The sequence below is a fragment of the Chelon labrosus genome (genome assembly GCF_963514085.1).
Source record: "Chelon labrosus genome assembly, chromosome: 6".
In the NCBI taxonomy this organism is placed as follows: Eukaryota; Metazoa; Chordata; class Actinopteri; order Mugiliformes; family Mugilidae; genus Chelon; species Chelon labrosus.
This window is the reverse complement of record NC_140342.1, coordinates 7,127,964-7,189,154: the sequence shown is the minus strand read 5'-3', so window position 1 is coordinate 7,189,154 and position 61,191 is coordinate 7,127,964. Positions and strand designations below refer to the sequence as shown.

The 61,191-nt window shown below is 42.7% G+C and overlaps 3 protein-coding genes and 1 long non-coding RNA gene across 6 annotated transcripts; 1 reads left to right on the top strand and 3 right to left on the bottom strand.

The window, feature by feature from the left end:
* The first annotated feature begins 544 nt into the window (after nucleotides 1–544).
* LOC311489085 (serine/threonine-protein kinase tousled-like 1-B) lies at nucleotides 545–13,308 on the top strand. 3 transcript variants are annotated; one of them, XM_084545994.1, is made up of 22 exons: nucleotides 545–1,021; nucleotides 2,741–2,862; nucleotides 3,510–3,578; nucleotides 3,757–3,795; nucleotides 3,915–3,990; nucleotides 4,082–4,125; nucleotides 4,214–4,297; nucleotides 4,408–4,488; nucleotides 4,578–4,670; nucleotides 4,805–4,915; nucleotides 5,553–5,689; nucleotides 5,795–5,986; nucleotides 6,075–6,141; nucleotides 6,681–6,778; nucleotides 7,353–7,434; nucleotides 7,532–7,623; nucleotides 7,774–7,863; nucleotides 9,263–9,432; nucleotides 9,666–9,801; nucleotides 10,072–10,183; nucleotides 10,275–10,382; nucleotides 11,591–13,308. In XM_084545994.1, exons 1-22 carry the CDS (start codon nucleotides 895–897, stop codon nucleotides 11,738–11,740), a joined length of 2,280 nt encoding a protein of 759 aa, XP_084402120.1. In that variant the 5' UTR covers nucleotides 545–894; the 3' UTR covers nucleotides 11,741–13,308. The 3 variants fall into 3 exon arrangements, with proteins under 3 accessions (XP_084402120.1, XP_084402119.1, XP_084402121.1); XM_084545993.1 differs by having other exon boundaries at nucleotides 4,208–4,297; XM_084545995.1 differs by lacking the exon at nucleotides 3,757–3,795 and having other exon boundaries at nucleotides 4,208–4,297.
* A 1,753-nt stretch (nucleotides 13,309–15,061) lies between these two features.
* Nucleotides 15,062–21,569, bottom strand: LOC311488972 (Golgi reassembly-stacking protein 2-like). Its single transcript, XM_084545848.1, has 10 exons — nucleotides 21,240–21,569; nucleotides 20,603–20,683; nucleotides 20,298–20,501; nucleotides 20,138–20,224; nucleotides 19,898–20,028; nucleotides 18,625–18,757; nucleotides 18,106–18,229; nucleotides 17,891–17,998; nucleotides 17,380–17,505; nucleotides 15,062–16,453 (listed from the first exon to the last, which is right to left on the bottom strand). The coding sequence occupies exons 1-10, from the start codon at nucleotides 21,300–21,302 to the stop codon at nucleotides 16,194–16,196; spliced, it is 1,317 nt and encodes a 438-aa protein (XP_084401974.1). The 5' UTR covers nucleotides 21,303–21,569; the 3' UTR covers nucleotides 15,062–16,193.
* Nucleotides 21,570–23,308: 1,739 nt separating this feature from the next.
* On the bottom strand, nucleotides 23,309–34,109 carry LOC311489319 (glutamate decarboxylase 1-like). The gene is made up of 14 exons (XM_084546346.1): nucleotides 33,876–34,109; nucleotides 32,849–33,091; nucleotides 31,564–31,654; nucleotides 28,123–28,235; nucleotides 27,851–27,966; nucleotides 27,515–27,594; nucleotides 27,340–27,394; nucleotides 27,104–27,220; nucleotides 26,940–27,004; nucleotides 26,768–26,846; nucleotides 26,203–26,352; nucleotides 25,941–26,048; nucleotides 25,746–25,835; nucleotides 23,309–25,586 (listed from the first exon to the last, which is right to left on the bottom strand). The coding sequence occupies exons 1-14, from the start codon at nucleotides 34,060–34,062 to the stop codon at nucleotides 25,413–25,415; spliced, it is 1,668 nt and encodes a 555-aa protein (XP_084402472.1). The 5' UTR covers nucleotides 34,063–34,109; the 3' UTR covers nucleotides 23,309–25,412.
* A 7,576-nt stretch (nucleotides 34,110–41,685) lies between these two features.
* Nucleotides 41,686–42,088, bottom strand: LOC311490005. Its single transcript, XR_014699137.1, has 3 exons — nucleotides 42,029–42,088; nucleotides 41,836–41,893; nucleotides 41,686–41,740 (listed from the first exon to the last, which is right to left on the bottom strand). It is a non-coding gene; the product is annotated as an uncharacterized lncRNA (long non-coding RNA).
* Nucleotides 42,089–61,191: the final 19,103 nt, after the last annotated feature.

The following is a 61,191-nucleotide window of genomic DNA, read 5'->3' as shown; positions in this document are numbered from 1 at the left end:
TTCTGACAAACTCTGTTGTGCATGATACACTTACAGTAGTGTGCACGTCTGCCTCATTAAATAGTTGTTATTCTTCTTTTAATTATTATATTATAATAATTATGGTCATTAATAATAATAATAATAATAATAATAATAATTATTATTATTATTATTAGTAGTAGTAGTATTAGTAGTAGTATTAGTATTATTACTATTACTATTAATATTATATACATATATAATTATTATATCTATATATAGCATACATACATACTATGCATACAGTGTATACTGTATATAACTGTAGATATACTGTAGATATTTAGTACACTGTATATACATACCTACTGTACTGTATACATACTGTACATGAGGTGTGTAAATATGTGCGTGTCTGTTTTCCTTCCCTCTCCCAAAGCACGCAAGAACTTTCGGCCATTTTTTCGGGGTGTTTGTTGTTTTCACCAAAACACGGAGCTGTTCTGAGGTCGACGCTGAGTGGAGCCTTCCGGTGAACCTTCGGCTACTTTGGAGGAGGGTAAAATGATCCCAGATCAGTGTCTGTTTCGGTGTCATGCCATCCCCCATCGCGCTGCTAGGTGCTCGCCAGCCTCGCGATAGCCTCGCCTACCAGAATCAAAGCTCCGCTCGCGAACTGGATGCTGCGAGGCGCGCGGTGCGGTCATCATGCAAAGGTTACACTGGATCCGTTTCAGCGAGTCTCTAAAGAAGCTGCTCCTCCGCAGGACCCGCACGGGTCACAAAATGCGAGACGTCTAGCGACGCAAACGCGGACTAACTAACGTTCACCGGCCTGTTTGGCTTCACCAGGTGTGGAACGATGGTCGCAAGTTTGGGATTTCCGCAAACGGATGTGTGTACGCTGGCTCCTCTCGGCGGCAAAGTGGCTTCATGAGTGTCCAAAGTAACAGTGGAAGTGGTGGTGGAAGTTTGGAGGCGACGCCATCTTGGTCGCAGCTCTCCTCGTCCCCAACGATTTCTCAACAACATATAACGGCGACCGCAAAGAGCAAGGAAGGTATATCAGCTCACCAAGTGCACGACCTATTCTTATTCTCCGTAAAGTGTGTCCTTTGCAGTAGACGTGGATTACTGGGGCCGTGTCGAGCTAGCGTTCGTTGGAGTAAAAATGGATGTCAAGTTCACTGATGCCGTGAATTGGAAGCCAAACGTCAGCTGTCAGTTCAGTTGATGGCCAGTCTGAGTAGCAGCAGGCTGTCATGTTTGGACAAAGGCAGCGCTAGCTTGTTGTTTTCTTAGTGTTGCTGTCATGTTTCAAGATTTCTTCGATAGCTGCTGATGTGATAGCAGTGTTTGTGTAGCAGTTTGTAACGTTCGTCTCTTATCAACAGCATGTAGTATAATATTTAACAACGTAGCTGTGCATGCATCCATTAATGCATTAAGTAGGAAATAGGTCGTGGATTTCACTTTTTGACCAGTTTGGACGCATCTGCTTTTCCACGTAGCTTTCAGCGTGTTGTTGACATGATGTTATTTACTCCTGCATTGCCGAGTTGCAGGATGTGTTGTGACATAGCAGTGATAAATGGCAGCTGTCGGTTATAATGTTCCAGCTAAGTCCATTAGTTACACGGCATGGCATGTTATGTCAAAATATTTAGACATAGTCGGTGTTAACAAGTTGTGTGGAATCAGAATCAGCTGTACCGAGGATATCTTTTAAAGAATCCACGTCCAACTTGAAACTCGTATCAATAATGTGCTAAGAGGAAAATATAATACTGCAACGTGAAGCTTTGGCTGTATAGATAAATTAACCCAAATCACTCATTCCTCTGTCCTCAGATAACCTCACACAGGCCTTTTGGTGTGCTCACTGTTGCACTGCTCAAGGGTTTCATAATGTCCATTATGCCTTTTAAGGCTTGCCCCTGTGCCAGAAGCTATGTAAAGATGACAGCCAGGAAATGTCCAATAAGGAAACAAAAAAAGAAAAAACACTTGGAGCAGTAGTCATAAGGGAAAAGAGGAGCTGCGTTCAGTTCTCCCTGGAAACCTTGTGTTATAGAACAAGGCCCAGTCAGACAGTATATAAGTAATAATATTGCATATTGCATTTAATGCATATTGTGGTTCTGATTCACAGCTTAAGGGTCTGGCTCTGGGACTGTAGTCATATGCGTAAAGCCAGGCTTTTTTGCACAGCCTAAATGGCCTGTTTCGCCACTGTGAGGAACACTGATGCACATGTGTAGCATTTCAATCAGACACACTGCTGCTGACGCTGACATTTCAACATTTCAAAACATTTTACTCCGGCATAAAAACTCCGAAAGTGTCTATCAAAGTTACTGAGGTATCGAGATGTAGAAATTTTAGAGGCTAGTTTGTTGCTGTGCAATAAGGCCAGTGAGGAGGCCGAACTGTCAAAATAATATTGTAAGACTTCTGTGTTGACAGAGTGGTAGATCCCTGGCTCCCCAGTGTTGCAGTGACCTTTCTGTTTAGGTTAGAAACTGTATCATCTCCAGTATTTTCCATGGCAGATAGGAAGGACATATTTTAAAAAGCAACAGCAACAACTGGTTTAATTCAATCAGTTCATCTATGTTTTAAGATCGCTACTTGTAGTCTAGTCTGTAGTCCTTTTGTTGCTGTTCAGTTTTATTATTTCCCAGGAATGTGTTCTGTAGAATGTTGTTGTACTTGTGTAGTGCCAGTAATGGTGATAATCCGTCCATCTTACCCTCCTATGCTGATGTGCTCATGCCAGGCCCCATGGACGAGCTGCACAGTCTGGACCCCAGGAGGCAGGAGCTGCTGGAGGCCAGGTTCACAGGGGCTGTCAGTGGCAACACGGGAGGCAGCACTGGGAGCACCAGTGGGGGAGCTAAGGTAACCGGAGCACAGAAAGACTAAAGCCTCCATTTTGAAATAAGTCACACACAAACACAGTTGAACCAGGAACTAAGATGTGTCATAAATTTCCCATAATTGATCTCTGTGTCACGACTGATGAAGGATTCAAGTTTAAACTGTTCAGTTTTAGCCACTTTTGTTCTCAGAGAATTGGCTTGGATTTCAACAGCGACACATGCCAAAGCTCTCTTTATCAATACTACAACAAGAACAAGTGCTTGCTCGCCGTACAAAGCAGTCTTGCGTTCATGAGTGACTAAATCCAGCATGACCACAAGTTGTCAGAATGTACTAACTACGTCATGCGCAACATCATTTTGATGCCAGGAAATAAAAAGCCAACCTAGATTCCCAGGGTGGAAAAGCAGGTAAGGAGTTCCTGTTTTCCTAAAACACACTTAGAGTTCCTGGAAATTTACATGTGGTGGAAAAGAGCCAAGTGACACACCTAATAATAATAATAATAACTGGAGATCTGAATTCCTGTCAGATGTGGCAGAGTAGAGGCTCCAGGCTTTGTGTGACTGATGTTTACATTTCGTGAGGTCATTCATCTTGACTACCACAACACACCTGTGCTGGCCCTTTTCCTATGTCATTTGTTCACTTGTTTGTTTTTGTAGGGTCTGGCCAATGAATCCTCTAACCACAGCTATGGAAGTCTGGGCTCATCGAGTGATAAGGAGTCAGAGGTAAAACACTTTTATTTGAAAAAGACAGGAGAAAAGCTGAAAAATATTATTAAGATGCACAAAGCTAAGTGTTCTTATACGTGTCTCTATACTGTCAGTACTTTTTTCCTTGCACGGGCCCACTCTTATTTCCATCTCTCCCACTACCTATACCTCTCTCTCTTTCGTCTCTTCCTAGAACTCTGATTTGAAAAGAGGGAGCTCTCCTGCCTACTCAGTATGTACTCTTTCTTCTTGCGGCTCTTTCCTGCTGAACACCACCTCTGGATCTTGCTTTGTTAAGTAGAACACATGGGACTTAGACTTTTTTTTGTCTCATTTCATATCGATTCACAGACCCCAGAGAAGAAGCACTCTGAGTCGTCCAGGGGGAGGAAGAGGAAAGCTGATACCTACTCAGAGAGTAGTCAAGGTATGATGGGTAGCTGCATGGAAACAGCATGATTGAGGCAAATATAAATTGGTGGTAGCTTACATTAAAACCTTTATCTTTTTATTTGCAGGGAAAACCTCCACACGTGGGCCCAAGATCAGCGACTACTTTGATGTGAGTTTTATAACATATTAGTGTAGTTCTTGTGATTCTTATCATTTTGAACAGAATTTTTAAGTGTGTACTTTCTGCAAAGTTTCAGGGTGGAAATGGTTCCAGTCCAGTTAGAGGCCTCCCATCAGTTCGACGCTCTCCGCAGAACTCACACTCGGCCCCAGGCTCAATCGTGAGTATTTCACAGACAGTTGGGTCTTACTTACTCTGAGTTATCTGTGTAAAGTGGATGTGAGTCTGTGTATGTTAATAAAGGTTGTAACGATACTTTGGTGTCTATAGATCCGGCAGAATAGCTCCTCTCCCACCAGTCTGTGTTTTGGGGAACACAATCCTAAAGCATCCTCGAGCAAATTTGTCCAGGTAGTAGATCACACACTGACTTGACATTTTATATTTTGTCATGATTTAAGCACCGTACATAATACATTATACATGTCTGGGCTTCTTAGACGGAACTGACAGGCCTGAAACTTGCTGCTCTGGAGAGCAACAAGAGTCTGGACCTGGAAAAGAAAGAAGGGCGAATAGATGACCTGCTCAGGGTGAGTCCAGTGTCCACATCCTTCAGTCAGTGAGAGAACACTGTCTCATAAACAGGTTATCATGCCGACTTTGTATTAAAAGTAAACCTATACAGCCACGTGTCATGATGTTCTTGCTGAATGTTTTTTAACAGGCTAATTGTGACCTGCGGAGACAGATCGACGAACAGCAAAAACTCCTGGAGAAATACAAGGAGCGACTCAACAAGTGCATCACAATGAGCAAGAAACTGCTCATAGAGAAGGTATTTTGGTAGTTTTTGTGTGCGTGCACACTTTTCACTTACATACAGTTAAAGAAAACATCAGAACTGTAGAGGTGCATTATGTGTTTTTTGCTCTTTAACGTGAAAAAGAGAATGGGACCAGTAGTAACAGAGATACTGCAGCTTATCATCATCTTACAGCTCATGTTACAGAGCTTATAACCAGAAGCTTATATCCAGGATTGCAAAGGTGCTGACCTTCAGTAGAAATAATGTAATAATAAGTCTAGTGTTCTTTGGTGTTTTAGCTTTGCTTCGATGCAGAACTGCTGAGGGAAAAAAACTCTGTTGCGGTTGGTAGGTTTTTGAAACTCTTTACCAGCCACGTGTTTTTCGTCTGGTCTCCACCATTTTGGCCTGGAGATGCATATAGCAACACAGCAGTGGTGGTGGGGACTTAATGTACATGCAGCCATTCTCAATACAGATAGTCATTTCATTTAGATATATTAATGTTTAATGAGGACTGTCCTGAGCATTCAGTAGAAGTCTCCTTTATTCTGCACGGGGATGTCACTGAGTTCTGGCCTTTAGTCGGATATTATCAAGACACTTTAAGGAACACCGACAATCTTTTTTTCAATTGTGTGCGTGTTGCCTACCTGGTTTTGTTCAGAGCACCCAGGAGAAGCAGTCGTGCCGGGAGAAGAGCATGCAGGATCGCCTCCGTCTCGGTCACTTCACAACTGTCAGACACGGAGCGTCGTACACGGAGCAGTGGACTGACGGATATGCATTCCAGAACCTGATCAAGTACGAGATTCCAAACACAACGCAAGTGAATTGCTTGTGCGTGATTCCCAAGTGAGAGAATGCTTCAGTATTTGCGGTCTAATTCATTCTTTGTGCCATGTGCAGGCAACAGGAGGGCATCAACCAGCAGAGAGAGGACATAGAGCGACAGAGGAAGCTGCTAGCCAAGAGGAAGCCTCCTAACCCCGCGTCTCCCTCCCTCTCTGTGGCCTCCACGTCTGAACCCAAGCAGCGCAAAACTAAGGTGGTCAACGGCAACGATTCGGACCCCTTCCTGAAGCCCTCCTTGCCCCAGCTGTGAGTAAAAGAATCATAAATGCACGTTATCAGTCGGGAAACGTTTTTTGATTTGTCTGGAGATTTTGATTGGTCCGTGTTTTGGCAGATTGACCCTTGCTGAGTACCATGAGCAGGAAGAAATTTTCAAGCTTCGCCTCGGACACCTGAAGAAGGTCAGTGACTAAAACCATCGACCCGTCAACAACCCATTCAGTAGGAGCAGAGACTGTGACCGTGAACTAGTGAACTGATTGGAGAATGTTATTCATGCTTGTGCTTTATTTTATATGATTGTCAATTTAGGATCATTTTGCAAGTTAGGAGAGTTTGTTGTAAAGACTGTTCAGTGAACTGCAACTCTTATGGTGCGTATCATAAGACACCAACATTACAGTCACCTCAGTACATTTCACCTCATTCACCTCTATTATCTACTACTGACCTCAGTTAGCTTCAATAGATCAGGGTAGCTTGGAGAGAGAGACATTCATAATGACGCTAGTCTTTCTAATTACAGTCTCATACTTCAACTGTTTTACTGCAACTTTCTATTAAGTAGACAAATGCGTGACAGGATCAAGAAGGTATCTCTCGTCACTGACTACTGCTCATATGGTTATCCTTATCAGAAGAGGCAGGACTTCACCTCTTTATTGCCACACATCAAACAGAAAAAGAAATGTCAAACGTTCCTTTCATATGGTGTGTCCAGGAGGAAGCTGAGATCCAAGCAGAGCTGGAGCGGCTGGAGCGTGTGAGGAACCTTCACATCAGAGAGCTGAAGAGGATAAACAACGAGGACAGCTCGGCGTAAGTGCACTCCACATTACGTGCCTAGTAATCTTGTCTAATAATGGTTAAGGCTTGAACAAGGTCTGCATAATGAGTGCAAATTTAAATTTTTAGTTTCCACAGTCAAAATTGTGCAAATATTATCACAACGGCTAAACAAAAACACACAATGATCCGTTTAGACTGACATGGTGACACAGGTGAAGCCTTTTGATGGAGTTGACTCTGATCAGCTGACCTTCCTCTTCACCAGTGCTATGATGTGGGTGTGACATTGGTCAAGTTCATGTTTGGTACAAACATGCACCAAAAAAAACATAGATTCACACCTTTGAAGCTGATTGTGGAGCATTACTTGCTGCAGTGGTGTTTCATAAGATGGTCTCGTGTTGAACATGTGTCTAAGTAACAAACGATTACCCAGAGCAGCTCCACTTTGTCAAATGTACCTTTCATATTCATTCATCAGAGTTCAAACAACGTTTACGCATTTTATTGATGTCAGATGTGATGGCCAGGATTCATAGATCAAAGTCAAGCACAAGCAATACAATTTCCATGGTGTTGTACTGAGTATTTGTTCCTCATGCAGATTTAAAGACCATCCCACTCTGAACGAGAGGTACCTGCTGCTGCACTTGCTGGGCAGGGGTGGCTTCAGTGAAGTCTACAAGGTAGTCTGCATGGCTGGACGATCCTTTTCACAGTCTCTTTCTATAAAGTGAGTGTTGGAAGACAAAATGTGTATGTGTGCTTTTTTCTCACTCTTAGGCTTTTGACCTGTTTGAGCAGCGCTACGCAGCTGTTAAAATCCACCAGCTCAACAAGAACTGGAGAGAGGAGAAGAAGGAGAACTACCACAAGTAGGTCTCCTCACACATCTACACACACACACACACACACACACACACACACACACACACACACACACACACACACACAGTACTTTAGCTACACAAAGACATAATGTTTCTTTAGTTACTCACACTGCGTTGACACTTCTTCCCTTCCAGGCATGCATGCAGGGAGTACCGGATACACAAGCAGCTGGACCATCCCAGAATAGTCAAACTATACGACTATTTTTCCCTGGATACTGACACGTGAGTTACCTCTGACCTCTGCCAGCTGCAGCCCTGCTGGGTTCACATATCCTGAGGTTGTTCCTCTCACAGCACTGTGTTAAAAAGCTTTATCTGAGCTGTTTGCACTGATGTGCACCACGCAGGGTTTAAAGCAGCGTGGTGCACATCAGTTAGTGTCAAACCTTTGTGAAGGCTCAGCCAGCGAATGCTAAAATAATGCATGTATTGTTTGTGTCTGCCTCAAGGCTCTAGGTCAGTTTGCTATTAGAAAGCAATTCTTAGAAAGAAGATGTATTTCAGTGTCTGCATGTCCTGTCAGTGGAAGATATTTTTGGAGGGCTAACTCCACGTGAGGTGTAGTCACTCCATCCCAACAGAGAGTTAAAGGAGCTGGAAGCATGTAATACTAACCAGGCTAACCATACTGTGCATTTGCACAAACACATGACTCTTGTCAACTCAACTTCTTTGTTGAGTGTGAATACTGAGCTTAACCTCAGCTCATATTGTACTAAAGCATCGAAGCACGTACATGACGGGAAAGATAAGTCTGGCTTCTTCATTAGCAGAAGGTTGTGACCCTGACCTCTCACATATATATATATATATGTGGGGGAGGGGGAGTGAAATGCCTTTGCCTCAGTCTTTCCAGCTCTTTAAGGCTCAAACACACCAAACGGACATCAAAGAACTACTTGCAATAAAGGCCTCATGTCATCTGTGTCTGGAACAAAAAGTTGCACATGGACACACCACATAAACTACAGCAAATAGCCAGCTTGTAAATAAGTTCTGCACCTTTGTGAAAGTAAATAAACGTCCATACCAGCAGGTGGCAGTAGTCTGTGTTTGTCATTCAAAAGGGGAAACTGGAGGCTCTTGGAAGCTAGAAAGAGCTACAAACTGTCATACAGGGGCACCTCCTATTCTGTCCTGATCAGTTGGTCTACATTTTCATCTTCATGATCATGTCATGAAAGTCCTTGTGTATTTAAATGTTCGGGTGTGATGAAGATGAAAATCGAAAAGAGCCCTCTTTGTGCCCCTTTGACGCTGTCATTTGTTTACTTTCATCACGCTGTTTCTCTTCTTGTGCACTGGTTGACTAAGCTGAGCCGCCAATCAGACTGATCTTTCTCACCAACATAGTCCGCTACTGAAAAGCTGCCAGCAGAGGTCCGATTAATGTCAACTGTGCGGGATACACCACTAAAATTAGAACTAGGGTCATGGACAATCACGGACTGTCCGGCACTGGCAAACCACAGACTGTGTGTCACAGCCCTTAAGATACCTGAAGATGCTAGATAATAATTAAATAATCAACACAAGTTTAAAATGCTACATTTAATAATTTGTTCACTGTCACCACCTGACTTATATCTCTGTATGTAACTGTGTGTGTTGTGTTTGTCAGGTTCTGTACAGTGCTGGAGTTCTGTGAAGGGAATGACCTGGACTTCTACCTGAAGCAAAACAAGCTGATGACAGAGAAAGAGGCACGCTCCATCGTCATGCAGATCGTCAGCGCCCTGCGTTACCTCAACGAAATCAAACCCCCCATCATCCACTATGACCTCAAACCTGGTGGGTCACATGCTGGAAAGGTTTTTGTCGTGCAAAAAACTCAATTAGAGATGCTAGAGTCATAGGTTATTGTGATTACTGTTAGTGTTTTCATTATTGAGATATTTTGTCAAATGTGCATTTCAGTCATTGATTCGGCTGCAGTTAAAGCCAGGTGTCTATATGTGAATATCGTGAAGTGTTGCATCAAACTTTCAAACTCTAATTGGACCTCGATGTCTGCTTGGTAACAGGTAACATCTTATTGGTGGATGGAACCGCATGTGGAGAAATCAAGATTACAGACTTTGGCCTGTCCAAGATAATGGACGATGATAACTATGGTGTGGACGGGATGGACCTGACATCACAGGGAGCGGGCACCTACTGGTGAGACCACACATCTTTCTCACACCAGCAGACTAACACAGGATAAGTTTGCATATTATTTAAAAGGGTCAACACACTACATGTATGCTAAATGTCCTGAAGTGTATAGAAATCACTGAATCTTTTCACTTCTAACATTATTACCACTAACAGAATATTAAGACGTTCCCTGTCCTTTCTCTGCCGTTGTGTGGTCTGTCTTTCAAAAATATGTATGAACTCAATAATGCATCACATGACATGGTTGGTATTTGATGTGTGTGTATTCAGGTACCTCCCTCCTGAGTGTTTTGTGGTGGGGAAGGAGCCACCTAAGATCTCCAACAAGGTGGACGTCTGGTCCGTAGGAGTGATCTTCTTCCAGTGCCTCTATGGACGCAAGGTACGACGCTACGTGCGACATCAAAGTATAGCTGACGCAATCGTCAACTATAGTTTTGGATCGGTGGTGATTTCGTGTTTTGTTTTTGCAGCCGTTTGGTCACAATCAGTCACAGCAGGACATCCTGCAGGAAAACACCATCCTCAAAGCCACAGAGGTCCAGTTCCCAGCAAAGCCACAGGCTAGCACAGAGGCCAAGGTAACATGCACTCACTGACACATTTATTGACCATTACATCCAGCTGCTAGAAAATGTTAGCAGCATTGGTCCGTATTACTTCTGTAAATTCATACTGTTGTCTTTAGCAACAGTTATCAGTTCTGCAGACTACAGACCACACCATTTACAACCTCCTCGAATTCTTCCTTCATGACAATAATCTGAAAAACCTGGTCAGGACCTCATTAAGTATCGAGGTTCAGCCCAGATTATCTGGTAATGTGAGGGTTTACAGATGTTCTCTTAAACCTTCTAAACCGCTAGCAGACTCATCTCAGCCACCACAGTTGATATGAGCCGTGTTTCGAATTTAAAATCTAAATGACTAAATCGGTGTTTCCACAATAGCCTTTGAGCGAATCCAGCTAGAACAACACGGAGCAGCTGACGGTGTTGTCAAGCAGCAGTAAACATCTGGCCCTCAAGGCTTTCATTGGCTAGTATGCTACTGTTGGCAGGAGCTGTTAAATCCTCTCTTCTAGTTCTGATTAAAGAAAACACATGTTCGCATAGTCTCCCCAAACATTTTCTTATCCACAGTTGTTTAGTCTTCTGTGTCTATTTTTATTTTTATTTTTTCACTGCAAAGTATTAAAAAGTTAGGACAAGTTCTTCTGCTTCTTCCTCCACTACTTGGTCTTTTGGTTTGATTGATGGTTGGCGAGCTTGCAGGTGCAGTACTGAGATTTAGTTGTTTCACCGCAGTCTCCATTTTCCTTCCTCCCGTGACATCACGTGGGATGTTGTATTCAGGGATCTCTGATCTGGGACAATAATCTAAATAATATCCTGTAGTGTGCTTTGCTCTGTTAGTTTCAAATATTTTTGTGTGCAAGTTTGAGATTGGAGAGAAGAGTGACATTTCATAAACAAAATGATGATTTAAATCGTTGCAAAACCAAACGACAGATGAATTCATAGTGTTGGTTTTCTTGATTGAGTCAGTTGAGAAGAATGTCTGTTGCTGCATAGATCATTGTTTCTGTTTAGCTGAGTTGAAACATGTGGTGTGTTGCAATTTTAGTTACAGTAATAGAAGGCCGTAATTGCATTTTTTTGACTTCTGCCAAGGTTTTCATTTTGCCAATCTTCCAGTGACATGTTGACACAAGTTCAACTTTCTGAATCAAATGTAATATTGAAGCCAATAAAGGTGCGGTACTAACGTGCTCTCTTGCGTTGTGCAGGCGTTCATCCGGCGCTGCCTGGCCTACCGCAAGGAGGACCGCTTCGACGTTCACCAGCTGTGCTCGGACAGCTACCTCCTCCCTCACATGAGACGTTCAAACTCCTCGGGCACCCTGCAGCCCTCGGCCTCATCTCTCTCCTCCTACTGACTCGCAAGTCTGACGGGACCGACCGGCCGATCTCGGGGCTGGATTATTAGAATCGGAGGAAAATAGACGTGGATCTTTTTTCTTTCTTTTTTTTTTTTTTTTTTACCTGAGCTTGTCCCTCAGATGGATAAATTAGCAACGGAACAGAGTGAAACGAAAAAGTCCGACGGAAAAGAGAGAGCACGTGGAGGGAGGACACACCCACTGCGTTGTACAGAGTTGTGCCCTTGAACTCAACTGTGTGAGAGAGGGGATGGAATACAAAATGAGACTGAAAAATAGAGATGGAAAGAGAGTGGGGCAGAGATGAGAGAGGCTCGGCATTGTTTGGAGCAAGAACAGAAAGTGATGAAGCTAATGGATTCGTTCGTGGACTTAATAACCCCTTAGGAGTCATTACAGCAGTATAGGACCTCCTAGATGCCCTGTCCAAGCCCACCTCACTAACAACTACATGAACACATATATATGTCATTATACACCTCCAAGGTGGTTAAGAATTTTGTCAACATAAAGTTACGGTAACGGCCTCGTTACTTATGAGGGTGGAGGACAGAAGAAGAGGTTTAACAGAAGACTGGTGCAGAGGAGGCATGAGTGTCTGTATATCAATACTGACAACCTGCCGTTAATGTTAATGAGGCACAAAATGATGCTTAAGATGCTCATTGAGTTGATGCTTTCAGCCCGTCTGCACACAGCAGGGGTTAACTTAAAAGAAATGTTGGACCCTTGACAGGACTATGTTCCAGATTAAATTTCTGGGGTCGATTTTTGCACTTCCAATCACGTTCATCTGGTCTCAGATTTGGTGTGAAGTACCACAATGTGGGCTAGCTCTCTCCTTATCCATAGTCAGATCCTCCGTTCAGATTTTAGTTGTGTTGCGAAGCAATCGTGGTCCACAGAGAGTGGACCAGCGATTCTGTCTTAATCCAGTTTTTGTCGTTTGAGGGCGGAGTGTCAGTACCATGTTGTCGTAGACGTGCCCATCAGCCCGCCTGAAGAGAACCGGACTTTCATTAGAGGCTGGATCAGCTGTTACTGTATGACAAAAGCTGTCATCGGGGGCACGGAATTCAATGTACATTTCATGTGCAGAAGACATTACTCACTAGCAAATATATAATAATGAGGCTTTTCCTTGCTTCTCAGTGTCTCGGTTTGCTTCGTTTATTTGTTTTCCTCCTGAAAAGCTGTTCTCAGTTTGCTGCTATAAATGTTGCTTTTAGTTTGTAACGTGTGAACGACCTTCACCACGCATATGTGCATACTTGAACTGTTAAGAGGAAATTTCCAGAGCCTCTTTTGCTGAAACAGACCACCCTGCTGTGCTGTTGGAGGGAATGCCATGCATTCTTCTGACGTCAAGTGTCTACGTGGGTTTTTGTTTACGTTCATGTAGAAGTCCGACAAACGTTATAAGGAGCAAAGTCCCAGTCCACAGTTACCACGACCTGTAGAAGTGTGTGCGCGCGCTCCGGAGCTGCAGCTCGACTTTGCTGCAGCCAGAAGTTAAGTGGTTATATCCAAATGTTGTCATCCTGTAAATAAAACACTTACCTGTATGTTGTTGTGACATGTTAAGCCCTCTCAAATGCAGGCATCCTCCCCAAAGCACTCGCCAAGAAACAAATATTCTTGGCTGAGAAGTCAGATAAAAGACCAGCGGGAGCCGTTCACAGCAAGATGTGGGCGTCACTGCTTTCGCTCGCTCCCACCTGCTTTTAAAAAACAACAACTATCGATTTGCTTTGTGCGAGTTGTTTGATGATGAAAAAACTCCATGTAGTTTCAGTAACATGACAGGTGCATTAAACTCTCCCGGCTCCCAAATGAAAGCAAGTGATGAAGTGCAATGAAACATAAATTGTGTATTTTTTATTTTATTGTTTTTGTGTGTACTATTGCACAAAACAATCCCCTCCTGTCTACCCACCCCCCCCCCAACTCTCTACTTGACATAACAACAGAAAATGGGTGCTAGCATCAAGTGCATATATCACGTGACTAACGACAACCCTGTGAGGACAGATGTAAGTACAGCCATTAGTGAGGTACATGTCGGCTCACATTAGCGGTGGGGGTGCAACGCTAAGCCGTGTCACATTCACATGCAATAAAGATTGCCTTTCAAGTATTAATTCCTGCAGTGTGACCCATATTTCCTGCGGAGGGTTATGCAACCTTACTAGAAGCGTAGCAAGATGGAGCACAGAGGTGGAAGGTGACAGCCGGCCGGGTGGTAATGAACAAAAACATGAACGTACACATTCAAATCATTCATTCGGTTTGTCTCAATAATGTGTAGTAGTACAGAAGATTTACTGAGAAATGCTTAGTATGTTAGCGGGCTAATGCTGAAATCTCATTTTCTTGTGTCATGTATGGAAGAACATAATTGACATAATCAGACAGATTAATAATACAGGTATTTGTATTTGTAAATTTAGAGCAGGTTGAAGTTGTCTGGTCTGAATTTAACTTTGAAATGTACAGTAGTAGTTGTTTCAAGTGTCACAATTTCCGAATTTCAGGTTAAATTCGGATGAAAAACTCAAACATCAGGGTTGACAGGACACCATCAGACCTCTGTCCCGTCAGAAGTCAGATGAACCGGTCGTCTCTTCTACTCAAGAGGATACGGTGTCCAGTCCTTTGCTAGCTGCAGTGTTCAAATATGGATTTTTCATCTTAGATTTTGGTGTCAGAAATCTACACAGAGCATCACGAGGTGAATTTATGTTTTTTAGTCAGTCAGTCGTCGGTTTCTCGCTGTCGGTTTGCACTACTTACACTCATTATTTTGAATCTCTATAAATAGTTAAGTGAGTGTGTTCGCGACTCATTCTGTGATCGCAGCCGCAAGTTACACACCAATACTATTTCAGAGTATGTGGTGTTTTGGCCTTTATTTATAGATCAGCAGGAAGATGACACCGTGCAGAATTCAAACCACATGAATGAAGGCCGCTGTTTTTTCTTTAACTACGCATTTCCACACTGCAGTGGCTACGTTTAAGAACTAAGTGTTGGCTTGTTGAATAAATATGGATTATTCTGACCATTAATGGCTGCTGTACCATGGTCACTCATATTTTAAATATATCCTTGAAGTTTGGTTCACTCTGCCACCTGTATTTCACAGGTGTCTCGTGTGTTTGTTGACATGGGATTATTATCAAGATTGGAGAGCTATTTTCTCCATCTGCTGCCATGAGCCGATACAGGATATGACCCTTTTGGCTTCCTGTAGCATCGTCTTAACTGCTCCCATTTTACTCCCATGACTGCTGTGGTCTTCATCTTCCAATTAGTTTTTATTTGTGTGAAGCTACATAGAGACTGTAGAAGAGCCTCTAAGAGGAGCAACAGACTGCACATTAAGACACAGGGAGACATCATGTAAAATTCATTTGGCTTTATTGCTTGCACTGTGCATACTGTAGATGATTTCAGAAGGTTCAGTAACAGTGACACCCTGTGGCTGTACTGCAGCGCTGCCAACCAATTCACTCAGGCTGTGCCAGGAGGAGATGTGCTGTGTATTTAATAACCTCATGCCCGTGTTTCAGCCTAACTACTCAGTCACCCAACACTCTGCTCAGTAGCTTCTCTCCCCTCTGGCATGCCCCCCCCCCCCCACCAAAGGCTGTTATTGACTGTGTAGCCGAGACGGTGTTTACTATAGAGTTCTGGGTATACATGGATACATACAGGGAGACTAATCATTTCAAAACACAAAGGTGGTGCAAAATAATGCAGATTCATTCATTGGGTGGAGACGTACAGCAATTTCAACAAAAATTAATCAAATAACCTACAGGTCAGGGGTCTAGTAACTAATATAGAGGTTACATTTTAGAGCTGGATGATAAGACAAAATCTAAACCATGATCAGGCCATTGTTAAGTTTGAATTTTAATATTGTTCTCCTGATTTCTTCCAGCACGACCAGTTAAATAACTGCTATCCTCAGACGAATTATGTAGGATTCAGTAAATTGTGTTTATCGCCCAGCTCCATTAACATCCACTGGTTATATAAAAAAAAAAAGAAATTAAACGGAGCATTTCCAGATCAGAAGGGGGAAAATCCTAAGATATTTCTTTGCCTTGCTGTAACTGCAGAAGTGCAAAGCAAACTACAAACGAAGAGTTGACCTCGTCCTCATCATACAGTAGCTTAGGCAAGCTGCAGTGCTACCAGTTCCTCTGCCTAATGACAATGTGGCAACGCAGACACGATGGTCAGACCAGTCCACCTCCGTCCATCCACACAAGCTTCCTGACCAATAACCGGAGCATGCTGACCTGTGTGTCTGAACTGTAGCGTCTGTCTGCCTGTCCCTCCTGGCCAAATAAATAGAAAAAAAAAAACACAGAAAGACAGATGGGAGAAAGAGAGAAACCAGGTGTGTTTTTGTTTGATGGCGATCACGTCGTCCCCCACGTTACGACGATGTCGTCGTTTCCGTAGGGGCGAGGGGTTCCGTGTTGGCGGGGACAGCATCTGTGGGGGCTGTGACATCGGCCGCAGGCGCTGCTGTGACTGTGACGGATGCTGCGGGGGCGGTGGTGGTGGAGGTGGGCAGGAGGGGGGTGACGCCCTGAGAGAGGAGAGGAGGCAACTGGGAGGGCAGCATGGTGGGCAGAGGGGGCAACGGGGCCAGGCCGGGTATGTTCAGGGGTGGGAGTGGTGCTAGAGATGGGACTGATGGAGACACGGAAAAAAGAAGAGTCAGGATGCTTTGATCATTTTTCCAGGACTTGTTCATAGCTAACCTCACAGCCATGCTACCTCCTCACGCTTAGACAAATAAATGATTGCTGAGAGTAATGAAAAGATCCATTCCTCTCCGAGTACGACTAGAGACAGAAGACATTAACTGGAGACAAACAACAAAACAAACTAGAACATGGTAATTAGTGATTAGCTACTTCAATTGGTTCCGTGTCATAATCATATCCACTTTAAATGGAAAGCAAGAGTCTGGCTTCTACCATACCATAAATGTATGAAGCAGGGAATGGAGATGGACCTTCTGAGGCTGTCCTGTGGTGTTGAGAATGTTGTTAGCGGGGACCCTATGTGTTGAGGGGAGGGGCCTCTGTGGATCATCCCACAGATACTTGATCAGTTTGGGATCTAGTGAATCTGGAGGCCATGTCAACACCTTGTGCTGTTCTTCATGTTTTTTTGAGTTGTTCCTAAACTGTTTTTGTGTGTGTCCCTGTGATGTCTGCCGCCATCAAGGAGTGTCATTGCTATGGGGTGGGGGTGCCTGGTCTGGTCTAGGTGGGTGGTACATGTCTAAGTAACATCCACATGAATGCCAGGTCCAAATGTTTCCCAGCAGAACATTGGATTGTCACAAGATGGTCAATGTTATTTACTTCTCCCGTCAGTAGTTTTAATGGCTGTATTTGTGGTATTTATTTAAACTACTTTAGAGATCTGCTCCATCAACTTGGGGTCCATTTTGGAGGATGCAGTGTGTCGTACATTAGTACAATTGTGTTGTACTGACAACACTATTGCCAAACTGTTGCATAACTTTGCATGAGGTGTACCTGATAAACTGCCAGCTGAGTACATAAGGTCTGTGATTTCTACAGGAGGTGAGACTGTTTGCTCACCTGTGGTTCCTGGCGGTGGTAAGGTGCTGGAACCTGCTAGTGACACGGCACTGAGGTCTGGGAGTGGCAGGTTCAGGTTGGGAAGGTTAGGGAGTGGAGGTAAGCCGGCTGGGAGGGGCATCAGACCTAAAAAATACAAACACACACCATGCTCGTTCATCAGTTAAACTGACAGTGTCTGAAACAACGCGTGCCACTTCAATGCAGCAAGTCACTGGAAATTAAAATTGGGAAAATATCACAAGTGTTGATGACATTTCATGTGAGGCAGCAGGAATTCAAGTCACGAATTTAACAAATAGTTTACTATTAAATAGTGTGTACTCTGTAGACAAAGACTTAACATAGGCCAATGCATTTAAGGTAAACCTTTCTCTTCTGGAAGGGTGTGAACATACCCTCAATCTGCACATAAAAAGATGGGATTTTCCAAATGTGTGGAGCTGAAAAGCTGACCGGCTCAGCTGGCAGGGTGATGACGTGTGCTTTTAATGTTTAAAAAACCTCTCACCTGGTAGCGTGGTGGCAGGGTTGAAGCTGGCAGCGGCAGGATTCAGTGGAGCGAGGGGGCTGAGGGAGGGGTTCGTGGAGGAGGGGAGCAGAGGGACTGTGGGCAAACCTGGACGGATGACAGGAAAGTAAAAACAAAAAAATGTCATGACAGTCCTTCATCCATGAAGCTTGAACTGCTGATGCAAATGGATGTCTATGAAAGCGCAGAAATACCTGTCTGCAGCTCGCTGGGCATGGTGGGGGGGGCTGAGCTGATTGACAGGCTGGAGAGCGAACCTTCGAGTCCAGACGGGACAGCGGACACGCTGGTAGGGGGGGTCACTGCTGAGAGCTGCACCTGAAGGAGTTAAAGGGAGAACAGGAGGGAGGTGGAGAAAAAGATGCTGCTATCAAACAGATAAGGTCACATTCATTCAAATGTGCAATTAAGTCCAACAGAAAACATTGCTCTTTGTCCCTCCTGTATGCTTGGCTGCATACATAATGAGGACACTTACATTCACAGAGTGTGAACACTTGAGGAAAAAAAAACTTTTCAATGCCGTTGTCTGCATGCAAAGCATACTAATGGTAAAGTTTTGGCTGAAGCAGATTGTGATGGAAAGTATGCTTTCTTAGATGCAGGTTGAGCAGGTGATAGTGGTGAGATGATGATTTCAGTGAAGGCAGAGCAGAAGGGTAAAGCGATTTGAGTTTAAGGAACATGTGTGGCGTCTGTCTGTCTGTCCTGACCTCAGTGAATCCATCCTTCAGCGGACTGATGGGTTCACTGGGAGAGTTTCCGGGGAAGCTGATCTTCTTCCCCTCCTCAAAAGGCCGTGTGGGAATCCTGTGGAGGTATCCGTAGCCAATGCCACACCCGAGGCTGGGAAAGGAAGATAGACAGTGTTTAATATCCAACCAACAAATCTGTAGTTTTCAGTTCAAAATCAATTTGGCATTAGCCTGGTTTCAGACATGTGATTTCACACACACACACCTCACATTTTGTAACTATTCAAATAGGTCTGGTGTTGTTCGTTGACGGCCGTTTCTCCCAGCAGGAGAAACAACTCAGATTCATGTTACCCAAATCAAGAAAATATCAATGACTGAAATTTAGCAGTCATGGACTACATGGCTGTACGTTACACAAACCCAAAGCGTATTTCTGACTCAGTACAACATTTGTGGGATGTATTTGTTCGTTACGGACTATTTCAAACAAAACAAATTAACTAATTCACGAGGATATTCTGAGATGAAATCAACTGAACGTCACAGCCCATATTTAAACTGAAGCACACCAACTCTTTAAGGGGCCATTGTATGCTGAGTCCGAGCTTCACATTTTTATTTTGGGACTCCACTAGAGTAGCTTTACATAATTCATAGTTCCATTATTATTTATTTATCTCATACAGCCACACCCCCGTGTTCAGCCTTTTCCTGAAAACAGGCAATATTAGCTCCTGTCTCTTTAAGGCCTATCTCCCAAGAAGCCCACTTTCCTCTGATTGACAGACTTCTGAACACCGTTTCATCTGACGTCAGTGTGGATCTTCATAATTTTATTGCCGACTGAAAACGGCAACTTCACGAGTGCACCAGTGCAAGTTTGAGCCCAAATACAATACAGAATATGCAGAAACGATTACAGGACAACATCTCTGGTAAATACTACGCTCACTACCAGCTAATAGTGTGACAGCATTTGTATGCTACGGAACGTTAAATGCTTATAATTTACTCAAGTGGACAGTTTTGCAAGAAAGAGTACATGCATTTACCAAGAAGGAAATATAGTTTGACTCGGTAGATGTGCTGTGTCTGGAGCGGAGGACTTTACAGAGATATTTGTGAAGTATGAAAGTATGAATAAATGTTGGAAAGCTAGTGTTCAGAGCAGTCTGAGCTCATACGTCCACCTCAATATTATTATTGAAACTAAGTTAAATATTTCACTGTAACATTAAATATGGCAGGAAATAAGATCTATGACAGGAAAGCTGTGTGTGTGTGTTACCTGCCCTCTCCTCCCCAGGCACTGTTTGGTGTGATGACCACCTCTCTGCAGTTGTCTGTGTCTGTGTTGTACACGTAGAGCTTCAGGCCCTTCCCCTCGTGGCTCTCTATCAGAGAGAAAAGGTCCTCGGACTGCAGAGAGTCAGAGAGAGGTGGACAGAAACGGGAGACACACAGTCAGCATGACTTCCAGGTGAAGCAATGAGCGGCAGCAGCAAGAACCCAAAGTGCTCCAACCTACCTCATTCATAACCGTGTCCGCTCCGATGATGTAGTCCGTGTGCGGCCGCAAGCCAGCAAGAGCTGCTGGGGAGTTAGGCTCCACTTCCTGTTTGCACAGAATACGTTGTATCACATAAACAGAGGCAATATGATGGAGATGGGTCTTCGTGGATACCTACCAGAACGTGCCAAACATTCTCATTGGCGCCCTCAAAGCTGCAGAAGCGAATCGAGACACCAAGCAGACCCTGGCCCCCCCACAAGTTGCTGGGCGTCACCGTGGACTCCCGCAGCTCCAGGGTCTTTGAGGAGTAAACCAGCATCTTAACTGGTTTCTCCACGCTGGCTTTGAGCAAGTCCTTCAAGGTGTCATTGTCTTTGTTCTGCAGAAAAGTGGGACAAAGGTGAAGAAGGAAGGGGTTAGCAGCGACATTAAGCATCCATCCCGTCTCAGCTGGTCCTACTTGATGCAGACTGGTCTTACCAGTCTGGTGTTATTGATGGAGACGATGAAGTCGAAGAAAGGCTCCAGTCCAGCTCGGTGACCAGGTGAGTTCTCCTGAACCTGAACGAGGAGGAGAGACAACCTGAGCTGTTGCACTGTGATTGAATTTCTAGTCAACAACGTGGGTTGGACACACAGCTGCTCTGTTGACAAGTTTAGCATCTACGTTAGCCACTCTCACTTAGTGTTAGCTCCAGTTTGGAAGCTCTGCGTAGGAGGGGTAACATTAAATGGCCAGAGTTAGCTTGTCAGCACAGGCCACTTAGCACAGAGCAGCACTTAATGCATAGGAAGAGCGTCCGATAACGGATGCATAAGTAAAACCAGCTTGGCAGCTGTCATTCAGCACGTAGCTTCAGTTAGCACCCAAACTACTGATGCTTAGCTACTGTACTGTAGTAACTAGCTGACAAGCAGACATAAACAAAAACGAAGCGTGGAACAGACACAGCTCTTATGAACACAGCACATCCGACACATAGTGCTGTGTTATCCAAAACGGAGGCCGCGGGAGTAATCCCCGGCCTCTCGTCAACACACGGAGCTGGGAATCCTCCGCCTCTGACTGGATGCTAAGCTAACGGCTAACAGCAGGCTGTAGATGCTAGAAACTCACCCGGAGGACGTGGTAGCCCTCTGAGCCTCCCCCCGGTATCTCCACGCTCTGCGATCCTCCCATGGTCTCGCTGTTTTAAGGCCGTTCGGGTTTTTTATGGCAGCTTGTTACCCTGCAGAGGTGAGATGCCTGAACACTTCCACACACCGGGTACACGTCGCCAAATGACCAACGGGCCGATGCGCATGCGCCGTTACGTGGCAGGAAATAACGCCTTTTTCGCAAATGTACAAATTCCTGTCGGTAAACAAAGAGCCATTATTATCAAAGAGAGGACACAATCAGCTGATGACAACACATTTAATTATAAAATTGTCAGTCACTTTATTGAGCTACACAGTTCTGGTCATCTTATGTCTTTACTGAAAATGTGGTATTAAGAAAATGGGCTTTGCTAAACACTTTAACTGTTTTATAAAGCGTTTGTTGATCGGAGTCTATCAATTTTCATGCTCTGCTAGTTTGATAGCATCTAACTGTCTAGAAAAAAGGATATAAAAGAAACTGACGTCTGTGACAGTCAAAACGACGCTTTATAAATTAAAAACTGAAGCACAAGAAAATTGACATGAAATGAACTAATTAAGTTAGAAATAATTTAGAAAAGGAGCTTTCCTTTACTGCCATATGTGTATGTGCAGTCACACCTAAACCAACTAAACATACTGTGTAGAAGAAACCCGATTGTGTAAAATGCTGTGGTGAGATATTGAACTAGATATGCAGCCTCTTAAAATAGACCTCATGTATGCAACATAGCACATACTCCAGCAGGAACTTAGTGTTGATGACAAACTCTTTTTCTTCTTCCTTTTTTGGGGATTTATATCTGATATATATCTAACATACAGCGGCGTGTAACCACTCTGAAAAGTCAGGTCATCTTTTAGCCCTTGAGCTAAAATGTAGCTTTTCATTCCCTGACCTATATATTGAGCAAAGGACAAAGCTTTTTTTTTTTTTTTTTTTTTTTTAAACCCAGCTGCTTTATGCTATACTATGGCCTTACTGTGGCGTTAAGATTCACACTTTTAGTAAATATTTTGCTCTCTGTATGTATTAGCTTAAAGGCCTCTTTAACTGAATTGTGAGCACAGCAGTTGTGTTCTTCACTTTTCATTAGCTTCTCACCAGTTCCTGCTATCAGGTTGATTTGATTTGATTTGATTTATTTGGATCAAAGACAGTAAAAACAGTAATCCAAAGGATGACATGCTAAAGTAACATACTTATTTCCAGCATGGTCCTAGGTGTTACACACAGACTTTACAGACAGGGAAACAAATACACAAGACGCAGACAAACTGTAAACATCACATGAAACCAAATAAAAAGAAACATAAAAGCATGTATAATCTGTCCAATTTATCAATGAATATTTACCTTATTCTATAAAAGCTGCTTGACCTGTCTTTTAAAAATCCCTCTGAGGTATCAGAGGGAAACACCTACCACCAAACCAGTTACAGGCCATAATGTCCTCTCTGTGCTTTTAGAGCTTTCATCATTTTCTCGTTGCAATTGATAGCCTTTTTACATATACCGCTGAAACGTATCTGTTTTGAATGTGCAGTGTCAAATATTACAGTAAACAAAACAGAAGGGACCACTTTTACTTCCTGTTTTAGTAAGGTTCTCTTCTTGCCTCCTGTTTCCCACAGATTATACATGTTGGAAGTTATATCTTATGAATAATGAACCCTTCCAGCCATCATTCCTCACAGTGAGCAGAAATCTGATTCTCTGTTTTGTGTTTCCTTTCCTTCTCCTATAATGCATCCCAGATGATTTAATGAAATTTGATACAGCGGCACTTGCACAAAGACAATGCACATGTAAAAATCCAGTAAAGGCCTTCTTCTCGGCCTGTGGAGGATTGTGCAGACAGAGAGACACCACCAGGTGGTGCAGGCAGCTCATCTTGACTGCGGACCTTAGGAAGTTGAGCTTCTCTCCACAATTTCTATTCTGATATTTGTATGCCCTCCATTCAAAGGTTATAAAACACTGGAACCGTAATGGTATATTTGATGTTGAAGCACATTACGCTATGATGTGTTAAAGTAAAAACAGAGCAGAAAGCTAGAGGGAAAAGACTAAGCGATTGCCTGGTAGAAGAGAGTGAAGAGATGAAGCAAAAAGGAGCTGGAGATGGGTTTCACGCTGGAGAACAGCCAATCCGACACACAGCTGGGGGCCAAGCAAAGCCTTCTCGAGGATGATTAAGCAAAGCGGCAAGAATATACGTGTGTCTGTGTGTGTGTGTGATAGAATAGGATACTATATAGACCAAAATAAGGGTGCATTATAAAAGGTATAATTTGTGCAGCCACAGCAGAGGATTGTTCTTGTTTTCAAGTCCAAATTCTTGCAGAATAGAAACTCTGTGTGTGTGTGTGTGTGTGCATTTCAATGAGTCGGACACAGGTTTCCCTTTAATAGACTTTATTAAAGATCTTTTTAAAGATGATTCTGTTAAAGTGCCTACTGAAAACCTCCTGGGAAGCGTTCCCTTACAGCTGGCTTCATCAAAAACCAGCCAAAGGACACGCACAGGAGTCATTGGCCACGTACAGTACACAGATTACTTTAAATATGATTTATGCAACAGTGCCATTTAAATATGGTCCCTAATTACCTTAAATACTTTAACATAACTCTTATATAATATACAGACATTTACAAATGGAAGAAAGAAAGGTGAACATTGTGCAAAGACACGAACAGGAACTTTTATACAAGATATTCAATTGAGCTCCTGCAACATTGAGAATACTAGTAATATGTATTACAATTAATATACTATATTACAGTTAATGCATTAGGATTCACACAGGTACCACAATGCTTTCTTCCTGTTCTCAAGAGGAGAGTACATTCTCACATCCTTGTGCTTCTCGCTAAAATAAAAGCCCGGCATAAGCCAGAGGATCACACAGACTTCATTCTTAATCTCATCAGAAGGCCAACCAGTCATCTCAAAACATTCAGTTCAAAAGACTCATAATCACACAAAGAAACACGCAATAGAAATTGCATCAGTCCATAGGTAACATTTTACAAACACCTATAATCTATAAGAAGTTATACACGAAGGACAATGGATTGCTCTGTTCCCGATTCGCTTTCTTTGGCTGACAAAATCACTATAAATACACTTTACTCAGTTTCTGTGATTACATTTACAAATGTATTACCATGTAATACACATAAAGATACATTTACAATAAAATACCTGAATCTGCAAACAGTGGAAATGCAATAAAGAGTTATCTCTGTTTAATCAAATATTCATCTTTTAACAACGTTATAAACACATATGGTCACATGATTGCATGGAACAGACAACGAGCCAGCGTTTTACAAGTTAAAGGTTGCCACAGACTAGGGATGTCTGAAGACATATTAAATCTTAATCTTAAACTTCTATGAGGGAAACTATTGCAGACTATAACTCTGTAGCTCTGGAGGTTACTAAATCCTCCCTGATTAAAACACTTTGTACCTATGCCGTGCACTTTAGCTTATTTTTAACACAGTGATAGCCTAAAACACATGACAGGATACACCCAGTGTGCTACATGCACACCTGCTCACACACTGCTTCGGGGGATTGGACACTGGTTTAGGACAAAAGGGTCGGTGCACTAAGATTAAATATATGTACAGCTGAAAGCACCACTGATTCATTTGTGTGTAGCAAATGTATGATACAGCAGATTAACTTGATGATCCTTGGAATATTTAGATTTCTGTGCTTTTTCCCCTTTTTGTGTTTCACACTCTCAGACACACACATACAGACATTAAAAGACAAAGCACATTGGACAAGAAACTAGATCACACACACACACGACAAGTTTTCACAGCACACTCATACATTAGAGCATGTCTGCTGCACTTTAGAGACTTAAGATGCTCTTTATATATTTTGTCTAAAGGAGGAACTATGCGAGTCAGAGCTAGTAAGAAACTCACAGGCCCATTGTTTCTCTTCTGTTGTGGAAACATTTAGAATGCTTCAGACAAACTGGACAGAAAGGACATAAACCATATCCTATCATTTCTCTGTCTGCTGCACTGTGAATGTTTCATCTCACTGGCATTTTCTTTTGAAATACAACAGCTAAAAGACCACCGATTCGCCCTCCACATCAGCTACGGCAGTGAGGTCTACAGGTCCTGACCCAGCCGTTCGATCTCATCAATGAGGAAGTCGATGTCAGACTGGGTGACCGCAGGATTTGAGACAACCATACGGAAGAAGTTGACTTTATTGCCCTGAGGCTGGTAACCCACCATGGTGGTCCCTGACTCCATCATCATGGCCTTGATCTTTGGTGCCACCTGGTGTCAAATAGCAACAAATCAGATCAGTGTCTTCATTGAGGTAAGTATAAATAATAATTAATGAAACAATGATTTATTGACTGTGTGAATTAGAAAGAAATATGCAATCTGATAGGGAGAACCGTCTGAAGTTGGTAGGTGTGATGGTAGTCTTACCCTGTGAAGTTTTTCTCGCCTCTCATCACCGTGTGGCATTCCTCTCAGGCTGGGTGGAATGTACCAGAAGCATACGTTGGTGTGCTGGGGCTGCAGACAGAAACAAACACAGTCAGTTTGTTTTGTTTATTAATCCAATGTGGAATAAACCTTTGTGATAAATATAGATGGAATAAAAAAATCAGGGAAACTCACCACTCCATCAAACACCATCTCATATCCCTCCCTGTTCTTGATCTTGTTGTACAGGTACTGAGACAGGTCCAAACACTTGTCAATGTGCTGCTCAAACCCTATGGTTCCCTGCAGGGGAAAGAGTTGGGTCAGGAGATAATTATAGTTAAAAAAAAATAAGCTATAACAAAACCCAGACTCTACCTGCTGGCACAAGGACAGCTTGATGTTATTATTAAAGAAGAACTAAAGAAGGATGTGTGTAACCCTAACTCCCTCTCACCTTAGCTTTCCACATGAGCCAGAACTTGAAGATGTCGACGTGCCGGCCACACTGGATTGCCTTGTCCCCTGTGTCATAGGTGACGTCGTATTGTTTGTCTGGTTGGAACAGGTAGCCAGCGCACATGGAGTTACAGCCTGCCATGATCCCCTACAGACAGAGATAAAGCGCAGGCACTGTAGACATTTTTCTTTCACAACATTTCTGTCCAAGGCATGCTAACAGTATTTACAAACTACAGTGAATACAAACATGTCTGTAGCCTATAGACATGATTACACATGCACAATGTAAAGCTGAAATGAAAAGGGTTATAAATCAGCAAATGTTTTCAAAGCAGAGGTTGAGTGTGCACTTTATGAGGACAGGAACTTGTTTACAGTCATTCTCCTGTTTTCACTTTGGAGTCAAAAAGCAAGCCTTTACAATGTATATTATAACATTTTATGGTTTGATTCAAGTAGAAGTTCATGTTAAATGTTAGGCTACTAGTGGTTGTAGTAACAGGATAACAGTAATTCAATGAAATGACGGAAACACAACATTGTGTGTGTGTTTTTTGTACCTTCTCTCTGACCAGGATTGCTGAACACTGAAGAGGCACACCCATCATCTTGTGTGGGTTCCATGTGACAGAGTTGGCCCTGAAAAGTTTAATACATGTGTCAATGAACGGACGAGGTTTCACTGAAGGTTTCTATGAACACACAGTAGCTCATCTCTTCTCGTGCACTCACCTCTCAACTCCATTAAGCTTATGGCGATGCTTCCTAGACATCAGCAGTCCGCCGCCCCAAGCACCCTGAGGAGATAAAACAGTCCCATTAAAGCGGGCGACGACACAGTGCAGCTACCACTGGCATCAAATACTACGGCAGCTGATCCAGTGTCAGTCACTCACGTCGACATGGAGCCACAGGTTGTACTTCTCACAGATGTCAGCGATCTCATTGATGGGGTCAAATGCACCGTACACAGTCGAGCCAGCTGTGGCATTCACGAACAGCGGCACGTAACCCTGGAGATTCATCAAACACAACAGGGACATTTTTTAAAGACAAAAAAAATAAAATAAATCACAGAAAGATGCAAAGAGAAGAAAAAAAGAGAGAAAATGAAAATGAGGAAGATACCGACCTTCTGTTTAGCATCAATGATCTTGGCCTCCAGATCTGCAGGAATGACTCTCCCCCTGAAAACGGGCAGAGCAGCATGTGATGATCAAGGCTCTATATTTTGCACATACTGTATTTTTATACACTTTCCCTGCTGATTGCGGCTTTACGGTTCAACAATCAGTCCAACTACAAACCTCTCATCTGTGCTCAGCAGGATCACGTTCTCAGTGCCGAAGCCCAGAGCTGCTCCGGCTTTCTTTATGGAGTAGTGGCTCTGTGGGGACACGCATTTCATCTGTCACTAAAACAACAGCTAAATTCGAAGAGGGCGGACATTTTGAGAGCTAATTGCCGCTTGAGCTTTGTGTTGCTTGCTCTCAAGTTGTCAACTGATGTGTCAATGGCAAATATAAATCCATTAAAACAGGCCTAGTGTTTGTCGCCTGACTTCTGTAAATCTACAGTCAATAAAACGCATCAATTTTATACCTAAAACGTGTGTGTGTGTGTGTGTGTTCAAGGATACGTACATGTTCAGATGTGAAAAGGACGAGGCGGGGAGCAGCAGACATCCCTTTGGTCTTGACTTCAGGGAAATACTTGTAACGTGCAATCATCACACTGTACATGTTGGAGATAGCGCCGCCTATTGAACAGACACACACATCAGCACCCTGGACAGCAGCATGCACACAAACACACACAGCTGCGGCAATATTATTTCCAAATGGAAAGATTGTTACCACGAAAAAAAGCGAGCTAACACACACAGACTCTACTTTTATAGGATTTACCGACTAACCTGGGGAAAAGAGGCCGTCTCCCTCTCCGCCTGGCCAGCCAATCATCTCTCTCATTTTCTTCAGAGTCAGCTGTTCCATCAAGACAAACACTGGAGCGATCTCGTAGGTGAACCTGCCGATCATTTTGTCAGCTTGTGAATGCAGTTTATCCTTCAACAGTGCAACAATGTTTGAAGAATAAATGAAGATTCTTATGCACTCGCTGATTGAAGACACTGATACACACACACACACACTAATGGTTTTTCATTAGCCTTGCTATAATTCCATCCACAGAGCACAAAGTGGAGCTTGTGCTGACTGGGCTAATTAAAAAGTGTCTGATAGGAGCCGACCAGCAAACATTCATATTCAAATGCCTTCTAGGATCACTCGGTAGTTTAATTAAAGCACACAAAGCTCTGATGGCTATCTGTCAATCCTGCCAATCTCGGTGGCAAGTCTGAATGGGGCTGATTTGATGGCTGAGAGAATCTGAATGTGTGTATGTGTGTGTGTGTGTGTGTGTGTGTGTGAAGAGTGTGTTTTACAGAGATAACAGCCTCTGCTGGAACGAAATACACACATTTAAGAGGAGATTGTGTCTAAAAATTTAATTCTCTCACTGAAAGAATGAAAAAGAAGAAAAAATATACATATAAAAGATTTTTTATATAAAAAGTATAAATATAAAAAACGACTAGTTGGACCTTTTAATGCTAAATATGTGTCTGACCTCTCTGTCAGTTGGATAAAATGGCTGGTAGCAATATGAACAACAAAGGAACAAAACTTCTGGAGGAGCCTAAGTAGGTTAGATGTGTTACAGAAAGCCAACTCTTACAGTGAGGACTGAGCTTTTGTTCTCTTCCCTAACTGACAAGCCATCCCACCACATCCCACGCACCCTCAGGACTGATCCCTGTTTACCCTGCTTCTAATGAGGCCAGTTACACAACACTCCTCCACTTCCATCACTGCAGCCCCACCACCACCACCACCTAAATCAACAACGGCATCGACTCTCTAATTCCCTACTTGGAGTTGTCTCTGTTTTCTAAACATAAAGGTATCTAAAAGAGGACCGAGGCATTTTGTGGTGTGGTAAAATGAGGAGATATAAAGGCTGTGAGGAGAGAGGGGTGGAGGAAACAATGCACTGAAGGAAACTGACAGAGGAGAACAAAGGAACGGGATGATATGGAGGCAGAGCGTGCCGAGGAAAGCGTTTCGAAAAGAAACAGGGCAACACAAGACAAAAAGAAGTGTCTGAAAATAGGTGGAAAAAAGAGTAAAAGCCATAGAGAGAGGAAAACTGAATTGAAAATGATGATAAAATATAAGAAAAGGAGACATTTATCTTTTTTAATTATTCCCGTTGAGAGCTCAGGTTCTTGTCAATACACCAGACCTAATTATGAATTCTAGGCTTTGACTATGATCTGCAACAACAAAGGATAAAATCACCTAGTCTAATTTTCATTCTAATTTCAGAAACATAGTGCTCTTTGATATGTTGGAATTATGGTTAATATATAACACTTTCAATATCCTGTTTGTTACAATGTTCTTTTCTCCAAAAACTGATCCCACCCACAAAGAAAAATGGGACAAAACCAGTGCACCTTTTTAAAATTCTCCTTCTCTCTGAGTCATTTCACGCTGTAATGACAATAATGGTGATCATTATCACAATCAGAGCCAATCATTGGTCTTTTCAGGGTGAAAATTACCCCTCAGTCACCTGCCTCTCTCCAGGGACAGCCCCTAAATGCCCTTATTATCATCATCAAGGGCACTCAGTGTGTGAGTCTGTGTGTGTGTGTGTGTGTCTCTATGTGACTAACCCTGTGACCCCCAACCGCACCCTCCTCTCAGCCCCTCAAAGGACCACTGAGTCAGTCTGTACCCACAGGGACAATAGAACCGGAATGAGCACTCCGCAGGGAGCTGCAGCAGCCAGTTTCCACAATGTAACAGAGTTTTCTGTGCAGCCGGAGGACATTGTGTGTCAGTGTGGGGCCCAGCTGGCCTATCTGCTAAGACCAGCTCACAATGAGCCGGCAGTCAATGGACTGGAAACCTTTGCTGCCGTATCTGGGACAGCCAGAGCTGGTGTGTACATGCAAGAGTGTGTCTCATAATGAGAGTGTGTGCAAGAGTGTGTTGGAGTGTGGGAAGTCAATGGCCCTGTCTCCTGGGGCATTCTTCCAACCAGGAGATGAGATGGGAAAGTTTTTCTAAGAGGGGATGGTTTCCTGAGCTAATGTTTTACGAAATTGGACAAATTAAGCGTCTCAATTTTTGTCTGGCTTTCGCCGTATTATGTTCACATTTAATATTTTCTTTAGCAGACGGTTTTGAGAAAAACAGAGGCCACAATAATTAGAGAATACTTTGTACATGGTCTGGAGTGCAACGCCTTCTGCCCAATACTCTGCATGGTCCTGTTGTTGCTGAATTTCCACACATGTCAAATTTCTCTTTCCCTAGACCAAAATCTTGCAGATACATAGCAAATCTGTTGACTTCTGTCAGCTTCCTTTTTTGTTTCTAGAGCTCGGTTGTCTTGCAACTATTTTGATGTCTTGCGGTGAGGTGTTCCCTCTTGCAGGTTTTGCATTTGCTCCTCGTCTTCGTGTTAGTTGGATAAAACAAGAAATTGAATGACTTTTGGCTTTTAGGAAAGCCCCTATTTTTTGTGCTTGTGTCTTGTTTTAAAGACCAAGTGATTAACAAATTAAAACTATAGCAGGTGGATAAAATCTTATTAGTCGCACACTTGCTGTGATGTAGGGTGCAATTCTTAATTTGTATAGAACTGTCATGTTTAGAAAATCAAATTAAAATAACATATTTATTAATCCATCCACTGAGAAAAGAACTGACTGTGCTGTAAATATTAGACTGGTTTACTCCCAGCAAAAATCTATGCGACTCTGTATGTGCACGTGTGTGTAGTCTGTGTTCTGATATTTTACAGGAGTCATGGCTTATTTACAGCATGTGAGTGTCAGAGTTCGAGAGTTTGTGTGTGTTTTGTGTGTGTGTTGAGAGCGTGTGATGGTGATGTGGTTCGTACCCTCTATCAGACCGGGCCACCATGTAACTGTGACTTGAGATCAATATGCAATCTAACCACCCCTGGGGCTTGGCTGCCTCCGATATACAGTACAGCACAGCGGCAGCCTAGCAGCTGTCAATACACAGTCTCAACAGGACAAACCAAACACTTTATATAACTGTCCTCAGAGGCTGCCAAGTCCAGTGCTGGTGTGATCTCAGGGGAGCACCCAAAGCACTTCTGCTATGCCAATATATAATGATGACCAAAGGGTATTTCCAGTGGCCTACAAACAGGAAATATCCATTGTCCTCTCCTGACATATAGAAGTGTCTCCCCTGTATACATAAACATGTTATGCACACCAGTAAAGAGACCAATATACTGTGTGACTCACATGTTGGTGTTGGCAGTGGAAGTGAGCCACTCTCCTGCAAGACCAATGATGTCCAGTCCAGAAGATAACTGGTTGAAGAAGCGTGGGTGACCTAAAGATTAAAAAAACATAATGTCATAATGCAGGAAATTATACTTTATTTAAAGAGAAAGGCATAAAGAGAGCAGGCATTGGCATGTCTGCATTATGTTGAGTGCATGGTATTTGTATAAAGACCATGCTGTGAAGGCTAAATCTGATAATGATCATGTCTTAAAAAACAGACATGAGAAAATAATAATAGCAATCAAAAGAAATGTTCTTCACTTCAGCATTCATTTAGATTTCATTTTGTACTTTCCTGACCCACCCTGGCACCTAAGGGATCTGACTTAGGCCTGTTCAGTGTGCAATAATTACACTGGAAGCTGTTAGATGACAGCCAGTTAGACTCTATGCCTCTTGCGCACTCAGTCACCATGAATAGGCCTGGAGCCTGTATGCGATCAGGGGTACAAGTAGCTTATGGATCTAGTGTTACATGGCTCACGTGATAAATATAACAAAAATTTTACAAAAAAAAAATAAAAAATTAAACGTGGCAAAAAGTCGCTTCATGTTTCAGCACCGCGGACAGCTCCTCCAGTCGGACCTCACGAAACCAAACTCAACCACAAGATGTTCCGCAAGGAAATAAATAATAGGGCACAGAGTAGACACGGTGATATATGAACCCCAGGGGATAGTTTGAGCGTTGTCGTTTTTAACAGCTTGAAACAGCCCGTGTTAGGATCCCCTCAGGCGACACTTGCTTTAATAAGTCGGGGGGTAGAGAGAAGGAGGATGTCATCTGAATTACCAGGGGCCCAATAAATAAAGCAGTCATCTTAATAGGCTGTATACACTATGTAGCAAACAGCTTCTTCTCTAATAGTGCGTGCTGAATTAATGCGTAGTCGATCAAATGTTTTTGAACAACACGTCGACATATTAAACTCTGAATATTAATCGATATATAATCGGATAATAAAATTACTGAGTACATACATCTGTTGTTAGCAAGGTAGGCTTATATTAACGGACTGTATCTACACCTACCACGGTCATTTCTGAATTATAACGAACTACAAAATTAATTGTGTTTTATCCACACATGTGCCATTGCCCTCTGGGCTATTTAAAGTAGCCGTTTATTTGCCATCGTATGAATAATTTAAAAGAGAACAGTAAAAGCCATGTTTTACAATCATATCCCCCGGCTCATCCCGGGACTCGTCTGTACAGAAGGTGTCCTGGCCTACATCACCTGTCCGGACGCCATATTTGAGGGTGTCCCTGCAGTCCACCAGGATCTGCTCCAGAGACTCGGGCTGGTCGGACAGCTCCAGGTTGAAGCCCTCCATGCCCTCCAGCAGCTGGTGAGGGTGGTGGAAGTCCAGCACCTTGGTGGAGCGGTCGAAAGTCTTCTTGACGTAGTTCGTGAGGATGTCGACCACCTCCAGCAAGAACTGCATGGTGGGCTCCTCTCCATTTTTGGCTGGCAGCAGGTCTAGGCGGAAAGGTAGAGGAAATTACGTCTGGGTGATGAATTCAAATACTTCTGTAGCTACTGTAGCATGTTAAGGGAAACGACTTTAATAAAAGCTTTAATATTTTTACATTATAAAGTCTAATTATAATTTCCTTTTGAACCATTTTACAGTCTATGTATGCTATGCCAATTCTCTTCGCATTGCGTAATGTTTTTACACGCTAACCAAACCAGGCTTTGGGCTGCGAGATAACCTCAATTTTACGATAAGCTTCTGGGTACTCATGAAAAGAACACAGAGAGAACACTAGTTTCACTTCCTAGAGCAAATTACACAACCTTCCGCCTTAAACAATTAAGTAACCAAAATAAATACATCCAACATAGCTTACGTTTTCGACGTTAGGCCTACGTAAATCCTAATTTCCACCATTTGGTTCTTTTTCTCGACAGTTACAAATGTGCCTGCTTTTTTAATTTCAGTCCCACAGAATGGTGATTGTAATTGAACTCAAAAATACTAAAAAATATTGCTTAAATTGCCAAGCACAAATATAACAGAGTAGTTACAGTTAGATTAAGATATACTGTGAGGCCTTCCTTGTCTTTATCTCGGAAAATGTTTAATTTGAAAAAAAAAAAAAAAAAAAAGAACCAATGATTTATGTGCTCACAATGTACAACTAAGCAAACAAACAAACAAAAAAAACTCGTAAATCACTAGAGAAAGGATAGACATGATATATTTTTTTAGGTAGCACGGTTTAGCTAGGTCAGGGTGGTGCAGGGGGGAAGCTCTCACCTCTGGCGAACAGGTTGGAGAAGTCGGTCTCGGTGCGGCGGAAGCGCGCGTCCCTGTCACTGTTGTCGCACGAGAGCAGGTTCTTCTGGCCCGCGAGCCTCCCCCTCTCCTCCAGGCTGTTGTTCTTCTGCAGGAACCCTAAGGTGTTACACGACGACGAGATGGAGTTATCACCAAACATCTCCATCCCACTCAGCCCCCCCAAAAAAGGACGAAAAACGTAACTAACTGATTTAAAATGAAAAACAATTAAATGGATAAATAAAACACCCCAAATGAAAACGAACGAATGTTAAATGTGCAGCTTTTGAAAAAAAAAGAAATATCTGTTTTCCAATGCCAGCCCCAAATTGCATCAACAGTTTGAAAGGCTACTTCTTCTGGCGGATGCCAAACTTATATAGGTACATCAGCTGGGTGCACACAGACACGAGGAAGAGGAAGCACCAGCTTGTTCGTTGGTGTGGGTGCCCGCCTCGCCCTGTGACATCACAACCAGGAAGCACCCGGTCCCTCCTGTCCTCACAGACTCATCGCATCAGCGGGCAGGACAGCCTGCGGCGATGACCCATGCAGCCAATAAGTCCTCACCGTGTAAAGAAAGGTTAATGAAGGATGCACAGACCCCTGCTGCAGGCTGACTCTGCGAGGCCTGTGTGTTTAAGACTGCTCGATTTATCAGCGTTTTTTTTTTTTTTTTGTTTGTTTTTTCATTTCCTCTCGCATACAACCCATCTGTATCTGCAGAATAATATGTGGGCCTAATTGTGCGTAAAACACACGGACGTCACGCATCAGTCCGCGAGTAAAAATCTTATAAGTCTTATAGTTTCATTTGGAAACTTCTAACATCTCATTAAATCCTAAATGACACATGCATAATCAATATTTGAGATTCTGCGATCTCAGTAGCCTCCGTAATATTTCCACTCCATTTCCATTCTAGTCCATTAAAATGCCATTTAACCGATCAAGCTCTAATGATCAATTCCTTAAGAACAAAAAAAAAAAGCCAAAATCAGACTTCTTGTGCCTTTTAATAGACGGGTGTTGCAAATGCAAAATGGATACCAGAATGGCATGTGTCTCTATTTGCATACGAAAAAATAAGATAACATTTATTTAAATAAGTGACATAAGCAAATGAATTCAAATGATGGAGAGACAAAAATGCCTTCCACGAACCTGTAGACTCAGAGAGCGGTTGACAGTAAGGCTGGGAAAAATAACTCAAGGAATAATGGGAGATGGATCAAAATACTCCGTTCCATATTTCCACGCTTGTCCACAAGATTTTTTTCTCCTGGTGGTGAAATGGGAAAAGACACGGGGGCTTCACGGGGCGGGAGGGGGCCTGATCCGGGGCTCTCATCAGCAACCCTACAGGCTAATGTCCACTGACCTTTGGAAGATGGAAACGCACAGTGACAGTAGGGGATGGCCCAGCCCAAGCAGCCAACGCCATGGCCTGATTAAGCAGGCCTCGAAATGCGTCAAATTATTGAGATGGTAATAAAAATAGGTACAAGCCAGAGACAATCTTAAAGAAAAAAAAATGTCAAAAATGAACATCTGTTCCAGTGGAATTTCATATTAAGAGAGGTGAGAGATGTTATGCCAAAAAAAAAGTGTTGTTTTTTTTTTTTCCTCAAATGGCAAAAATGAGAAAATATTAGAACGATTGATGCGCCCAAACAAAACTTACCACATATCTTCATCCCCAGTTTCCGTGTGCATCCGTGCATCCACGCATATTCGTCTAAAACAGAATGAACGTTTGAGTTTCTGAGATATGAAGGCCGCGGAAAATGTGGAGAGACGGATGATGAAGCACGGTGAGCACGGTGAGCACAGTGGATGCGTGATGGGGACGGCTCTTGGCCAGGTGTGCCATTCTGGAAACGGTTTTGATATTTCTATGTGTGTGTTTTTTTGTTTTGTTTTTTAGGAACAACATTGAGTTCCTTTGTTCACCGTGGTTTTTACCCACATTTGTATTTATCATAACGGTCTCTGATAACAAGAGGATGAGCCTTATAACATTTCCGATTTAGGTTCAATCAATAGGGACAGACTGTGGCCCGCACGGCAAATCCACGCCGGCGAACACACCCAGCCAAGGGGCGGACTAGAATTAACACCCGTGAAATGAGCTCACGGAGGAGGGCAGAAATTAATTGAGTGAAACACAGTATGTGACTGGAGCGAGCTGGAAATGTCTGCGGCCTGGGAGTCTATAGCACACTCGATGCAGAAACTTATAGCATCACACACGCACACGCACGCATCATGCCTACACACACATATACGTTGCAGCGAACAAACCCGAGCGTGGACATGCGTGAGCGGAGATGGAGCAAGAACCAGGAGGGAATCAAATGCAGAGAGCGCAGCGGCAGAGCCAGAAGCGAGGATGTATACCTGATGGAAAACTTTCAAAAACAAAAACAAGTATTTAAATTTGCTGGCCGCAGTCTCATTCCGCGAGAAGCAGCTCGAGGTGCAGAGGCCCAGGCGCAAACACACACCGACACATGCACGCACGCACGCACAGACACTACAAGCCGCCAGGCGTGAGATGGAGCGTGGCAGAGAGATAATGGCAACATCCAGCAGCAGCAGCAGTATGCGAGCAAGTCAGACACAACAAACACATTTAATGGACTTTTTCTTGGTACAAATTCACATTTGAAATAAGTCCGAGATTTGTAGAAATGTTTCTCGGCACACAAGGGCCACAAATAAAATATACAATGTTTTATTCGATTTATACAATAAATAAATAAATAAATAAAACACAACATAAATGTGAGCGCTGAGTCCTTTTTTTCTTTAACGTTTGGCTGAAGACAAAAACCTGTAATTAATTCCCTGCGTTACACTGCAGATGGCTGCTCAAGTGTGCTGTAATGGAGTCGATTGTGAGTATGCGACAAAGGCTTAAAATGATCAATTAACCCAGGGTTAATGCATAGGTTTAGCTACTTTCTAAAAATGGCAACAACAAAAAAATAAAATAAAAAAAAATCTCCAAGAGCAACCAAAATACAAGAACACTTTGGAAGATCAGACGAATTAGTAGGCTACGGAAATCATTGATAAATTATGGGTTGAATTCTTCGCTTAATTTGTCCAAAAGAGGAAGATGGAACACAGATAATGGAAGAAAACAAGATAATATTTAAATCGAGAATACGTTTAAGACAGGAATATATATATGTCTTAAAAAACAGCAAGAGTGAAATGCTATTGGATCATTATGAATACCAGCGCTTTCATGGCACATTATTTCTGCCAGGTCCACTGCTCGGCGCGCACTGCTGATCCGCCAGACAGCGACAGGCAGCTGTGATGGCTCTGTTTTTAACCGGAATGATTAACGACGGAGCCCTCGCAGCAAATGGCCCGGGCGAGCCTCGCCTTTATCAGACGGAGAAGGAGGAAGAGAGAAAGAGAGAGAAAGAGAGAGAGGCAGGCAGAGGCTAAGAGAGGCGTCTGGGGTGGGGTGGGGGTGATCTGGGTTTAAGCCTTTGTGCTGGCAGTGGATCGCACTGCAGAAGTGTCCTTGAGCAAGGCACAAAACCGGGCAATTTCTGTACGCGCAGGGAGTGACAGCCTTAACGAGAATTTACCCTCGGGGATCGATACAGGGATGTGTTAGTAACAGACAGAGGAGTGTGAGGACCTACTTGCAGACGGAGGTCTTAAATTATCTGAGTTGGGGTCCTGGTCCCCGCCGGTGGCTCTCGGTTCAGACGCGGCCATCAGTCCTCCGTTATCTGATCTCCAGCCGGGAAATAATTCAGCTGCAAACAAAACGGTCCAGTTGTGGGTCAGTGTAGTTACTTCAGACTGGAAACATAAATTCTGACTAACTGCGTTCAGCTTAACGGGTAGGCCAGGATTTTCATTCATTTATTTATTTATTTCTTTTTATCAGAAAATGATTTGCGTCGCCAGGAGCGATTCATTCCCAAATGGAGCCGAGTGGGCGATGGATCAAGCCGCGCAATTTGGAGCGAACTGCGCACGACGTAAAGGGAAGTCGCACAACTGGATGCATGCTTTTGGAGATAACAACACTCACATAGATTTATTTATCTTAGAGATAGCTTTTTTAAAAAAAAAAAAAATAATAATAATAATAATTCTCATTAGATTAGTCTTTAAATAGTGCCACTGAAATGGTTTCCAGAAACGGGTTTAAATGGTAAGATTTTAAAAAGTTGCTGAATATACAAGAAAAAGGGTTCAGTTTCCAATAAATTCTCATGGTCCTTTAAAGGTAAACGAACATTTCCATTTAAATGTCTTCCTGGAGCTAGTGCAGCGCAGACAGTTTAAATATCTGAGCTTTATGGCCGGGATAATCCACTCAGCTCGCAACAGCTGGCATTTTAAAAGAAGGAGAACATTAACACGAAACAATGCACGACCCTCGCCCCGGTTAAGTTGATTTAGTCTGTTAAAAATATACAAGAACAAATGACAGCGTGTTTCACAGGTGGTTTTAAGCAACAAATAACAAGAATACGCAGCGACGTCTGCGCAAGCAGCCTCCGTCTTTCACCTATTGACTCATCAATCGACATTTCAATTAAGTTTTGCACAAGCAAACCACCATCACTCTGTCATCGTGGTAGACTGAACTACTGATTAATTCGCTCTGTCACTCCTCAAGGACTAATTTCCTCTCAAAACGACGCTGAGTACTCTATTATTTTAGCTGCTGTTAATATTTTTTTGTCCGAAAACAGCTTCAGATCTATGAGAAAAAGGCGAGAGTTTAACAATCAGCCGACTACAGATGAAGGAATATCGATATCTGTGAAGGGCGCAGCTGAAACGAAAGGAGGATGCATCTTACCGACTCACAGGTTGTCGACTCCAGACAAACTATAACTAAATGTCACAATCGCCACCCAAAGGCGCGACAAGAAACAGTCCAGTGGCGGCGACGGCGGAATACCAATAAACGGAGCGCACTAATAAAATCCCATCCAGCGGCGCGCAAGTGACCCTTTCTCCCTCAAGAATATCTATCTATGTATATATTTCTTTTATTCGTTATTTATATCTCAAGCTCTGGCTGCCCATTGGTCTCTTCACGCAGGCATGAGTCAGAGCCTTGCCTCCCTCTGACGACTAATGAAGCTTCCCTGAGTGCCAGTGACAGCCACAATCCACTTTAAGAAGCCAAAACAGAAAAGGGAAAAACACCAGTGACGTATCCCAACCCCGTGTGTGTGTCCAGGTGTGAGCGTGTCACAGGAAGGAAGGTGGAGACTGAAACGTGTTCTGTGTTGGTTACATAGAAAGTGACCTTGGGATGAAAACCACAAGTGGGTTAAAGCAATAGCAGAAACACAGAATGTCTGATCAGTCCTTTCATGGGCTGGTTGACTGGGTTTCAGGGGACCTGTGGAGGATCTGGAAGGGGCCCAGATTTCCTTATAAATACCCAAAATCATAGAGAAATTACAGGATACACCACCCATGATCCATCCATCCATCCGGTCTCTACTGCTCACCTTCATGAGATGACAACCCTACATGCATCATCATTTTTGACCTACACCCATTTTTTTTTTTTCTAACCTTGACATGGACGGTAACACTGAGACTTCACTGTGAATCCCAGCCTCAGAGTCCTCACTGTCATGCCTGTGACGTGTCCCTGTCCACTGAACGGGCACAGACCAGCCCATTATGTTCATCCAGCCGCTACAAATTACATAGCCTTTATCAGATGGCGCTCACACGTTCTCCTTTCACAAGTCATGCAAAGAGCAGAGGCATGAAGATAAGCTCGGGGATAATGAGTCCAAACTTCACACTGGCCGCTGCCAGGATGGGTTAGCTGTATACAGGAATAAAAACACGCTTGACTGTCGACTAAAACCTTGTTTTCCTGGCAGATGGATCTAAAGTTTAGTAGTAAGTCATGACCTAAAACCTTAAAGCTAAACAGGTGCTTTTTTTGGCATCCATAAAAGCATCAGATGACGGAAATACTTTAAACCATGCCTTAAAATCGTTGCAGAAGAAGGATGTTGGACAAGAAGATATCAGAAGAGCTCCAGACGAACCTCAAATGGTGGAAAACCGTGTTAATGTTTCCACAAACCATAGCAGGGAAACATACTTTTACCCACTGTCGAGCAACTAGCATCTTCAAGGCAATACGTATGGTGACTGACCCGAAAATGTTGTTAATACAACTCAAATTGAAATGCTGAAAGCAGAGATTTGATGGATATTAAAACCACAGTCATTTTTCTTTTGGCTCCCTGGGACATTAGAAAAAGATTGTGAACATACACACATCATCAACTTTTATGAAGACTTAGATATGGCCACACAAGTCAGTGTGGCCATATCTAAGTCTTCAGCTCTTTTTTGTCTTCACTGACTCTTGAGGGAAATGTCTGGCTTCAAAATTCTCCTTCGTGTTCTGCAACTAGTTCTGTCTTCTACCCAGTGCTGAGAAGTTTGTGTCCATTGGGTTTATTTGGAGCCCCCCTTCTCTGAAAACAGGTTCCTGTTGCAGCTGAAAAAGTCTTGCTTTCTTGCTCAGCTTGTTTTCAGAAATGGGACACTTACAATGATGTGACGCTACCCATCTCCTCTTAAATGTTAATAAAAACAAGAAATGGTTTTGCACCCCAGGTCCATGGGGTATACAGTCTGGTTGTCATACATGACACATACATCACCAGGTCTGCTCATAAAAGTACTGGAGCGTTAACCTAGACCAAACCTTCAGCTGGAAGGTTGGTGTTCTCATCTGCAGCACACACTGCACATCAGAGGATTGTGTTTTTGATTTGTCCGGCCACACTGGAGAGCATGGTCAGATATGGGATGCCACCAGTAGCATACAGTATGAGCAGTCTGTTCTTAGGCAAGAGGATAGTGGCTGACCAGTCGCATATTCTCCACTCAGAATGCAAGCTTTTACCGTCAGGAGCATGATACAGAAACCCCCACCTTAACAGAAATTGTTTTCAAAAACTCATTTGGGACTACCTTCATCTAACTTTGAAATAAAACTTTAAATAGCGCTACCTAAGGCTGCTGGGATTGGGCATCAGTGCTACGGTGTTTTATTATAGAGTGTGTGCAAACTCTACCATGTGTATAGTTCAACGTGTGGCCTATGGGGATGTGTAAAATTCAGTTTATTTACTGTTGTGATTTTGCGGTTTATTGTAGCCGTGGAGGCATTTATACGAATAGCAACTGACTCCAAGACAACTTTCTCTATAGTGATAAAGTGTATTAAAGCAAAAGTGAAGCATTGACTTTGCCCACACTAAACAATTTATTTGCAGGTGAAATAAAGAGTGCATAAATCTAGATCAACATAAATACAACTTTAAGGTTAGATGCTATTAGCAAAGATAACTATTTAAAGTAGCTAACTCAGCTAGCTAACTCATGTTTACTACAGTAGCTCTAGGGGAGAATGTGACAAGGAGGACAAGGCTTGTGTCTGTTCATTGGCTCTTCTTCCTCATCAGCATCATCGTCGTCTGATTGTGAGGAAGAGTAGCAAGATGAAGAGGAGCTGCTTGAGCTATGAGATGACTCCTCAGCATTGTCGTCATCGTCATCATCATCATCATCATCATCATCATCATCATCATCATCTTCTTCTTCTTCCTCTTCTTCTTCATCATCGTCGTTGCTCTGCTCTGCCTCTTGCTCTAATGACAAAAAAAGGCGTGACACATATTTATGCTGGAGTCTGGACATGTACATGTTTGTGTTTGTATGAAAACAACTGTCACCTTCCAGCAGTTTTTTCCGGATCAGTGGGAGGAACTCCGAGGCCTCAGGATTGTCTGGGTCATAGATGAGAACTGAAACAAGAAGAGAAGAGTCAACACTAGCTGATTTTACTTGTGGCTGATTGACTGACTGGCAGACGTACAGCTGACAGAAACAGGAAACATACTCATCTGACACAGTTTAATGGCCAGCTGAAAGTCTTTGTCCATTAGAGCTTTGAGGAACTGAAATCATAGATTTTCATTTTAGTTTCAGTTTTCTTCACTGAAGTTGACCAAAACTGATTTTGGGCATTTGAAATACACAAAGAAAAAAACATCTACAGGATGAAGTGCAGAGATTTCGATCAGTCACTTTACCTCCATTATCAGCTCCACTGGAGCATTAAGGTCTTCTTCCTCACCATCCTCTTCCTCGGTCTGTTCTTCCTCCGCATCTGCCTTATGCACGGGGAAAGGTTCAGCTGGTGGGGGAGCATGTGCTGTTCCTCCTAACAACCATTCATAATCAGTTTCTTTCCTGCTACCTTCCTGGCTTTGCATTGTGTTCTTTACAACCTACCTGTTACCGCTGAGTTGTGGGTATGTGACTTCTTCAGGTCTTTCATTTTCAGCTCCTCAACAGCCAGCTGTCCTTGTCTGTCAATCCTGACACCACATATTATGTTCAGAACAGCGAATATTTCCTTGGTCTGATCACCATCTATGTGAATTGTGAGTACAGACCTTGTTATTATGCTGATGGACTCCTTTGGAGCACGGTCTACAGGACGACACATAAGAAATGTTATTTACTGGCACAGTAGAGGTAAGTATTTATGATAATCACATATGATTACCAATGATAAGCTAAAACCATGTAACCTGATGTGCTTAACTAAATATTTAAGTCTGTAATCATCTGGAGAAACACTGAAGAAAAGGACACAGATAGCATTTCAGGTTTATGAAACAAAAATGTGAGTTTAAAATAAAACAAAACTAACATAGATGTTCATTTTTCCAGGGGTTTACTCATCCCCTCTAATTCTCTTAGTAGCTTACTAAATTTCTAAGAATTATTTTGACAAATTCAAGAGGCATGCAGACAGTCAATCACGTGCTGCTGGAGAGAGACAACAACAACCACAAAGAAAACTAAAATCACTTCTCTTTTTTCATCCCTTTTCATTTCATGTTGAAGCAGAAGTGCCTAATTTTAACAAGATATAGTCCCACTTCAATCTACTTTTGATACATAAATTTACAGATTTTTACCCGTGTTGAATAAATCTTCGGAAGAATGTAAATGGTGATGACGTGGGGAGCTGTCAACCAAAATATGTAAGTGAAATAAATCTTTATTTAAGATGTGGTACCTATCTTCAACCTTTTGGAAAACACATTTTAGGTCCAGCACTCTATGGAGGATCCTGTTGCTGGAGTACAACCTCTTCTTGTGACAGAGTTTAGTATTTCCTCAGCCTCAGGTTAGTCCACCCTCTGAATATTTCACATACCTTCTGTTTTGAACACTTCCTGAGATTTTTGAGTCTTCTTGCTAGAGACCTACAGAAGAATTACAAAACAAAAGAATTGTCCAGCTATGATGCAAATAATATTTCTGTCAATCCAGTCTTCTCAAAGTGTCCATGACCCACCTTTAAAGAGTGATCCTGTGCATGAGCAGGAGAGGCCCTGCAGGAGTAATAAATGAGTAAATAATGATAGGGCAACCTTGAGTTATGAAAGAAATATGTATTTCCTCCAAGTTCTTACCAAGGCTTTTCAGTGACAGTCTTTCCCCCCTCTGTGTCTGGAACATAATCAGAATACAACTAGCATCGCCAGACAGACGGATATGTCTGGACGTAATGTTGAGTGCACTGATACAAAGACTGAATCACCCCTTACCATCAGGTTCATGAGTTTCAGCAGAGGTCAGTTCTACGTCCGGCTACATGAAAGTGCAGTGATCAAAGAAATAAATAAGATGTTCAGTCCTATTTTTAAATGGGATGTGTAAAGTCACATGTATAGGTATGGTGTGATCCACTTAAAACATTAGGTATCATAGTCAACAACTGCAAAGAGAAAAACTGATTTTTATTGAACTATTAGTTCAATAAAAATCATATATTACAGTACCTGTATAAAACTAGCTAATATGGTTACCTGTTTCTGTGAAATGGTGGAGGAGCTCCCGAAGCACTGTAACCTGGACAACAAATTAAATGAAGTCATGTTAAGGGTTAATGTTCTGCACCTTACAATGATATTTGAGAACACGGTGGTGAAACACAATTTTTGTTTTATAAAAGCATTACATATTTATATCTCTTTTTAATAGGCCTGCTGATCACCATTGATGGAACTAGAATAAAACTAACTATTATCTTGCTTGATTCAACGGGGTGACTGGTTAGCTTAAATTAGCTAATAGCTTTAATAAATAATTAATTATTTATCTGAACTGAGGTAAATGTAGTTAGATACGTGTAACTCACCCGCTCATTAAGGAAAATAAAGAACAACTTTACACATTAGTGTATGAAATTATTTCAAGAGTTTCTTGTCCGTCAAGCTAACGTTTTCTCGTTTTAATATTTGTCTAGATTATGCTAGCTGACTGTTAACAGTAGAACGAGCGATGGTTGCTAAGTAACAGGGAAATAAACAGTCGTTACCACAGCAATGAAGCCACTCCTGGCCAGTGTGGCCTTCACTGTTGTCGGAAATTTAGCGACTATCCGCAAAAAGCAGGTCAGTGACGGCGTGGATGTTGTCGCAGTACTTTTAGAGAACTATTAGACAGAATGGAAACCCTGTGAGCTGACGAATTAAATAATTTATCAACGTTAACAAGCTGATATAAATGTTATAGTCTTACTTACGACCTCAGTTTGAAACAGTGTTTCTTAATAGTTTTGTCTGTCTCATTTGTGAAAAATAAACATCTACCAAAAATGAATTTGAATGCACCCACCAGTTACTAAAAGCAGATATACAACCTTCTGAAGGCTTCGTTCTCAGTCTTTTGAACACATAACTATTTCTGTCCACCCTCCATGTCAGCTATTTTTCATCCAATAAGTAGCTGTAACTGCTACATTAGGTGCGCATACATCGAAAGAGCTGCCCTCAGTCTTGAATGTGTGTGTCGATGCGTGTGTGTGAGAGAATGTGAGGAAGGAGGTATTGTGTGTGTGTGTGTGTGTGTGTGTGTGGTTAATAAGTTGGTCTCCTCAGCACTTGGCTGCATTGTGTCACGGTTGTCTTATAATCTCAGGAAGATATAAACAGGCAGACTGACAGGCCCAGCACTCAGACATCCACCAGAGCCTAAATTAGCACATGATTGACAGGATTGTTCACTCTCTGTTAGTTTGGAGCATTGTTCAGAGAAAGGTGAGGTTAGTTTGGACTGTTACCTGTGTGTGTGTGTGTGTGTGTGTGTGTGTGTGTGTGTGTGTGTGTGTGTGTGTGTGTGTGCGTGTGCGTGCCTTCTCTTCATATCATGCACTCTCTCTTTCCCTCTCTCTCACATACACACAAGCTCACATCAATTAGGCAGTGCAATGAAGTTGCTCGGACTGAGCGCTCCCTCGGGACCTCTCTTGTGCACACCAACATGCCACTGAACTGTATCCTGGCTGTAAGGGTTTTCACCAGTGTAAAAGTGGAGACGGAGCAATCAGTCTTTTCTAGAAAAAAGTTTGTTCAGAAACAGACAACAACAAGGACACTATTTTGCAGTCAAAAGTAAAAGCAATTTCTCAAAAGAGGTATTTGTTGTTTTTTAGACTACAGATTTCTGTTATCTCGCAGTCCATGCTTGACCATAGCTGTGTCAGTTGCACAACCATGTAGGACGGTTATGCAACTTCTAGTTTGTGAATTTTGAATAGGCCATGACTAAAGGCTTTTGCTTTGTCCCTCTGTGATGAGAAGAACAAAATGCATTGTTAAATGTTCTTTCCAGCGTACACATTGTGGGAAAATAAAAGGCAAAAGTCCTGCATTCATCCAAAATAAATACCCTTAATTACATGCAGCCTCACAAGTGTGTATAAAGGGTCAAAGAAATAAAGGACATGAATTAAAGCAAAAATAAGCACATTCAGTTTGGGCTTAGATGTTGACAAATGGTAATCGAATTTTTATTTAGAGCCTGACATTTTTTCCATTTAATGCATAGTCATTTCAAACTCTCTACAAACTTGGTTGTTTTTCAAAACCAGCTTTACTGGAGGCATTTGCGTCATTCGAAAGTCATTTCAGATACATTAGGCTCAGTTTGGAGGAGATATTTATGCTTCGAATCAGTGAGAAGTGAATGAGAAAAGTGAAAATGAACAAAGCCAGTAAGAGAAATAACCAAGGATAACACAGACTTTTCATCCTACACTACAGGATTTAATTTTTGCTGCACCTTAGAGCCTCTTTATGTCAAATGGTAAACATCAAGATGTAATGTGAATAACTACAGCTGCTCTGACACTGTCACCTTGTTTTAAAACCATCGCCTCAACTCCTTCTGCCCAGTAATAAAAGACAGAAGCAGAGACAACAAAAGCAAAAAACATACACACACAAACATAGCAGCAGCAGCAGCAGCAGCAGCACCAGCAGCAGCCCATCAGGCACACACAGGCACACCTGCCATGGAAGGTTGATGGGAATATATATTCCACGCAGACGACATGATAACAGAATCATTTCACACTTCACTGGTCCTCGGCACATTCCCTCTGTGTGCATGTGTGTGAGTGTGAGCACCAGCGAGCACATCTATTAGGATGCGGGCGGGTTGTATGTACTGTATGTGCCTTGGGAGACTGTGCTCCTCACAAATTTCCATATGATGAGCCCCGAGGTCGTCCTGACAGCAAAAGAGAATGCAGACAGAGAAAAGGGACAGGAAGATGTATCACATTCCTCCAGGACATCACAATATGTAATGTGAAGCATGTATTTCTGAGATAGAACGCCATCGAACAGACTGTCCCCGCCGCGGCTCTATTAACGGGGATCAGTATTAACAAAACGAAGCAACATCCTGCTGTCATAATGACTTCTTCTGGGGTGCACGCGTGTGGGTTTGTATGCATATGAGACACGACGGTGCTCATGTTGCTGTGTCCTCGGGCACACGTGTTTATGAAGCATCTGTGCAGGTCTATCAGCGGGATGTGGTGTATGACGGTCCATCCTCATGCCTCACAGCCTCTGGCAGACTGAAGGCTAATAATAAATGCAAATTGCAATCAGAGTAGCAGATCGGAACTGGAGAGGATAATTGCTCCATTATGGCCGGGTATGTGGGGATGTGTGTGTCTTGTATAAGAGAGAGAAATGCCAGGTGTTGACGTCATGATCAGACTGCATAATGGGACAAGTGAGGTGTTACTAGTATTGATTTATTTGCTGGAATAATTCCACTTTTCCAGTATGAGGGCCAAGTAAAGCTAATTAAAGTCTGTGATATAATCACAAAGTAAAATAAACAAATATCTGGAACACACATGGCTAGATTGGCACAGTGTTGGAAATGCGAGAGTATACTAGGTGAAGGCATATGTTCTTACACCACTGGACATATGATTTTATTTATTACGATGCTAGTGTGCTTCATCAAAGTAAAGGATAATCTTTCAGGGGTCAACACTCAACCGTCCGAAAACAGAATAGAAGTATTGGTGTTGTGTGGAACCTTTGGACAGAACCATAGTTTCCCCCATCTGCAGTACACATGCAATAGTGGAACAGTCTCAAGTTACTAGGCAGATTTATGCAAGCTGTTCCCTCTGTTACAATAGTTACATCTTGCATCAAAACTAAAAAGGAGGAAGTAACGGAAGAGATGAAGGTGAAAATTTCCACATCTCTCTAATTCATTATGTTGTAGTATGTAATATGTTGTTGTTGCAAGGCTGGAAACTCAGTGTGAACAGTGACTCAGGGTTGCCACATTTCACGTTTGACGTCCTGATGAATACTTCACCATCATTGGCATAGAGAGGTTACAGAGAGTGCAAAAGACACAGTGGTTTTTGATTTGTAATGAGGAATAATGAATGGATATGCACAGACTTCTTAAAAATCACAAAACACGTTTTCTGTGTGTTGGAAGTTCACTTTGTTTATATCACATATGTCTACAAAATACAACTTACAACTCCAGACAAATGTCAGATTAATGAAATGAATGAAATCTGAGTTTGACATAACATGAGCTAAAGTTTAGTGTGTGTACTTGTCTTCAACTCAGACGGTGCACTGTCACACAGAGTCACAGTTTTATAGTCAAATTGTTTGTAATAATGTGACCATTGTAACTAAATCAAATTAGGGCAACAGGTAGCTTAGTAATAACAAGACTAACGTCATAGTAATTTAAGTTTCTGTAGCTAGATTCAAATGGAATGATCATGAATCAAATAAATAAACAAGTGTGTAAGTGCCCAAACTGCAGTTCCTCAAATGACCACTTGAGGCTTTTTCCAAAAGCGAGTCAATCCCTTCATGTTGCAAGGCCCAACGTTACAACACAAATAAAAATGTTTACAGCCTGGTATAAAATCAGTTTTGGTTTCTAATGTTAATTTCACAATTTATGACAGGAAGTTTATATAACTAGTGTAACCTTTTTAAACTAAAGAGTCAAAGATGTGGTCACTTTGATCCACAGTCGGGTGCCTTCACATGTCTTCCCAGACATTACCCATTTGCTCAGGCTCTACCCATGCTCCACCTTTTTGCCCATTTTTGAATTAAACAGGCCAAGATGGTGACGGCCGAATCCACCACTCTTAGCTTTAAACGTGCTCTTCGGGAATCCTGTGGATGTCATCACAGAGGATTTGTCTATCTTTAGATGCAGTCAGTGGGTGAGACCTGATTTTTGTGTGTGTGCTGTTCCTTGTCATGACTTACAGGAACTCAGCCTTCATTAATTCCACCAGTGCTTTCCCCACTGTGACAAGTCAAAATGCCTGCTGTGAAAAAGGCCCAGGAAATAGCCTTCGCCTCCTTCTACTTCCACTGACAGAAACTGACACATGAGTTTATTGCTTTATTAAATCGCGCTCTTGTTTGTGTCATCGTAACATGAGCCGAGGGGTTTTACAGCTAATATTCATACCATTACATATGCTTTGCTTTTAATGTGAAATCTATTTAAGGGGATGACTCCAGCCTCTGGCTACTTTACTGTGTGCCTGTCTGTTTGCGAGCGTCCTCATAATCATCATCATGTTTGACTCCTTTCACTTACTCTTTCTCTGCCACACCGCTCACAGAGGGAGCCGGTCCATCTGTCTCTTTTTAAGCCCATTCATCATTTCCTCACTCATCAGCTCCGTATTCCTTCTTTTTCTTCGCTCACTCCATCTTTGTCTCTCCCCGATGAGTTCATCGCCCATCTGAGGGGGCTTTTCGTCCCTCCTCTTCCTTCCGTTCCATCTATCAGCCTCCCACTTTTGCCCATGCAGCCTTTTCATGGCTTCATTTCTGCTGGCTGTCCATCCATAGAGGAAGATATTTCTGTGGATGAGCCCGTTATGTGTGCAGCCACCGAGCCTTCAGTATGGGCTCATTTCATCAAAGAATCACCTTATTAGGAGGCCGGTAGACCAGAACTAAAAGCGTCAAAAATGTAGAAAAACTGATGTTTAGTGATTAGAAAATGAATCTGATCAGTTAATTTACACTGATTATTATTTAAAAAGCCGAAAACTTGTGCAACAAGAAGCAGTCTGATGTCCAGACGATGCTCTATAATCTAAAAATGATCATATTAAAAAGCACACGTGTATTTACAGCATCTTAAAGTGTGGACGCTTCATAAACCAAATCATAAACCTAATGACGATGACGATGACTTTTCACTGTCCCTTTAAAGCTGCTATGCTCTTTAACTCCCCAGCAACATAATGATGGTTTGTACCTTTAGGGAGATTTCTTTGCACCTGCACTTTCTCTTTGTCTCTTTGTCACGCACACCTTCAAAGGCCCCTTCTCTCAAACAAGGTCTTACAAAAAGTGATGAGCTTTTACATGAACGCTATTGTCTGCCTGAAGTCTCCTGAATGCTTAACAAAGATCCTGCAATTGTGTGGCTATTTGCACCTGTAACCAAACCCAGGCAGGGAGGTGCACAGACACGCACCAGAGCAGCAGTCTCCACCTTTTTTTGCACCATGTCCATAGCTTCAAACAACCCATTTTTTTTACAGACAGGTGCAAATAATTGCACAAAAAATGTAATAAAGAGAATGTATTTCATATTAACAAATAAAATAATTCTACTTTATTACGCCAAAGGCCTAACTTTTAGTACAGGGTGCTTTGTCGCTATGTGGCAAAGCAGTTTTGAAGTGTTCATGGCCTTGTTGGTTAGCCGTACGTTCTTTTAAATGCAGCTTTCTTGTTGTAGGTGCTCCTGGAGTCTTCTGCTGTGTCATCATTAGTTCTTTCCCTATTTTCAAAGAAGCTCTGCAGAGACATTTGCGTTTCGCTTATTTTGGCTTGATGGCTTATACCGGGCATAAAAACTGTGTCGAGCGCAGAAAACAGGCACTGATGGAGGTGACGGGTGGACGAGCTGATTTTTTTCAAAATACAACACCCTGTAGACTCGAATAGTCTGCAGGGTACACATCAGCATTACTACTGCAAGGTTGGAGGTTACACCATCAGAACACCACTTAAAAAGAAAGTTTCAAGAAGTGCTAAGATGTTCTTTCACAACAGATAAACATGAATGCTGACAGGTGATGGCTTGTTATCTTCCGAAGAAGTGAATTGGATTTTTATTTTCATTCATTTTGGGAGGCATGGTGGAAGGACATCCACCTGAAAAAAATAACAGTGTTTTTTTTTTTACATAAAATTCTGAAGTGTATATCCAAAGCAAATTTTTGAACTATTACAAAAAAAGGAAATGTAAAATAACTGGCAGGTCTGGAGCCAGTAGCCTATTGACCATATCTCATGCCATGCCTAACGCACACAACAAGGACCTTACGACAACAATCCCACAGTTTTCTTTCCGACAGGATCCAACAGCTGGTCAGTCACATGAGTTACTTAGTTACAAACATGCGTCAAAAAAAGTTGTTTCTCCTATTAACTGCGTAACTCTTTCTGGAAGAAAGCTGAAACTCAGAGTGAACGGCTTGCCTTATTTTCTGCTATTTTACCGTTTCCATAAAATTTCCTGATGCCACGCTTAAGAATGTGCCTCAAAATGCATCACAGAAACAGGGTTACTGCTTGGAGTAGTAGTGAAGCAGAGACAGAGCAACACTTTTATCTTTGTTTTGGTCTCCACCAGTTTGCAACAGAAATGGATGGTTCTTTAGAGGCCAAACAGCTGTTTTGGTGTTAGGCAGGCAGCATACTTTTGATTCTGCTGGAGACGCGTGTCTGCTGTAAACACAGCATCAGTAAAACTAAACAAGCTAAAAGGAGCTGGGTGATAACTCATTACAGGTTAGGCACCATGAGTGACCCACTTCATATCACATTTAGTCATTTAATTTCATTGTTTATGTAAAAGAAATATTGGTTAGTGCAGATTTAAAGAGAAATCCCATTTGTAAGTGCTTAAAAATGTTTACATCTGTCTTCAGCACGCCTTCACTCACGAGTCCCCACGGCCTGACATGAGAGATGGAGAGGTTTCACCTGAGGGAGAGTGCATTCCCCCTCATTACTCTTCTCCTCTTTTTTTTTTCCTCTCTGTTTATCCTCTCCGTTCATGATGCAGTTGAACGATGGGGTAATCTGAGTGACAGCCACGGCGGCCATTTCAAACGGCAGGATGGAGGCCGGAGCAGTGGCGACGGCTCGGCTGCATCTCCAGGTGTGTCACGTGGCGAGGGACGGGGGGAGGGGGAGGGGGAGGGGGGGGCAGAGATTATAAAGATTTATTCCTCCAGCGCTCTGGTGGCACTGGCATGATTATGTTACCATAACACAAGGTGCCATAAAGAAAATGCTGTCAGCTAAATGAAGAGCAGAGCGGCGAAATGTGCTCCACATTATGCAATCCATCACGCCTGTCAAGCGCGCAGGCCCTCGATCAAGAAAGCCGTCACTGTCAGCTGTTGGCTGTTTCTCCCTGGTCTCTGACTTTCTTTGATTCCCGTGCATCGTCTGGACTTTCTGTGTGCTTCTGGGTCATTTTGTCTCTTTTCCCAGGCGGCCACAAGTCTCCCACCTACAACACCTCATGTGAGCGCTGATAAGAGGTGAGGAATTACCAAACATGCCGGCCACATGCCGGCTGAGATCACACACACAGGGCTCGCCTCTAATATTTCACAGGGAAGAAGAAAGGGATGCATGCATCATCCTGACAGAGCCAGAATGGAGAGAGACATCCCTCTGTTATCTCCACACACACACGCACTGTCAGAGATTTATAGTACAAGGCTTTAATGGTGCCCTCACATACCTCTCTCTCTCTCTGTATACCTCTCTTGCACAGACACACAAACACACCATCCATCAATCATTCATCTTCTTCTTCTGTTTTCTAAATCTTCCCCTTATCTGCCGTCCGTCTCACACCTCCTCTACTTCTTACTCTCTTTTCATCCTCCTCCTCCTTCACCTACCCCCCGTTTCCTTTGCTCTGTTTGATGTAAAGCACAGTAAAAATAAAGATGTCAGGTTCGGCACAGAGGTCGAAACGAGACTTCCAGTGTACCGTCTTGAGGGTGAAGAAGAGCCTGTCCGTTGACAGGAAAGGACAGCTCCACTCGCACCGTATGTATTTTTATAAACTGCTGAGTGTTCCCAGTAAACGGCATGCTGACAGCCATACATGATTCTCTAATAGGGAGTGGTTAAACCTTAAACACAGACCATTTAGCCATGAGATTTATAGAGAGGTGCTGCAACCACACAGGGCAAAGCTGAGCTCCTGTTTATCTCCCGTAAAAAGTGTTTGTTGTGAGCTTGTATGCTCATATTGTGCATGTACAGGTGACAGGTTTGCATCCCACTATGTCCATTGCTGTCCAGATGCTTGACTAAGCTCCAAACGCCGGTCCTCTGCAGTGTGCACGCTGCTGTGTGAATGATACATGGGTTAAGTGGAGAGAACGAATTTCCCCATATGGGATCAATACAAAGGAAAAGAAATCCAGGATGCAATAAGAAATCTGTTTTTTTTTTTTATCATTTTCAATTTCAAAGGAGATTACCAGCAGAATACCAGTGAATAAACTCCATTAACAGGATGCATGCAGAGATCCACCAAGGCAAGACACAGAAAGAGCTTTTACATTGGTGGCAGTGAGCCGTTGGAGGGGTGGAACAGCAGCAGGCAGCAATAAGAGGCAGCCATGACAAGCACTGGTGGACAAATAAAATGTGAGACACAGCGTGAGGACATTAGAGTTTTTGTGCTTAAAAAGGAATCTAGTTTGTTCCGTAAAATTATTTTTGCATTTTGTACATGTTAATATAAATGGCGGTATGCATTCAAGTTATGGTTACACTCACACTGACTATCTTGTGAAAATACAATGTTCATCTGGGAAACATTTGGACCTTCTGGTGTTCGTGTGGATGTTACTTAGACATGTAGCACCCACCAGACCAGACCAGGCACCCCCTCCCCATAGCAATGACACTCCTTGATGGCAGCAGCCATCCCCAGCAGGATGCAGCCTGACACAGACACACACACACACATAAACGCTTTAGGAACAACTAAAAAAACATGAAGAACAGCACAAGGTGTTGACCTGGCCTCCAAATTCACTAGATCCCAAACTGATCAAGTATCTGTGGGATGATCCACAGAGGCCCCTCCCCTCAACCCATAGGACCCAAAGGCCCCCACTAACAACATTCTGTTGCCAGACACCACAGGACACCCTCAGAAGGCCCATGTCTTATCTCTGATGAGTCACAACTTACAGAGAATCATCACTACATTTAGTTGTATTGTGTCTAAATGTCTCTTAGCTGAATGTTTTGGTTCTCTCTACCCCCTCCCCTCAGTAGGCAGCAGTTTCAGCACTGAAGCTCCGGTAGATCCATAGCTGTCCAGTTACAAGGCTCTGCAGCACACTGACAAATGTGTCCACTAACTGGTGGAGCACTTAGCAGCTAAGAAGCCAGATCCCTTGTGAGTCAGAGAAAAACTGGGGTAAAAGGAAAGCCAATATTGGACTAACATTCATCAAGGGGAACACAGACATTATTCCGAATGAACGATAACGCTGCTCTGTGCCTGCTGGATGTGTAAATACCCATTTCAGCAACTCCATTCAAAGGTTAACATTTGTTAAGCTGCCCCAGAGTTAGCCAAAGGGGAAAAAAAAAACAACAATTAATGCAGGTAAGTGCAATTTTAGAGCTCAGTCTGTTTCAGCAGTTTCATTAAGTAATCTTCAGAGAGAGACTTCACTACATGTGTCTGACTGAGTCTGCTCAGGTTGTTTGGGTGGAGCTATGCATAACTGTGATACTAAACCTCCATTAAACAATGAGGATTCGAAATAAGTCCATCAATATGTTTATGGCAGACCTTGACAATGTTTTACATGGTACATTCAAGATTAAACCATTAAACCATATCAAAACAGATCATGAATGTTAGAAAATGGGAATGCATATTAGAGATAAATAAAGACATAAGGTAGAAGTTATCAATCAAGTGATGCAGATGTCTGAAAAAGAGGCCACATGTCATTGCTTAATAAATCCATGAAGGTGCATCAGGGCACTGTAGAAATGTTGTGAATAGAAGACTTTTACTGTAAATGCATTTTTGCAGTTCTACCTTTTGGAATGCTATTTTGTATTTCTGCATGTTTAGAATCGACGAAATATCATTAAATCCAGCCATTTACTTTAAATGTCTGTGTGTGTATTGGCAAATGTACCAGGCTGTGTTATGATGATGGCTGAGTCCAGCACCGCTTGCAGCTAAAATAACTGGAAGGGAACAATTGCTTCCTCTTGACCTTCTTGCAGAGGGTTTATATAAGAGAGAGGAGGAGTGTTTTTGTGTGTAAAATCAGTGTGATCCCCCCGTATCTCCACAGTGGAATTTGTACAGTTTCTCTTCACACCTCAGCTGTATTTACCAATGATGGAGAAGGTCAACGGAGGCCCCCCTTTTTTCCCTCAATCTCCCTCTCTCTTCATCTCTCTTCATTGGTACACAACTCGGTTACTTCAGTGCAAAGACTCGCCCTTTTGAGAGGAGATGCTCAACATGCTCTGACAATCTGATCAGTGACCCAGATTGTGTGTGTGTGTCATCCTTTGTGCGAGTTCTGTCTTAACAGCTACTGATTACTTGGGGAAAAAAATAACTGCCCATCCATTTTTCATTTTCATTTTCACCTGAACATCAGTTATTTTCTGTATGCAGGAGACGTTCCCCCCTTTCCTACAATCACACGGCACCACACACTTTACACTCTCACGTACGCACACCCTCTCGCCCTTCAATACAGCCCTATAATTTGCCAGATGCGGTGAATCGCTGGTTACTATGGCAACTACAAGAGGGAGAGTTTTTCGTTTTGCTCAATTTTGGCAAAAGGGTTGCACACTGACGCGCACGCACACATAGTCATCGTCATGTGATCATGGCCGAGGCACTGAATGGAGGAATGAATCAAAAAGCGGCCCCGTGTCCGCAGCCAATGGTTTTTGACTTTAGATGTTGGTGACAGCGGTGATTGGCCATGTGGAAAATCATCCCATGACGAAGTGACGGGTGTTCATTTTCACATGCAGGTGGACGGTGGGAGCCTGCTGAATGCAAACACACCCTCAACCACAGACACACAAAACGTACACAGCGTGCAGGGTTTCACAAATATGGATGAGCAAAGCAGATTCTTTGAAGGAGCGGGCTGGTGAAAACAGAATGAGCTGAACTGACACTGACGTCCTCAGACAAGCTCGGTGAGTCACAGTATACAAACACACACACACAGATGCGTGCAAATGCATTGATGGATGCAAATACAATCTGATTAACCAAGAGTTAACAGTTTATAATGGATTTTCTGAAATGCCACTCTAAGATGCTCCACGTTGTAATTACTGCGGTGCCATTTAAAAGACACAACCTTTAAAAAGCTAAATGAAATTTGCCATTTCTAAAATAAACCACAAGTCATCAGCTGCACCAAAAAAAGGGTTAGTGCTGAGCCAATGAAAAGCTTAAGGATTATCCTCTCTCTCTCTCACACACACACACACACACTCACACTGCTGCGTCTGGTTGGAGCTGATAAGAGGAATTTTTCTCCCCTCAGGGAATCAAGCGAAAGGAAAACACGACGGAAGGAGATGTGGAGTGAGGGGTCGGCAGGCGGGGGAGGTTGAGAAGAAAACAGTGGGTGGGTGACAGTTGAAAGTTGAAGCGTGTATGTGAGCGTTACCCCCACCATCGCCTACTACAGTAACACTACATCACGGTGTTTTGTTTGCAACCCATGAGTGTGTGTGTGTGTGCATGGTTCCAGCTGCTTCGGGGTTCTTCTGTTTTACAGGCTGCTTTAGGGAAATGGCAGCTAATCAATAAACAGCATGTAGACACATACCCGCGCACTGCTGCATCCTACGACCGATCACTTTCTTGAGACCTTGCAACAGTGATCTCACTTTGGAAACGCCCTTCTTCCAAAATAGAGGATTTTATTTTGAAAGGCTTGAGTGGGGCCTCATTTAAATAAACCTTCAGAGCCCCATAGCATAGGTTTGAGTGGGAAACAAAATAAAGTTTAAACTTTGTAATTAATTTGGCCGCTGGACAAAGTTTGACATCTAGAACTCTTTCTGGTGCTTTCCACAAAACAACAATATCGAAGCAGCTCTTCGTTTGTCCTTCATTTAGCCTTCAGAAATTCACAGCACACCCTCAAAGCTGGGAAGCTATCGGAAAAAGACATGCGTGGGTGTCTTACGTACGTCTGACGACTTCCATCCTCACCACGTCACACTGTCATCCTGACAGAAAGCCCCTTCCCTCCCTGCCACTTCTGCTTCCCATCAAGCTAAGCAAATTCCTATTTGGACGGGGTCTGCTTTGCAGGGGCTGCAGCTCTGACCAATCAGAAGCCAAACTTTGAGGCAGGAATTTGCATAAATCTGCATGGCTAATGTAATGTGCAAATCCAAGGAGTGACAGTGTGACTTCCATTCTTCCCGGTGATAATATAATAGAACAACTGACCTTCAACTAAAAACGTTAATGGCCTGATAAATCCATTCATTTGCCTTCCAGTCAGACCGCGCGTAAAACAAACTGCATTTGTTTGTGTAATTGCCCATGAGCAAAGAAGATGGAGGGAGAAAGAGGTGAGGAGAAAGTGTGTGTGTGTGTGCGTGAGAGGAAAACTAGTGAATAAACAGAAGAGATGGATGAGTCTATTAAAGAAGCAGCTAATCCAGGCTATTAGGAATCAGAGTGAAAGAATGTAGGAGAAGGGGATACATACGGTGGGTTAATGGCTCTAAATACAGACCTAAATCGACTAAGAGACCGTTAGAGATTATTATGAATGCACCCAGGGGCATCACTAGGAATTATGGGCACTCTGCACCGGAACGACTCTGAACCATCCTCCATGTAACTCTTTGTCGAAGGCAAACTTCTAGTTCAGCCAGCACACCATTATATATATATTGGTGATCATTTATCTCACACACTTTACAGAAAACACAGCAACTGACCTAATTAGCTATAGTAGTACGTTCACTGACTGTGATCTTTACAGACCAGGAATGACTAATGTTGTTGCGGGTGAAAACCTAGCTACATGTTGCGGACACTGCAGCTTTTGATATACCATACACTGATCAGGCACAACATTATGACTACCTTCCTAATATTGTGTAGGTCGCCCTTGTGCCTCCAAAACAGTTGTGACTCATCAGGGAATGGACATGGGCCTTCTGAGGGTGTTCTGTGGTGTCTGGCCTAAGTGTCTGGTCTAGGTGGGTGGTACATGTCTAAGTAACATCCACACGAATGCCAGGTCCAAAAGTTTCCCATCAGAACACTGAATTGTCACAAGATGGTCAATGTTATTTACTTCTCTGCACAGCCTCATCAACACCTAGAAATGTCTCTTTGACATCAAGTCTGCATGGAAGAAACATCTGGTTGTTTTTTTTTTTTTCTACACACAAATATTCATTCACTTAGTAAAAAAATAAAATTACATGTAGCTCGAAAACAAAATATATCCGGGGTCCAAGAGTCAAGTTATCACTTGAGAAAAGATCATATAAGTGACTCAGCAAGAAGCAAAAATAATATTTGAGTGAAGGGAGACTTTGAATTTAGCTGATGAAATTGTATTTTTTCTCCTGAATTTTTGGGCTCGTTCTTCTCAAGTTGTAGCTGTACAAATGTATCTATCTTGCATACCGTCAGTCTCTTGTACATTTTTGTCTTTCGATTGTACTGTGTCAGAGAGTTCTTCACCAGATGCCCATGACTATAGTATTGTTTGAATTTCCTGTTAGCTGTTACCACTGGTGACCTAAACTTCTGTTGCTTCTTCCTTTTTCACACATTTCCTAACTTTCCAAGGTTTCCTAAGTGCCTTAGCAAGGCTTTTTTGAAGCTAGGTAGTGTCTTTCCATGATCACATTTTTGATCTAGTCCCCACAAAATACTGATGTCACTCACGCTAGCGGGCTTCTGTTTCCTTGTGGCAACAACAGAATCCTATCCCTATGAGCAGATCAAGGTGCAGCATGTCAACTGTTCTTACTGAGGTCAATCTATAAGGCCTTGGACAAGTTATACTCTGTGGGTTTCTTGTAATTTCAACAACATCGACATTTCCAGATAACTTTCTATCACAGAGAAACCTTCCACCTTCAGCTCTTTGGAGACCTTGATGAGGGAATCCTGCTGACAGAGCAGTAACCCTGAAGAGGCTGGATACACAGGGCTCTGAAACCTTGGTAACACACACACACACACACACACACATACAAATACTATACACACGTGACTGCAAACCTCTGCAGATGTTCATGTTATATGGGGACACCTCCACACAGATAATTTGGCAGCAGGAAGATTAACAGTAATATCAGTGAGTCATGGGGATTTTAGAGGATGTCTTATGCAAATTCCTTATAAGGGCACTATGGGAAAAATTCAAAGGATGGTTTTAAGAAAAAATCTAATCCCGGAAAACAGTTTTCACATCACTGTGATCTCACCTCCAGTCTAGATGTGGATTGGAGGAGCGGCCAAACCAAAGCTCACATTTGTCAAATCAGAATGCAGCGTGTCGCATTCATTGACGCAGAAATGAGTCCACATTCTCAGAGCTGGAGGGTGTGAGGAGTATAGCGAGAGGAAGTACGGTAAACAACTAGGACAGACATACACACACAAAGACACACACAAATACAGGGTAACCATAGTGGACAAGCTTTCGCTTTCCATTAAGTTCAATGCTGCCCCGAGGTAGGGGTAAAAATACTTCAGTGCACAGAGAGGGGCCGAAACAACACCATCGTGTGTGTCTGCAGCAGTGTACGCTTACGGTGCACTGGTTATCCTCTGCAAATTATTTTAAATGAGACAAAATGATTGCTGTTTTATGTTAATAAAAACCCTGTACACATTTCTTAAAGAAATTAGAACATTTTTTAATGGAAAACATCTGAAAATACACTGGTTTGGTCATATCACCTCTTTAGTAAATTAGCTATTAACAAATACTGGTACATATAGGATTTCTAATGCTCTGAGTCACTCTGGAAATGGTTGGGTGCATGTGTATGTACACAGAGGCAGTCGTGATTTCCACTATATAGGGCATGTGTGGGTGTTTAATCCCCTCAAAGGCAGCTCGTGTCTCAACACCCCTCCTGACTTAGACATTCATCACACCCTCTGTGTATCTTATGGCAACTTTTTACTAACAATATTGCTTTCTTGTCAAAAGTTAGATAAGAAGATTGACACTACTCATGTCTGCAGAATAAATAAAAAGTTAGTACCAGCGGCTTAGTGTTTTGAATTCAGAAGGGAGGTCTCCAATGCAAGACACAGAAGGAAGGTGGCACTTCACCTCTGGAGGAAGTATCAAGGTGCCAAACAGAAAATAAATGATGAAGTGAGGGTCTGAAGAGGCTGGAGAGCAGAACAGGAGACCTCTGGTGAATGGCTGGAGGGCTAAACATGGACACCATTGAGTCTTTCCCAGGCGTCCAGCACGCTGGACTCAAGGGCCAATCTCAGCAATGGATGAGTCTGGAGATGGCAAGATTGAAGGGGATGGGGGCAGGCTTGGCATTGGTCGACTGTGGAAGAGGTGGGGGTTTTGCAAGCCAGCAGAGGAGGCAAAACTGGCAGGAAGTTAGCAAGCTGTAAGCTAGTAGATGAGAGATTGGGTGCTTATCAATACCAGGTAAGCAGACTTTGGACTTGCTGAATTGATAGTTCGGACCTGATAAGTTCCACTCTTGAGTACAGACGCAGTACAATTATTCTGTAACTGCAGCACTTGATGACATCCACACAAGTTACTTCCTGATGCGTCCTCAATTTGCACTGTACTTAGTCAGATGCGTACTTGTGAACTGGAAAAGTACTTGGGCAGCAAGTGAGGAAGATAAGTCCGCAAGAACACAACTACAGACAAGAATGCATATTGAGAAACGCCCATTGTCTAGCTGACTACTATCAGGCTCAAGAACAAGTTCAGGCTTTAGGCTAGCAGGCTGGAAGCTAACCAACTCGGGAACTGACAAACGGTCCTGCTGTGTTCCTGCTGTCAGAGCTGGTGGCTAGCTGACTCAAAAGCTCCATACCCAGTAGTTATTCATTATGAGCCAAGGCCTGTAGGCCACAGTCCTTTTAGAAAAAACACAACACCACCCAACTGAGCTCAATGGCTTCAAGGCAAGCTGAGAGAACAAAAAGTGAAATTTCAAGAACAGGCAGGTGACAAAACTAAAGGAGCAGGTTTCAAACTATAAAGAGAAAACAAAAGATAAAAGAGGAAGAAACTCAAACAAAGACTAGAAACTAATCATAAATGCATGAGGAACACATGCCAGAGGGCCTCACTGGGAACACAGGTGAGGGTGAGCGCTGACAAACTGACAAAGACAGAAGCAGAACTGCAAGGCTAAATACACCACGGGTAACCAGGACAGGCTGAAACAATCAGGAAACCACAGGCGTAGGAAACAAGACAAAGCAAAGACTGGAAGTAAAACACGACATATGGAGCAAGTAACTCTCAAAATACAACAGGAAAGTATCAACGAGAACTCCAAATCAGGACACCTGGACAGCTAGGCTCTAACATGAGGTAGCAAAATTCACTTACCCTCTAAATATCACTAACATCAATAACTGACATGTTATGTTCCCTCTGCTCATAAGAGTATAAATGACAAATTGTGGTTTTGGTGTAGAGATTTAGCTTGTAAGCTTCAGAGGTAAAGGCAGATTTTGTTGCCTATTATCCGAGATAGGCTTCACGTTTCCAGTCATTTTCCTACAAGCTGACTGCTGG

Excerpts from the sequence above, each read along its gene's own strand:
- LOC311489085 (XM_084545993.1), top strand. The coding sequence starts at position 895 with ATGAGTGTCCAAAGTAACAGTGGAAGTGGTGGTGGAAGTTTGGAGGCG. Across the intron at positions 4,489-4,577 it reads CCTCGAGCAAATTTGTCCAG|ACGGAACTGACAGGCCTGAA; the intron begins GTAGTAGATCAC and ends TGGGCTTCTTAG. Across the intron at positions 6,779-7,352 it reads AACAACGAGGACAGCTCGGC|ATTTAAAGACCATCCCACTC; the intron begins GTAAGTGCACTC and ends TTCCTCATGCAG.
- LOC311489319 (XM_084546346.1), bottom strand. The coding sequence starts at position 34,062 with ATGGAGATGTTTGGTGATAACTCCATCTCGTCGTCGTGTAACACCTTA. Across the intron at positions 31,655-32,848 it reads CAAATATGGCGTCCGGACAG|GTCACCCACGCTTCTTCAAC; the intron begins GTGATGTAGGCC and ends TTTAATCTTTAG. Across the intron at positions 26,353-26,767 it reads CAATCCTGGTCAGAGAGAAG|GGGATCATGGCAGGCTGTAA; the intron begins GTACAAAAAACA and ends CTCTGTCTGTAG.
- LOC311488972 (XM_084545848.1), bottom strand. The coding sequence starts at position 21,302 with ATGGGAGGATCGCAGAGCGTGGAGATACCGGGGGGAGGCTCAGAGGGC. Across the intron at positions 20,225-20,297 it reads AGAATGTTTGGCACGTTCTG|GAAGTGGAGCCTAACTCCCC; the intron begins GTAGGTATCCAC and ends CTGTGCAAACAG. Across the intron at positions 17,506-17,890 it reads CCCTGCCACCACGCTACCAG|GTCTGATGCCCCTCCCAGCC; the intron begins GTGAGAGGTTTT and ends TGTATTTTTTAG.